Source organism: Oreochromis niloticus, linkage group LG3 (assembly GCF_001858045.2).
Source record: "Oreochromis niloticus isolate F11D_XX linkage group LG3, O_niloticus_UMD_NMBU, whole genome shotgun sequence".
NCBI lineage: Eukaryota > Metazoa > Chordata > Actinopteri > Cichliformes > Cichlidae > Oreochromis > Oreochromis niloticus.
The window spans coordinates 71,723,629-71,779,256 of record NC_031967.2 but is presented as its reverse complement, the minus strand read 5'-3'; the positions used below and the strand labels follow the sequence as shown (position 1 = coordinate 71,779,256).

General features: G+C 43.0%; 3 protein-coding genes across 4 annotated transcripts; 2 read left to right on the top strand and 1 right to left on the bottom strand.

Moving 5' to 3' along the window:
* Positions 1–18,919: 18,919 nt before the first annotated feature.
* Positions 18,920–21,322, bottom strand: LOC109196948 (zinc finger BED domain-containing protein 1-like). The gene is made up of 3 exons (XM_019351613.2): positions 21,152–21,322; positions 20,623–20,884; positions 18,920–20,320 (listed from the first exon to the last, which is right to left on the bottom strand). Exons 1-3 carry the CDS (start codon positions 21,247–21,249, stop codon positions 18,920–18,922), a joined length of 1,761 nt encoding a protein of 586 aa, XP_019207158.1. The 5' UTR covers positions 21,250–21,322.
* Positions 21,323–23,245: 1,923 nt separating this feature from the next.
* Positions 23,246–39,284, top strand: LOC109201470 (uncharacterized). Its single transcript, XM_019357162.2, has 8 exons — positions 23,246–23,663; positions 29,594–29,792; positions 29,874–29,917; positions 30,009–30,116; positions 30,817–31,134; positions 32,414–32,743; positions 37,855–38,178; positions 38,264–39,284. The coding sequence occupies exons 1-8, from the start codon at positions 23,246–23,248 to the stop codon at positions 38,353–38,355; spliced, it is 1,833 nt and encodes a 610-aa protein (XP_019212707.2). The 3' UTR covers positions 38,356–39,284.
* A 1,962-nt stretch (positions 39,285–41,246) lies between these two features.
* On the top strand, positions 41,247–45,151 carry LOC100695782 (butyrophilin-like protein 2). Of its 2 annotated transcripts, XR_002061526.2 has the most exons (5): positions 41,247–41,357; positions 42,620–42,970; positions 43,416–43,738; positions 44,009–44,140; positions 44,337–45,151. XR_002061526.2 is itself a non-coding variant. In XM_019357176.2 (4 exons), exons 1-3 carry the CDS (start codon positions 41,327–41,329, stop codon positions 43,709–43,711), a joined length of 678 nt encoding a protein of 225 aa, XP_019212721.1. In that variant the 5' UTR covers positions 41,247–41,326; the 3' UTR covers positions 43,712–43,738; positions 44,009–45,151. The 2 variants fall into 2 exon arrangements, 1 of the variants encoding a protein (XP_019212721.1); XM_019357176.2 differs by having other exon boundaries at positions 44,009–45,151.
* Positions 45,152–55,628: the final 10,477 nt, after the last annotated feature.

The following is a 55,628-nucleotide window of genomic DNA, read 5'->3' as shown; positions in this document are numbered from 1 at the left end:
GTGGCAAAAAATGATCGTCTGCCAAAAACGGATTTCCGGTTTTTGCCCTAAACTGATTGCTCGTATTTAACCTGCTATGAATAACTTGTTGGTCTATAATACATGAAACATGTCAAATGAGTCCCATATCAAATCACCTGCCACCAGCAACATTCCTGTAACAAGGTAGAAGCTGCAATCAGTTTTTGGCAGTGACTTTTATATATCCTTTATTCATCCAGTTAAAAAAAAAAATCTTATTGACATTAGAAATTTATTTTTTAAGAGTTATCTGGCCAAGAGGACAGCAGACAGCGCAACAAATATATCAACTGTACCTACATTATAACCAGAGTTATAAAGATACTTGAACAACAGGTAATTATTGTATATATAAAACCCCTTTGTAAACCATGTTCACCGAAGTCTATTTACCAACATACATAAAGATATTACACATATTACACTCGGAAACATTGGAAATCAGTTTTGGCAGGCGAACACTTTTTTGACACAACGCCGGCAATATTTCAATTATCCGTGTAATTAGCTAAGTAATTCCTAAATGCGTGTAGATTAAAGGAAATTATTTTACCTGGATATGATTGTCTCTGATGAGCCTAAGGTACAAAACGTGTGGGCGGCAACGATAAGGTTTTTCTAGCTCCTCGAGAAATAAAATTGTCCAAAGAACGGAGCGACATTTTTGGGTCCATTTTAAAGTTTTCGCGCTGTGGCGCTAGCGATCTGGAAAAACACACAAGGGCGGAGTTGAAGGCTAGGAGGCTGTCCACAGCCCATCTGTTATGTTGGATACTCATTGTTTGTTCAATAAAGTTTCTATGGAGAAAAAAAGGGGGCTGTCCAAGCCGCTCACTTCCTGACTACCCGTCCGTCTAAGGACACTACCTTGTGACTTAGGTAGGTAGTGTCCTTATGAGCATCCTTCCCCTGAATTCGGACACAGCCAGGGTCTGCACGCTTGAAGTACGCATTTCAAGTGCGAGTACGTCACCGCCACGCGACGACGGCTGTCCCAATTCAAAGTGTACTTCAAATGCGTACTCCAAATGCGCCGTCGATTTCCCCAAATATCAAGCGTGGTCCGGTGCACGCTTCGTGGCCCCATATATCCCACAATCCATAGCGCGGCGGTGGGTGTGGATAATTTTGCCGCAAAATACGGCAGAAGGGAGCGGCCGAAGAGTGAACTGTCAAAAGTAAGTACTGAATAATATGTCACTTATTTATGTGCGAATGTTTAAGAACATTAAAACATTACTGTTGGCCACATGTCGGCAAAGTTATGTGACATTAGTGATGTTTGTACTTTCAGCGGTAACTTGGTTTTAAAGCCTTTACTTCCAAATATATATATAGCTGACCTTAATCTTACAGAGAATGTGATGATTTTATGGATAATTAAAGTCAGTCATATATCCACAAACACAACAAGCTGAAAGTCAGTGATGCTGCTCGGTTTGCAGTCCTGAATATGACGGCACAAGCAGGATTCACTGCACTGTTAATGTTAGCTATGTTATATTGCTGCCTCTGTTCGGTGGTGTCGAGCCAAACGGACTTTAACGTGTGTTTGAACGAGCTGACGGTTCACTCGTTAAGCTGAAAGAAAGATGCTTTAATCACAGGAGTCACACATGTGTCCACTGTACCATCTGGTAACTCTTCTTGTTTAGCACTCGTAATAACACAAACACTAAATCCTCCTTCTCTTGTGCTGTTTTGTAGCAGTGTCTACACCTGAGACTGTCACCTGTCTGTCTGTCCTGCACTCTCTCTCTGTTTCTTTCTCTCTGATTGTGGAATAAAAGTATGAACATGTATTTATAAGTTACACTTGTGTTTGAATCCTGCAGCTTATCACACATTTGATTTCCATGTGTGACGACTGCAAGTGTCCAGAGTGAGGACAGACTGAGGGACCCACTGCTGCACATCATCTGTGAGGCTTTGCACCCCTGATGATCCACCAGGACAAACTCAGCAGTGTGTGAGGAAGAGGAGGAGGAAGAGTCAGCAGCAGCTGACAGATGGAGAGAATAGACAGACTGTTCCCTGTTTGTGAAGGACTGCTAGGAAAGTTTAAAATAACTAATTGTCTGTCCTGAATCAGTCTTATTAGGTAATGTTCAAATAATGTTATCATCCCAGTGTTTTCAGTGTGGGAGAAAGTACTCAGGGCCTTCAAGTTAAACACTATGAAAGGCAGCAACAAGTTTAATATTCAGAAACCTAAAGTATGTATCAGCAGCAGAATGGAGCTAAAAATAAATGTTTGTTTCAGTTCTATGAAGCTTTGAGTATTTTGGATTAGTAGCACTGCTGTGTTTGTTGCATCATATTGCTGTAATTGTTTATATGCTTTATATATTCTGAGGTAAGTTGATCTATAGTGTTGCATCATATTCTATAAGGATGTTATGTGTTTGTAGACTTTCTGCCCAGTTTGACCCATTTAGCAGAAGTCAGCCTGTTTAAGGCTCTGATATCTATTCTGTATGACTTAAAGCAGTTATGACATGCTCTGATTTTCTCACCCAATAAAGGAATATTTCATATATCAGTCTGATCTTCATTCTATCAGAAACAGTTTTCACAGCTCGTACATTTTCGTTTTACACATATATGTTAGCATTGAGCCAAATTTAGTAATGCCAACATATTGAAGGAACAATGTTTGTCTCTTATATATAATACATCTGTATAAAGGAAATATAAATAACTGCTACTTGCATCTTTGACCCAGAGTTCAAGCTCATATATATATATATATATATATATATGTATATATACATATACATATATATATATATATATATATATATATATATATATATAATCTGAGAATACATATAATATTGTCCATATTATATTAACATTACCACAGTGAGATGACTTTAGTCTCATGAACAACATTAGCTAATTATTATTTGCTAACTAATCTTGAAATGACTGTTCAGTACAGAAATGAAGCCCAACTATCATGTTTTACAGTCCTGTGGTCTCAACTAATCAAAGTGATGTCATGACAAAAATGAATGACCAACAAAACATTTTTTCTCCTTCATTTCTGTCACACAATGCTGTATGAAACATTTCTTGCGGTTAGTATCATGGTTGCTAGGCAACCTGAACAGCGCGACGAAGGCTAGACCGTCCCATTTCACAAGCCTCTCACTTCCGCACTTCCCGTACTTGTAGTACGCACCGTACGTAGTACGCGTAGTGTGCGTACTTCAAGCGTGCAGACCCTGAATTGGGACACAGCCAGTGTGAAGCTCCCAAAGGCTCATCTCACTCACTCCGCCCACCCTCCTTCTCTGCATGACCACACAAAATATCTCAAATATAATCTTATGTCCTTTATCATGAGAGCAGGTGTGATCTCAGAATCACCCACAGCTGAGTTCTGTGGAAGCAGCTTCAGTGACACTGGGCAAACAGAAGCTGCAGGGTCAGTTTTATTGACTCTGAAGTGACCTGGACCAGGATATAGATATCAGTGTTAGCATGTGTGCTTTCTGTCACACCCAAAAAAGACTGAAGTCCATTCTGGAGGCTGTAAAAGTGTCTCTGTCGTTAACACGGCAGCAAAATTTCTTGAAACAAAGCCCAGAGTCCTTCTGTCCTGAACTGTAGAAGTTAATCATTGATTTTATCCTCTGCCAGAATCAGAGCTCAGCTTTACTGCACCTGTCTGACTACTTCGTGTGTCTGTGTCACATTCACTGACTGCCTCTTTTTCTTTGTTTGTCTTTGTGAAGCTTTACGTGTAAAACAGCAGCATCTGCGTCGATGCTTCAGTAAAGCCTTTATTTAGATCCTGTGTGGAGCTGCACGACCAACATGTGACTTTGAGCTTTGATTCAAAGTGTTTCATTAACAGCATCACATTAACTGATCTGGAATTAAAGACATGTTTACACAGGGCTGAGGCTGTTCACTTATTTAATGACACTAAATGAATGAAACACATAAAACCTGCAGCTGGTTTAAAGTGTTTTATAGGATTTGACTGTGATTTTAAATAAATGTGCTGAAAAGTTGAAGCGAACCGATCAGAGAGTAAAAAATAAGATCTTACAGGAAGTCCCGACCTGCTCGGCTGCAGGTTCAGTTTATCATAGTTTGAGTTTCTGTGTGAAGGTCAAAGTTCAGTCATCGTATGAGTATGTGACATGTCATAAAAGTCACCAGGTTACTCGTACAAACACTGATCTATAACAGGCAGTGTGTCTGTATTATCCTCTATCTATTATTCTCTACATGCAGACTGTAACACCGACCTGAAACTGTAAACTCGTCACTTAAGAACCAAAATTACACATTAACAAGTTTATTTTGTTTCTTAGCAAAGTTCACATTTTATTGCTGCTTTGCTGAAGTTTGGTCGAGTTGGGCTGTAAACGATCTGTGACACACCTTATTGAGCCGTCTGCTCACACTTTTCCTCACCGGCTTTGATTTAACTCTGTGGATCAGCAGTGACATGGTCACAGTGGGTACTGTAGCAGTCAGCCTCATGTCCCGTCTGTGAAGCAGTGTGAGAGTGTCAGTAGATGATCAGCAGAGGAAAGTGAGAGCTGCTGTGAGCTGATGTCCTGAAGGGCTTTTAAAGAGTCTCTGAGTTTGACAGGAACATGAAGATGTTTGTGGTGTTTGTGATCCTCCTGCACGGTAAGTACACCTTCCTCTCTCTGCTCTCATCATCATCTCTCTCTCTTTAATGTGTTGAAGTGCAGCAGGAGGAGATTTCCATCAAACACTGGATTCTGATTCAGATCAAACTAACAATCCAAAGCAGCAACTTTCAAATCACTGGATTCTTCTTGGTGGCTTTCAGATGAGCTCATGTTACAATCAGCTGCTGTGTGTGTGTTGTTGTGTAGCTGAAGCTCTGACTCACATTTCATATGTGACCAAAGGAAACTTGGTGCTGTGTGACACACTTTAGATTCTCTGCTGCTGCTTTGAACTCTTCAAACTAAAGAGCCAAACTGATGATTGACTGTGCAACATTTCATTTCATTGCTATGCTGATTGTAGCATCCAGTCGAACTGAGAAGGCCAGAACTGATGGTTGTTGAATGATTTTTATTACTACTCCGTTTTTATTACTCCTTGCCATGTATCAGACAACGAACCAACGTAAGAGCTAGACAAAGAAATAAAACACAAATAATTTCTAAACAGGTAACTTAACAATAATAATATCTTTGTATATGCAACAACTAATATTTCATTGCATTTTAACTTATTAGTGTTTTTGACCCATTCCTAACCAAACAAGCAAGAAAAGAAAACAAATCTCCAAAAGTTGAATCTGTTCATCTGGACGTAGCGTTTTGTAGGAGAAACGTTTCGTCACTCATCCAAGTGACTTCTTCAGTCTCAGCTGAAGAAGGTCACGGAGTATGGGAACGACAAATAAGAATTTGTCAGAAAGGTCAAAATAACCATTGCAGAGAAAAACCTTAGTAAAAAGGGTGAGCGTTTACATAAGATGTCTACAGTAGAACACCCAGTTCATAAGTTAATTCTACTGTTAGAAAGTTGTGGAAAGCAAGATGCATTCATACCACAGTAGGCAGAGAATGTTCGACTCTTTCTGTGGGGAGATCTTTCATTTTTTGTCCTTCCGTAGCTCTTATTAGTCTCAGACATAACACACACTGACGGATGTAGTCTGATACTGTTTGACTTAGCTTGGGAATCGAATAACCGCTGGACTGTATTTCGCTCATTGTGAAGCTCTTTCCTTAATGATTTATCCTTTCGTGAAAGTGAGCGATTATGAGTTTTGTAATATGATGCTCTCTTGGAATGACAGTTGGATGTTTGAATGTGTTTGGAAGCAATGAATGCTGTAGCCTTCCTCCCACCTTGGGCGCATTGTCTTTGTCCGAGAAAGGATCCAAGTTGTACATTTTGTTGCTCTCAGGTAATGGTCTTCCTTTGCTTAATGTCTTTATCTCATCTGAAAATGTTAGTCTTTGTAACTTTTTGATAATCACCAATTGCTCTATTAGAATATTATGGCCAGCAGTATCGAACGCAGCACTGAGGTCTAGCAATCTGCCCCACGGTCATAGGTGAGGAACTACTGATTGGTATTTTGTTGATGGCTCTTTGTCAGCCACAACATGGGATCAGGGAATTGGTGCACTGCTACTAGTGATACAGATGCTGTAGATTTACAGATTTATTGTAAATTTTAAAACCTATTTCACAAATTTTTGCAAATAACAAAGTTAAATGCAGCCAAGGCATTTAAAAAAAAAAAAAACCTGCAGGCCTGACAACAGCAGGTGTATCACTCCTCCTGTTTTCCACCTGGAAAACTGGTGATTTTTTGTTTTTATGGGCCGAAGGATTTTTGTTTTTGAAAGGTGGTGGATTGGCCAGATGCTGGCCAGTGTGTAAAAATAACTCAGTTGGTTGGTAGTGGCTATGGCGGAGCTTCCACAGAGGCCAGCAGGTGGATGAGGTAAAGGGGAGGCAGGAAGAGGAGGAGAGACCCGAGGCAGCCGCCGGTCCGAGTGTCAGGTGAACTGAACTTCAGGTAAGAAGTTATGACCTGCAGTCTATCTGGGTCAGATATAAACCAAGTTTCGAGTTGTAGTAGAGTTAGTTAGCTGTGTTAGTAGAGTTGCCAACCGTTCCGTAAAAAACGGGAATCATCCTGCATTCAAAGAAAATATTACATGTTTGGTATTGAGGTGAAAAGGAACACAGTTAGTCCCGGACTTCAGCTACAATGGAAAAAGACACAAAGCTGGAGTTATTCTGTCATTACGCTGCACAGCTGCCTCTTCTTCTCTCATTCTCTCCCCTCTCTCTCCTGTTGCAGCTTCAATCATGAAACTGATCAATGATCAGCTGATCGGCTTTTCTCTCTTGTTTATCGCTCACTTTGCGCTAAACAACAGCAGCACGTTTAAGCTTGATCAGCTGTTGTTAGAATTTATTTAATATTAATTTCTAGTATCAGCTGATGTTTGCTGGAGCCACAGCTGTAAAGCTGCTGGTCATGATATCGGTTTGTATATCTGGTGAGAGGGAAACATGAAGATGAAACCAGGAGATGTCCTTACTGAATCATCAGAGCTGAACAGGTGATGGAGAAACAGGTTTACCTTTTAGGTGACATGGATGAGTTGAAGGGAAGTTATGAACTGTTTCTGAGAGACAAATAACACCAGGATCCTTTTTTATGTAGCTGACAGCTGGTAACTGTGCAGGGGCGGGTCTAGCAAAGTGTTGCCAGGGGGCCAGGTAGGGCATTAACAGGTAAAGGGGGGCACAAAGAAATACTTTTCTTTCTTATTCTCATTTAAAATATCTAGCTTTTATTAAATAATTATCTGAGTCTTACAGCCAAAGTTTTTATCTGATGTAAAATGTAGAGAGATCATACATATACCAACAAGACAGTGTACATCACTGTCACAACAGCGTCTGTTTTCATTCAAAGGCTTTATGGCTTTAATACCTTGTGGGCCGGTCTTTAGTCAAAATGCCCAGGCCGATTTTTTGTCCCAGTCCAGCCCTGCCAAGAGTTGTTTACATTTTAATCTGCCTTTAGTGACTTTTTGGGTAGCAACTGTGACATTCACTGGTACCCCCACTGATACACAAAACAAAACAACAAGACAACACACTAACTATAGTCTCCAAACACGCTACACGTCACAAATCTTACACGTCTCAAAACTTTTTCTTTCTTTTGCTCGCTTGCTACTCACCGGTGTCACTCCTAAAACTTCTCCGTCTTCCTAAAAAACCAAATGCCACTGCTTGCCATATAATTTTTTGATTGATTGACATGGCACACTTTAACACCAATAGGGAAGGGTAGTTTATTTTGCTTGCAAGCGGAGAGTACTTGCTAGCGCTGTCCTCAGAAAACACCGTTTCTTTCTGCTGTAAATACCACGGTTTTAGTAAAAAAAAACCAAAAAGCATTGACTGTATTTTTTTTAATTGTAACTCATAAATAATAATCAGTATATAGTTTGAAGTTCACACTTTTGATGCAAGTAAAATGTGACTCTGGGTCGCTACATCTTGTTGCTGTGTCGTCTTAAATTGGTCATTCTTATTTCATAGAATACTCTTCATGTGCATCATTGAAAGCATTCTCTATATTGATTCACTTGGTAATTTATAGTCAGTATTCACTCACTGTCTTTAATGTTTTTCTAGCTTAATGGCCTCTTAACCTGTTCCTCCTGCACTTTCCTGCTCATTGTGTCAGATGTTTAGTTACTCCTTTGCCTCCTTTAGCAGCAATGATACCTGTAATAAATGTAGCCAATTAGCAGCTCTGGAGCCCAGGATTACTGAATTGGAGACTTGGGCTTCACACCCTTGACAAACCATCATTTGTCTAAACAATGCTTTTTGTTATACAGGTAAAACATTTATTACCAACCTGAGAGTTTATCCCCATATGACATGACGAATGACTTCTGAACATTTAATCTGCGCCCCACCCCAGCTCAAGATGCTATAGGTCCGCTCAGTAACACTCTGGGTCTGCAGGTACAATGTATTAATCTTTTAATTGGCGCTCAATTACTATGCGCCTTTCTCGAAGGAACCGCATACAAGTCCCAAAAAACTGAATTTGAGAACTGAAACTAAATGGTGAGAAGTGAATTTGAAATTATTCAAAATAAAGTTTGAAAGCAAATGAATTCATTTTAAAAACATAAAATTCAATTTCAATTTGGTGACTATCATTTTCAAACCAATACATTGGATGAATTTCTTCCATTTGCGCAACATCTCTAAAGTGAGAAATATCCTGTCTCAGAGTGACGCTGAAAAACTAGTTCATGCATTTATTACTTCCAGGCTGGACTACTGTCACTATTATCAGGATGTCCTAAAAACTCGCTGAAAAGCCTTCAGTTAATCCAAAATGCTGCAGCAAGAGTACTGACAGGGACTAGAAAGAGAGAGCATATTTCTCCTGTTTTGGCTTCTCTTCATTGGCTTCCTGTTAAATCCAGAATTGAATTAAAATCCTGCTCCTCACATACAAGGTCTTAAATAATCAGGCCCCATCTTATCTTAATGACCTTGTAGTGCCATATCACCCTATTAGAGCACTTCGCTCTCGCACTGCAGGCCTACTTGCTGTTCCTAGAGTATTTAAAAGTAGAATGGGAGGCAGAGCCTTCAGTTTTCAGGCCCCTCTTCTGTGGAACCAGCTTCCAGTTTGGATTCGGGAGACAGACACTATCTCTACTTTCAAGATTAGGCTTAAAATTTTCCTTTTTGCTAAAGCATATAGTTAGGGCTGGACCAGGTGACCCTGAATCCTCCCTTAGTTATGCTGCAATAGACGTAGGCTGCCGGGGATTCCCATGATGCATTGAGTTTTTCCTTTCCAGTCACCTTTCTCACTCACTATGTGTTAATAGACCTCTCTGCATTGAATCATATAGAATAGAATAGAATAGAATAGAATAGCTTTTTTATTGTCACTGTTACAAGAACAGTGAAAGGCAGTTTGGCATCTCTCCATGTGTGTGGAGTACACAATAGCGTAAGTATTTACACAATAACAGACAAATTTACATTTACACAAGAAAGATATGTACAAGTTATACATACACCTGCAAATATACACGCACATACATACATATATGTATATATACATATTTGCATCTGTACATGCATACACACACATATTTCCACATACACGCTTACATCTATATACATACACATACATGCCATCTAACTAGCAGGTGCATTGAGAGGTGCAGTGTGATCAGTGATATTGCACTATATATATTTTTGCAGTGATAGTGTGTGTGTGTGTGTGTGTGTGTGTGGGGGGGGGGGGGGGGGGGGGTGCTGTTGGAACTATACTAAACAATGTTATAATAAATACAGTTTAAGAGGTAAGGGTGTTGGTTGCATTGAAGTATAAACAGAAATACGATTTATAAATAAGGTGTAATGTCCATTTGTGTTGGCAGTGCAGTTATCCTCCAATCAGGGTGGAGGTAGGGCATGTTTGACAGCCTGTGGGTAAAAACTTAATATCTGTTATTAATCTCTGTCTCTCTTCCACAGCATGTCTTTATCCTGTTTTCCTTCTTTCCTTTCTTTCTTGCTCTTGACGAATGCGGTCGCACTTTTCTCTTCTCTCCTCTCCTCTCCTCTCCTTCCTGCACTGCATGCTGGGAGTGTGAGTGAATGGGTGTGTGAAGGTGTGTGGTGAATGCGTGGAGCTGCTGAGTGAGTTTGGGACGTTTGGACTGTTTTTTTCCAGAAAACTTTGGGCTTATGGGTGGTTAAAAGGTAAGGCACGTTTATTTCATTGTGTTGTGTGAAGTGAAGAACTTTAGTTAATTGGCCGGTTTTACCTTGGGTCATGGCGTCCCTCCCCAGTGAGGGTTCGCCTCCCCTGTCTATTAGACATGGGGCCAGGGTGGTGGCACCCCAACAGTACACCGTGGAGCAGGTTGTGCTAGCTGTTGGTGAACAGGTGGGCCATGAGAACATAACTTATGGCTCTCGGATGAACAAGGCTGTGGTGGTTTTTCTCCGTGAGGAGCGCTTGGTTCACCTGTTGGTTGAAAGGGGGATCATTCTGGATGATTTGTTTGTGGCTGTTTCGCCACTGTTTGTGCCATCTACGCGGGTCACCGTGTCCGGTGTCCCGCCGTTCATCCCGAATGACCTACTTGAAAAGGAACTGACCCGCTTTGGCAAGTTTGCTAGCGGGTTTAGGGTTGTTCGTCTTGGCTGCAAAGACGCCAGACTGCAGCACGTTCAGTCACTAAGAAGGCAGGCCTTCATGTACCTGACCGATCCTTCGCAGACACTGGAAGTGTCGTTTAAAGTACGGTATGACAACGGCTTATATACTGTTTACGCCAGTGCAGGTAGCATGAAGTGTTTTGAGTGTGGTGATGTTGGCCATAAACGCTCATCCTGCCCTCACAAAGAGCAGGAGGTGCGCCGTGAACAAGAGGCTCATGCTAGTGGGGCAAGTGAGCAGGAGCGCGCTGTAGATGCCGGTACGGGAGAACGGCCGGCTCGTAGCGGTGCGGACGAGCTGCCGTCTACGAGCAGCGCTGTCATCGGTGAGCAGCTAGCGGTGCAGGGTGACAGAATGGAGGTCGCAGCCAGTGCTCCACAGGCTGCGCTAGAGGAACAGGGGGTAGTACAGGCGACCAATGAGGTGGAGGATGGCTGCGATGACATACAGGACAGGGAAAGTGTGGAGGACAATCAGGACAGTGGGCAGACCAAAGCAACGGCAAGTGAGGTAGGTGTTGCGGATGTAATTTCAGGTTCTTTGAGCGCAGAAAATCAGGAAGACTATTTGTTGGAAGATGATTCCCTGTCTCAATGCTCTGATGTTGTTTCACAAGACGACCATCAGCAGTCGTATTTCTTAGAAGATATAAACCGCTTTTTGGATGAGACATTTGGTATGCAGTCTGTGGAAGTCACTGAGTTTTTTCCAGATGTTGATCTTTTTATAAAATCTGTTCTGAAAATAAGACAAGTTGTTGGTTATGAACAATTGAGCAAACAGAAAAGATTCCGTCTTAAAAAGATCCTGACTAAGTTGAGAAGGGAAAAACGTGGAAAAACTCCTTTAAAAGCATAGCAAAATGTTTGGAGCACTAAGGGTGTCTTTCTGGAAGCGTCTCACTGTCTTTTCTCTTTTTCTCCTCCTCTTCTCTCTGTCTTATATGGCGAGCTTGAGAGTAGGTACACTTAACATTAATGGGGGTAGGGATAGGGAAAGGCGTGCAGTCTTAGTGGAGCTTAGCAAGAACAAGAATGTTGATGTGTTCTTTTTACAGGAAACACATAGCACTATAGATAATGAGACAGACTGGGGAATGAGTTGGAGTGGGCAGGCTTTTTTGAGTAATGGTACCAACCTCAGTGCGGGTGTAGCAATTTTATTTTCTAGGCACCTTCAACTGTCACATGTTTCTGTCTGTGAGATAGAGCAGGGAAGGGCACAGGTAGTAAAAGCAACCATCAAGGGAATATCTTTTGCTTTTATGAATGTTTACGCCCATAACTCAGCTGCGGGTCGTGTGTGATTATTTCGTAAAATTACAGATGAGTTATCCAAATTAAACAGTGGTTCAATAATGGTGGTGGGAGGGGACTGGAATTGTACAACCCACCCTTCAGTTGACAGAAACACAGGAGAGCCTCACCCACCTTCGGGCTCACTTTTGTCTACAGTCATTCTTCAGAATGATTTGACTGATGTGTGGAGAAAGCTCCATCCCACAACCAGACAGTATACATATGTAAAAGTCTCTGAGAGCAATGTGAAGGCAGCTAGGCTTGATAGATTATATATCAACCAGACGTATAATAATAGGCTAGTTAAAGCAGAGATTTCACCTGTTGGTTTTTCTGATCATCATTTAGTGACTGCAGATATTTCTTTATTGATGCATTCTAACATCTGTTCACACTGGCGCTTTAACGTGCAGCTGATTTGTGACGAGGAGTTCTGTCGAGCTTTTTCTGACTTCTGGTGCCACTGGAAACACAGGAAACTGGACTTTTGCAATCTGGCTCAATGGTGGGAGGTGGGGAAAACACAGATAAGGCTTTTTTGTCAACAATACACATCACATGCAACAACCACTGTTAAAGACTACTTTGAGGACTTAGAACGAGAGCTCAAGAGGCTAGAGACTGAGATTATAAGTGGGACGGACAATACAAATGATACCTGGGACAGTAGGAGGAAGGCTTTGGGCAAGTTTCTTCACGAGAGAGCAAAGGGTGCTCTTCTCAGGACTCGGATTTCTACTATTAAGGAAATAGATGCCCCGACGAGGTTCTTTTTTAAGCTGGAGAAAAGGGTTTGAGAGTCACACCAAATGCTGTACTTGAGGCTTCCAGATGGGAAGGTGACATCTGACTCAGTGGCAATGAGGAAGCTTGCCATTGACTTTTATGCCAGCCTTTTTAGTGCTGACGCATGTGACCCTGAATGTGTGACGAAGATGCTGGTGGGGCTGCCGCGGCTGGATGAGGCTGAATCGGCTGTGTTGGAGTCTGCTATTTCCTTTGCGGAGATGTCTTCAGCGGTTCAACAACTCAACGGTGGTCGGTCATCAGGAGTTGATGGTCTTCCTGCGGAATTTTACCAAAAATTCTGGTCGCTGATAGGAGAGTACATTTATGAGGTTTTCACGTACTGTATGACCACTGGGATCTTGCCAACAAGTTGCACAAGGGCAATTTTGACTTTACTGCCAAAGAAAGGGGACCTGGGCTTGCTCAAAAATTGGAGGCCTGTCTCTTTGCTTTGTACGGACTACAATTCAATTCAATTCAATTCAATTTTATTTATATAGCGCCAAATCACAACAAAAGTCGCCTCAAGGCGCTTTATATTGTACAGTAGATAGCACAATAATAAATACAGAGAAAAACCCAACAATCATATGACCCCCTATGAGCAAGCACTTTGGCGACAGTGGGAAGGAAAAACTCCCTTTTAACAGGAAGAAACCTCCGGCAGAACCAGGCTCAGGGAGGGGCGGCCATCTGCTGCGACCGGTTGGGGTGAAAGAAGGAAAACAGGATGAAAGACATGCTGTGGAAGAGAGACAGAGATTAATAACAGATATGATTCGATGCAGAGAGGTCTATTAGCACATAGTGAGTGAGAAAGGTGACTGGAAGGGAAAAACTCAATGCATCATGGGAATCCCCGGCAGCCTACGTCTATTGCAGCATAACTAAGGGAGGATTCAGGGTCACCTGGTTAGGGCTGTGCGATATGACCAAAATCTCATATCCCGATATTAAGACATCTATCGTCGATATAACGATATAAATTACAAAAATGTAACATTTCCTGTAAATTCTGTGAATCTCGGGCATCTCGACTTGCGTGAAGTGTTTCCAGCTGGGCGTCGTGTACCTGGAGTCGAGTGTTTTAACTGATGCATGGAACTATACATTTTTAGACGTAAGTTGTAACGGCCGCCGTTTTCTTTGTGAGTATTTATTACACAGCGTGCTGCGGAGAAAAGTCTGTTCTAACGTTTGAGTCTAAGGTTTATTTTTTTAGCACCTGGCGGCTCTTTTTTGCTTCTCATCCGTTAATACTCTGCATCTTTCACGTGACTCGTTTTATTTTGAAAAGCCTAAACAGGATCTTGAGCTTTATTGTGAAAGGTTTATGTGGAAAATAAACAAGCGGACACGCCGTGGTTTTACCGTCGTTGTTGCTAACGAAAACGCATAAAAAACAAGCGCTTGTCCGTCCGTAGTGTGGTTATATTAAATATAAGAGAAAGAGAGAACTTTAAGAAATTAATATAGCCACTACAGTGACCATCAAAATGATGAAAAAATATTGCCGTAAACAGTTTATTTTGCGACACCACGAAACAAACGATAGCGTAAAATGAAACGATAGACGTTTTTCTATCGTCATCCGATATATATCGTTATATCGAACAGCCCTACACCTGGTCCAGCCCTAACTATATGCTTTAGCAAAAAGGAAAGTTTTAAGCCTAATCTTGAAAGTAGAGATAGTGTCTGTCTCCCGAATCCAAACTGGAAGTTGGTTCCACAGAAGAGGGGCCTGAAAACTGAAGGCTCTGCCTCCCATTCTACTTTTAAATACTCTAGGAACAACAAGTAGGCCTGCAGTGCAAGAGCGAAGTGCTCTAATAGGGTGATATGGTACTACAAGGTCATTAAGATAAGATGGGGCCTGATTATTTAAGACCTTGTATGTGAGGAGCAGGATTTTGAAATCAATTCTGGATTTAACAGGAAGCCAATGAAGGGAAGCCAAAACAGGAGAAATATGCTCTCTCTTTCTAGTCCCTGTCAGGACTCTTGCTGCAGCATTTTGGATTAGCTGAAGGCTTCTCAGCGAGTTTTTAGGACTTCCTGATAATAGTGAATTACAGTAGTCCAGCCTGGAAGTAATAAATGCATGAACTAGTTTTTCAGCATCACTCTGAGACAGGATATTTCTAATTTTAGAGATATTGCGCAAATGGAAGAAAGCAGTCTTACATATTTGTTTAATATGTGCATTGAAGGACATGTCCTGGTCAAAAATGACTCCAAGGTTTCTCACAGTGTTACTGGAGGCCAAGGTAATGCCATCCAGAGTAAGAATCTGCTTAGATACCATATTTCTAAGATTTTCAGGGCCGAGTACAATAACCTCAGTTTTATCTGAATTAAGAAGCAGAAAGTTAGCGGCCATCCAGGTCTTTATGTCTTTAAGACATTCCTGCAGTTTAACTAATTGGTGTGTGTTACCTGGCTTCATGGATAGATAGAGCTGCGTGTCATCTGCATAGCAGTGAAAATTTATGCTATGTCTTCTAATGATGCTGCCTAAGGGAAGCATGTATAATGTAAATAGAATTGGTCCTAGCACTGAACCCTGTGGAACACCATAATTGACCTTAGTGTGTGAAGAGGACTCTCCATTTACATGTACAAACTGGAGTCTATTAGATAGATATGATACAAACCACTGCAGTGCAGTACCTGTAATACCTACAGCATGTTCTAATCGCTCTAATAGGATATTATGGTCAACAGTATCGAACGCAGCACTGAGGTCTAGCAGGACAAGCACAGAGATGAGTCCACTGTCAGAGGCCATAAGAAGATCATTTGTAACCTTCACTAAAGCTGTTTCTGTGCTGTGATGAGCTCTGAAACCTGACTGAAACTCTTCAAATAAGCCATTCCTCTGCAGATGGTCTGTTAGCTGTTTGACAACTACTCTACAAGATTCTTGCGAAATGTCTTAACAGGTTGAAGACCTGTATTGACATGATTGTTGATGTGGATCAAGCATACTGTGTCCCTGAAAGAACTATTATGGACAACTTGTTTTTAATTCGAGACATTATTGATCTGGCCAAGCTCAAGGACTTGGATGTGGGGTTTTTATCTCTGGATCAAGAAAAAGCTTTTGATAGAGTTGATCACCACTATTTGTTTAAAACTTTAGAAGCTTTTGGGTTTGGGAACATTTTCATTTCTTGGATCAAATTGTTGTATTCAAACGCTGCTGTCATGTTAAAGGTAGGGGGAGGGTTAAGTCGGCCTGTTCCAGCTCAGAGGGGCATCAGGCAGGGATGCCCTCTTTCTGGTATGTTGTATACAGTGTTGGGGAGTAACGGAATACATGTACCGCCGTTACGTATTTAGAATACAAAATATGAGTAACTGTATTCCGTTACAGTTACCGTTTAAAAAGGTGGTATTTAGAATACAGTTACTTTGTTGAAATAAATGGATTACACGGCGGTACTTTCCTGTTTCATATTGTCGCGGGTCAGGACTGTTTGGGTTTGTTTGACAGCTATGTTCTGTTGTTCCAGGCGGCAGCGTTACGGTTGCCATAGTTACAAGGTGACGCTCTCTCTCTCTGCGTGTTTCCTGGGTGAGAGAGCGCTTTTTTGTTGTTGTTGTGCTAAGCTAATAGACAGAATGCTACAGGCATGGCCCTAAAGAATGTAGCCTCATGGGCAGTGTAGTCCGTGCTGCAGGGAGAATGGACTACCATACACGTTATGTGTCTGTGAGCGAGGGAGGGAGAGAAAGGAAAAGTCCGAGCTGTCACGGAGCAAAAACGGGAGCTGGAAGCATGTAAATATAATAATAACCACAGCAGCCAAGAAGAGTGCCTGACGAGCCCAGCTGTAAGTAAGCTATTAAGACTCAACTGTACACTGTGTTCGTGTTTTCCTCTGGAAAAAATAAGTTCCGTTGGAGCAGCCTTTCAACGCCTCTCTCTGTCTCTGGCAAGCAAAGTTGACCCAGACAACAAAGTAAAGCTAGTTTTCGGCTACCAGCCCGACACGGAACCCACCGTATTAGCCCGAGGTCCCTTTACTACGTTTCGGAGCCGCGGACCTTCAGTAACAGTAATAAATCACAGCAATAGTACATTCACGTAGTTGTAAACAGCATGATAATATATTAAGTAATCCAAAGTATTCAGAATACGTTACTCTCATTGAGTAACGTAACGGAATACGTTACAGAATACATTTTGGGGCATGTATCAGAGGTGGGACCAAGTCATTGTTTTGCAAGTCTCAAGTAAGTCCCAAGTCTTTATCCTCAAGTCACAAGTCAAGTCTCAAGTAAAGTCAAGCAAGTCAGAGTCAAGTCGTAAGTCAAGACAGACAACTTTCAAGTCAAGTCCCAAGTCCGAAACTTTGAATTTCAAGTCCTTTCAAGTCTTTTTTTTAACCCTCTGGGGTCCCGGGTATAATTGGCCGTTCTTGACTACTTTTGATTTTACTTCTATATTTCACCTTTAAAATATGTTTTTCTTGCCTTGTTTGGTATCATTATTTACAGCACAACCTCAAATATCTGAAATTTGAGTTATTTTTTTCATTTTGGTATACTATATTAGCACAGTTGATCTAAATTCAGACAAAAAATTCAGAATCCGAGTAGAAAAAAGTTATATTTTTTTACATGTTTAACGAATCATTTTCATAACTTGAAAAGCAAATAGAAATTGTACATTTCTAAAAATTATGAACAAGTTTTGCAAACAACAAAGTTATATGGTACTATTTACCTAAAAATGCAGCCAAGGCCTCAGGCGTTTTTTATATAACCATTTAAATCTATTTACAGAACAATCAGGTGTGCTGCATCAAATAAGAAGGCACACAAATTATTTGTGCCAGTCCAAAAAATGTAGTTTGTGTTCAGTATAAGACAGAGGAGAACACCACAGGCCTAAACCCTGCAGGTCTGACAACTGGAGGTGCAACAGTCCAGTTTTCTATGTGGAGACAGCGTTTACACTGGAATCTGCCTTTGACAGCTTTTTTAGATCAAATATGAAATTCAGCAGTCTAACCGACACACAATACAAAACAATAACTACACAACAAACTAACTATAGCCTCCAAACACGCTAAACGTCACTAATGTCTCACATATGAAAACTCTCTCTCTCTTTCTTTCGCTCGCCCGCTTTCCGTCGCGGGTGTCACTCCTAAAAACTTCCCCTTCTCCCTAAACAACCAAATGTCACATGTTGCCTTATCATTTTTTTGATTGGCTGACATGGTAAACTCTAACACCAATAGGGAAGGGGTGTTTTTTCTTTTTCTTTTTTCACTCGCAAGTGGAGAGCGTATGCTAGGCTGTCTGTAGAAAACGCCGTTTTTGTCTAGCATCCCTGTTGAGAATAACCTTTGCAAATAAACAACAGCTAATAACATAAAATCAAAATATTTTATTTGATGTATTGACATAAATGACAGAAGAAAAAGGCCATGTATAGCAGGACTACTCAATTACACACTAAGGTGGGCCAGATTTTCTAACCAAAAAAAAATTTCCCAGGCTCAGACATGCAAAAGTTAAACACGACCATACACTAATTGCAAATTAAACACAGTGATTTTGAATTGTGATGTGATGGTAAAATAAATATTTGTCAGTCTAAACTGGGTTAAATCTACGGGGTTAATGATGGGGAGGAGACGGAGAGAGACTGAGTACAGCTACAGAACCCACTTTCTGAAACGGACCCTGCTCACTAGGGCTGCCACAAACGATTATTTTGATAGTCGACTAGTCACCGATTATTCTTGCGATTAGTCGACTAATCGGATCATGCATCCATTGGACGTAAAACGTACAGATTATTGCAGCAGCATGCATCTGCTCTTATATAACTATCATTAGCTTACAGCTTTAAGTGTTTAGGGTATGTGAAACTAAAAATAAAGACAAGATGATAGTTTATTAAACTTTTAATGAAATTTCAAGTTTGAAGCAAACCAAAAAAATATAACAATAGCATTTTGTGCTCAGTCCTCACAACTATACTTAACATACAACAACTATAACTTTGGGACTATATAGTCAGTATAGCAATCTACACGAGATTATTGTTCATAGCCAGGAAAGTTAGCTTTTCTACATGTTCTGCAGAAAGGCTTGCTCTCTTTTGAGAGCAGATGTTCCCTGCTGTGGAGAAGATCCACTCCGATGGGGTGGAGGTTGCAGGAATGCACAGAAAAGATTTAGCTAGCTTTGATAGTGTGGGGAAACGTCCCTCATTTTCGCTCCACCATTTAAGAGGATCATCCTTTTTAGAAACTGTGGCTTCTTTAAAGTACAGCTGAACTTCACTTCTCACAACTTGGACATCTTGGTCCTCCTTAGATGCTGCTTCCTCATTGTCACCTTGACTGTCTGTGTCAGACTCAAGGTTGTCCAGAGCAGTCTTTTCAATTCTACCTGAACCATTGGCCGTCTGCACTTTTGCATGCTCATGTGTCCCAGCATTTGCTTCTTTGACAGCAAGCACTTCAACAGTCCCCTGCACTCTGATGACATCTTCAGGAGCCAAAAACTTCAACTTTCTGTATCTGGGGTCCAAGGCAGCTGCGAGAATAACAGGGTTTTCTTTGTCTGCTGAGAAAGTGCATATACTCCCCCATCTCTGTTTTATGCCTTTTTCTGCACTGGCAATGAAAGATTTTCCTGAGCTTGTCTCCAGTTGGCTTTGGTGTACAGCCCGTGTCAGCCCTTTGACCACCTGTGGAAGACCTGAAACTGTTGTGTACTGCTGTCCACTAAGGTAAACAGTAGCAGTCTCAAAAGGTGCCAAACCTTGCTTCAGTTCTTCAAGTAGCACCCACTGCTCTGGCTTCAAGTCGAAATAGTGTTTCCCCCTTGGCGTTACCTCGGGATCTGAAAGGGTGGCAGTGAGAGGCCAGCGCTGTTCGAGGAGTCTCTCTATCATGTGGAATGTACTATTCCATCTTGTACTGACATCTTGGATCAGTGTATTTTTCTTCACATTCATTTGCTCCTGTTTCATTTTTAGTCTTGTACTAGCCAGCTCGCTTCTCTTAAAGTGCTCCACTAGCTGCCTAGCAGCACCTAGTGCTCTGCTGATGGTGGTGTCTTTGAGAGCAGTATTGACTATGAGCTGGAGTGTGTGTCCAGCACAGCGGATAGAGGCCCATCCATGTTTTTCTTCAAGCAGTCGCATTGCTGCCACCATATTGGAACCACTGTCATGTACTACTGCTTTTATTTTGGCAGGCAAGATCTCAAACTTTGTTAGCACCTCTTCCATCCATGTCACTATATTGGCACCAGTATGCCTCTCCTCAAGAGGCATGGTATCAAGGATGAAGCTCTTCATCTTCCAATCTTCACTCAGGAAATGGCAAGACACACCAAGGGAGGCCTCTGTTGCACGACTGGTCCAGATATCAGCAGTCAGGGTGAAGAAACCTTTGACACCACCAAGAGTCTGCTTTACCTAAAGATATGAGATGATTTGGAACAATAGTAAGCATTAGGGAAATATATTACAGTATATTTTTTTTCAGTTACATCAAATCCAGTTACGTATGTTAAACAACAAACATTCAACATATCAGTAAAAGACAAAACAAAAAAAAACAAAACAACTTTCCATTACATGCTTTAACCAAGATTAATTTATTGGTTGCTCAGTCAGCAAGCTCTTAATATTATTTCATCATGAAATCTATTAAATTCTAATACAAATTGCTATTTTGTGTTTGTGGTGTGAGAGAGTGGAGAGAAAGAGAGACCAACCTTCTCAAAGGTAGCATCATATTTCTTTTCCATCAATTTGGTGAAGTGGGATCGGCCTGGTAGATAGTTATCATGGTAATCTGGGTTGAACTGCTTGATCATCTCTTTGAAACCTTGATCATCAACCATAGACAGGGGTCTCATGTCCGTCACCAACATGTTTAAGATTGATTCAGTCAGGACATCTGCTTGCCGAGGTGTACACGTTGGTGGCTTGGTGACAAAGTCGTCCACTGAAGACGAACGTATTTTTTTAGCAGTCCTGAAACACAACGTTAACAGCTATTAATATGAGCAATAATAAGTAGTGCTCTCAGCGTTAATCTCGTCAATACGACGTTAATGCGGCAAATCCCCGTTAGCTCGATAACACGGTGCGAGGGCTGCACGGCACTGACTAACGGGGATTTGCCGCGTTAATGCGGTTATGGCGTTAACATCATATTAACGAGATTAACGCTGACAGCACAAATAATTAGCAGCTTGCTGTTTACGATAATGTTAGCAGCTAACTAGCCAATTAGCTTACCGAGGCGACTGTACCACTTCGTCGTTGGATGCCACAACGTGCTTCCTTTTTAGATGCTCGTGCATCGCCGTTGTACTGCCATGGAAGGCAAGTTCCATTTTGCAGATTTTGCATTGGACATTCTTTTCTTTTGTTTGGTCAAAATGCTCCCAGACTTTCGAGTTCTGTTGCCGAGTAGCCATGATAACGGAGACTGCTTCTTCTTCTTCGTCCTTGGCGTTTATCCTTGTACACGCAGTGCTGCCATCTTCTGTTTCAGTCCGTTATTACACTCTTAAATCCTACTTGTATTCCTGCACCTTTCAGGATTTTACGACATTTAAACGATGCGTCGACTATTAAATTAGGCGTCGACGATTTTGATAGTCGACGTAATCGTGACTAGTCGACTAATCGTGGCAGCCCTACTGCTCACCATTCACCGACAATTCTGAGCTAACAAGTTGCATGTTATTCTTGGATGCGCTTGCAGGACCGGATTTAAAATAGCATGACAAACATATCATACCTGTTAAAGCCAAACAGTATCATCAACGTAGCCCGAAGAACATTTGCTAATAAGATGAAGTTAGCTAAGTCAGCTATTTCATCTTAGCAAAAAAAAAAAGAAAAAAAAAAAGCACCACCTACCGTTCTTTATGCAACTTCAAATGTCGGACAAAGTTGGAAGTTGTTCCATCTCCGTCTGTGATTCTCTTCTTGCATGTTTTGCATATTGCATTTCGTTTTTTGTTGACTACTTCGTAGTTTATGTACCCGAAAGAAATTACTCTTGGGAGCATTTTTGGCTCGAGCGTTTTTGTTCTTGTTTTTTTCAAATCTGGTTAATTTGATTGGCTGTGCTACAGCCCACGCTCAAATACATACGGAGTGTGGTAAGAATGAATGAATGAATGAATAAAGTGAATTAATGGTCCGCACTTTTTATATAATATGTATGTTAAATTTTAGATTTGGGTAAAATATCAAGTCTTTTCAAGTAAACAGGTTCAAGTCCAATTCAAGTCCCAAGTCACTGGTGTAAAAGTCCAAGTCAAGTCACAAGTCTTACAACCTTTTTTCAAGTCAAGTCTAAAGTCATAAAATTAATGACTCGAGTCTGACTCGAGTCCAAGTCATGTGACTCGAGTCCACACCTCTGGCATGTATTCAGTATTCTGTAATGGAATACATTTTAAAAGTAACCTTCCCAACACTGGTTGTATACACTGGCCATTGAACCCCTTTTACACCATCTTAGGCTTTACCTTTGACGAAGCAGGAAGTCCAGTAAAATTGTCTGCTTATGCTGATGATGTTACAGTTTTTATAACCAGTCAATGTGATGTTACAACACTCAGAAAGACACTGGACTTGTATGAGCGAGCATCCTCCACAAAGGTTAACTGGTCAAAGTGTGAAGGTTTCATTTTGGGAGGGTGGGTTGATAAAGAGGAGCCAGTGTTACCGGCAGAATTACAGTGGAACAGCGAGGGACTGAAGTGTTTGGGGGTGTTTTTGGGAACTGCTGCTTTTCAAGGGAAGAACTGGGAGGGTGTAGTTGAAAAGATTGCTGCCCGGTTGTCTCGATGGACTTGGGTCCTGCCACAGTTGTCTTACAGGGGAAGGACTTTGGTTGTTAACAACCTGGCCGCTTCTGTACTCTGGCATCGTGCCACTGTTGTTGAACCTCCAGCCTCTGTTCTCAAGGAGATACAAAAACGACTGGTTAATTTCTTTTGGGGAGGGTTTCACTGGATCAGGTCTGCTGTGCTGTCTCTACCTGTGTCAGAGGGGGGTCAGGGTTTGATTGACCTTCGCAGCCGTATCACAGCGTTCCGTCTTCAGACAGCACAGCGTTATCTTTATCAAAGACAACAGCCACCCTGGTTCAAGACTGCATCTACGCTGCTTCACAGGATAAAGGACCTTACATATGACAAGCACCTGTTTCTTCTAGACTTAACTGGCATGGATCTTTTGCAGACCTCTGTTTTTTACCAGTCTGTTTTGACTGCTTGGAAGACTGTTTTTAATGTACAGAGAGACTGTTCTCAATTTTATGGTGATGTTGGTGAGGAGCCTCTGTTTTACAATCCCTTGGTGCCAAGTAGGATGCTCAGCACTGCTAGTGTGCAGAGGTTCCTCGTAAATGCTGGTCTTACCAAGCTGGCGGGCCTGAGGACGGCAGGGCAGTGGAAAACGGCTGCCAAGTTGGCTCAGGAGACTGGGATCAGGTCTCTGCGCTTTCTGGAGAAGCTGGTGGAAGAGGTCATGGGTGTTCTTCCTGGACTCGTCAGGGCTGCGCTGGGGACTCGCTCTGCAGGTGGTCAACCACGTTCAGCTGACTTCCCTTTGCTGTCTGTTTGTGCAGCAGTTGGGGAGCAGGATGAGGAGGGAGGCTCTCTTCTTTCCTTTCGAACACCTGTTCTGGGTGACCTGTCAAGGATTTCGAAGAAGGCTATATATGAGGTGGCTGTAAAGGTGCTGAACAGGGGATTGTTGGCTGGTGTTCTGGAGTCGAGGTGGTCAGGTGTGTTGGCTCCGGGGTCATCTCCGAGGGGCAGCTGGAGGTCACTGTACAAACCTCCCATAGAGAAACGCAGTGCGGATCTCCAGTGGAGAATAGTGCATGGGGCCGTGGCTACAAACAGACACGTGGCACATATGGATCCACGAACAGGGAACCACTGTCTTTTCTGTCTGACTGAGGAAACACTGCAGCACCTGTGGCTTGGCTGTTCCAGGCTAGCTGGCCTTTTTTCATTGCTGCGGCAGTGGCTTGCTGGCCTTGGGAGTGTTTTGGAGGAGGGTCTCTTTATCCTGGGTCAGAGGTACTCTGCAGCGCAGCGTAGGAAGGTTTGCTTGATTAATTTTTTAATAGGCAGTGTTGGTCAAGTTACTTGAAAAAAGTAATCAGTTACTAATTACTGATTACTTCCCCGAAAAAGTAATCCCGTTACTTTACTGATTACTTACTTTCAAAAGTAATTAATTACTTAGTTACTTAGTTACTTTTTAAAAAGACGATTTACAACCTGGATAGGTGATAAAGCGATAGATCTTTCAGCCCAATTCTACTTTTTCTGCATAATCCATCATACAAAATGTAATCAAATGGAAACGTCTCTTTTTAAAACTTTAAACTTTAAATCTTTTAACATTATGCATCAAGCAAAAACTTAATTATATGCAACATTCTCTGACTGGAAGAAATTTGTTTAACATTTAAACCTATTTTCTGCACATTCCAGCACATAAAATAAAATATTTTTTTGTGTTTACACTCACTCTTTCAAATAGATGCAAGTAAAACACAGCAGAAAATAAATAAAATCAAAGACTAGCGGTCCTGTTGCTCTATTTTCACCTGTAAAGCAGGACTGGGGTAGGCGGAGGTTTACCCTGGTGCAGGTGTGCTGCAGCGGTCAGTGGAAGAATCCGCGAGTTTCTCTGTGAGTTTCACATTACAGTCGTAGTGCAATCGCTGCTTGCTTGGAAGTTTAGGGGTTTTTTTCGCTGTAAAAAGAAGTTTTCTTCCCACGCACAACGGACACTAATGTTTTTGTCACTTTTTATGGAATCAAACTCAAAGTAAGGTCAGTACTTCCACGCTTTGAACACTGCATGCTACACTCTCTCCCGCACTTGATATATTATGATCTGCACACAGCTGTTGTCACGAACGTCGCACTCGCTTACGTCACTGTCATGAGACATTCTAGCAAAAAATCACGGTTTTAGTAACGCAGTAACGCAGCGTTCCTACGTGAAAGTAACAGTAATCTAATTACCGTTTTTGCAATAGTAATCCCTTACATTACTCGTTACTTGAAAAAAGTAATCAGATTACAGTAACGCGTTACAAGTAATGCGTTACTGCCCATCTCTGTTAATAGGTCAGGCGAAGATGAGTATATGGCTCACAAGGAGGAACAAAATGAAGGGAACAGGATCTGTTAATTTAGAATTTATGTTTAAAGGGTTAGTGGGTGCACGGTTGAAAGTAGAGTTTGTTTATTACAAGATGGTGTCCAACATTGAAGAGTTTGTCTCTATTTGGGGCATTAATGGAGTTTTGTGCAAAATAACTGATGATAATTTAGTTTTGAATTTTTGAAGAGAGCCAAATGGAGTGTTTTCTGGTTTTGTTTTGTTTTCTGTGTTTATTGTATTTGGGTGGGGTTGATGGTGGGAGGGGAGGGTTGTTCATATGTTGATTTGGCATTCATTTTCAGTTATGGTTGTGAGTTGAAATATTGATGTAATAAAGGTGTGTTAAAGGTCTCCTCTCCTCTCCTCTCCCTTAGCTTCCCTGCTTAGCCTCTTGTGTCCTTGTCTAGTCTCGTGTTTTTTGTATTACTTTTCCCTGGAACACTCTCTCACAGTCTGTTCTCTAAAACCTAAAAGAGGAATTATGGATTTGATCAACTGGTCCCTGAATGCAATTGACACCTTTTTCTTAACGAGAAGTCTGGGCTTGGGTGAGCCTGAGTGCTGAAGATATCTACCTATTTGGAACCATGATAACAGGGTTCTTGCTGATCGGAGCTGGCTTGGCCCTGGCTTATCGAAGAATTAAGAAAGCTTAATTGGCTGTTCAAACTCCCACAAGGCTGCCCGCTGGGATTGAAACGATGGGACGAGGCGTGAGTTCTCAAAATGGGCTCATTGAGTGCAGCACGGATAAGATCTTGGATAAGCTTACGGCTGCCGTGAATACTCAGAAGAAGACCTCTGAGCGCGAATTGATCACATCTTGGAGAAGCTCACTGTGGTCGTGAGTTCTCAGAACTTGCTCTTTGACCACAAGAATGACAACATCATGGATCGTAATTCTGATAACACCATGGAGAAGCTCACAGCTCTCCAACGGGAGATTGAGAGACCACTGTTGGACTGTTAGAACAGCTTTCAAATTCATATGAGTTGTTCGCACTAAAGTAAAATCTAGGGCTGGGTATCATCACTAATTTCTAGAATCGATTCGTTTCCGATTCACAAGGTCCCGAATCTATTTGATCCACGATTCGATTCAATTCGATTCGATTAGATCCGATTCAATTTGAATCTGGGAAATTTTGACATTCAGAAATATTATAATTCAGATCAGTACATTTACATATTTTTGTATCTATAAAAAGGAAGCTGACACTCGCAAGTCTTTATCAAAGGTGTGAGCGTCACATCAGATGCCTTTGTGTCAAAGTAGCTGAAGATAAAACACAGAAAAACATGAAGGCGATTTTCCTGGCCTGAGATTTTATAAAAATATTCTGCAGTACATCAAAAACGAAAGAAAACCATTAATCAACATATGAACGTTACCTCTGACGTTACAGCGGTTTTATTAGAGACACGGCTGAGCGTTTTGCATTTTGCATAATTTTAAAAAGTTTAAATTTGTTCAGTATTGAACAGCAGAAATTAGGTTTTCTTTTCGGAAGTATGTAAAACAAAAAAAAAAAACAGCGTCCGACAGCGCTGTAAACAACGGTAGACTTGAGCGTAACAAGCAAGCGAATAATGCAGAAAACAGATTTTTAGACGGGAAACTGTTCTTGAAGTATGAGAGAGAGAGAGAGCTGTGCATGAAGTGTGATTTTTATCATGGTGGAAGCAAAACAGTAAAAGTCAGAGTGAATTCATGACGATGTTTATGTGAAGCGTAGTTTGGATCTTCTTTTGCTGCTGGTTTGGTCAATATTGTTTGGAGAGAGATAAAACTAACAGCTTTAGAATCAGCGCAAAAAGGGCGTGAACACAAAGCGCGGATCCGCGAAACATCAGAATCAGCGAGCTGTCGGCTTTCAGCCCCGACCATGTCCGTGCCGTCGGGTGAGAAAGGCGACATCTCACTGATTCTGATCCGCGGGTCCGCGCTTTGTGTTTACGTCTTTGTGCAGAATCCATGTACCTGCTGTCATTTACTGTCTTAGCTGTTTGGTGGTTGTTGAAATTTTGTGAGGTTTCACCTGAGATTCTGGCGTTTCGGGCAAAATAAATTTATATTAAAAAATCGATTCAGGATTTTAATGAATCGATTTCACGTTATCCAAGCCAGAATCGATTTTAATCAATGAATCGATTATTAAAACCCACCCCTAGTAAAAACCACCATCACTTCATGCGGAGACCCCTTCGGCACCAGCTGCGGTCTCAAGGCTGGAGCTGAACAACAACACCCTGATAACGACTGTGTTGAGACTGTTCTTCCTATTCTATGCAAGGCCACCTGGGTTGGCTGGAAGACTGTTTACTTAGCCTGGCAGGGTGAACGACACTGTCTCAGCTGAACTCTGAACACACACACACACACGCACACAGACATATATACACATGCAGATGTACACTCATCCCCCCCTCCCCCATCCAAAAGCATTCGACGCTTATTCCCTTCCGATGCTGACGGTGGATCATGGAGACCAGCGCATAGGCTGCAGGCCCGGATGTACGGTCTACATTGGCTGTCTCTCACCCTTTACCCATCCCTGTTGCTTGTCATGTGTTTCTTTGGTGTATTAAGAGTTTTTTTTCATGTGCTATGTGCAGAGGTGTTTTTTTCTGTTCTCAGACTGATCTCCCTGTTGGTGCTCAGTCTGGGGGGAGTTATTTTTTTCTCCTTATCTTTCCTCATGTATTGCTTTTTCCATGTTATACCTCTCTGACCTGTCTTCCCCATGTGATGTTTTTGTGTAATGTATATATGGTCAGAAGGCAGCCTTAACCCAATTTCCCTCGGGATGAATTAAGTATGATCAATCAATCAATCTCACCCCAACCGGTCGCAGCAGATGGCCCCGCCCCTCCCTGAGCCTGGTTCTGCCGAAGGTTTCTTCCTGTTAAAAGGGAGTTTTTCCTTCCCACTGTCGCCAAAGTGCTTGCTCATAGGGGGTCATATGATTGTTGGGTTTTTCTCTGTCTGTATTATTGTACGATCTACTGTACAATATAAAGCGCCTTGAGGCGACTGCTGTTGTGATGCAATTTAAATGCCAATATAACTTACTCGAATTCAGTTTCTGATGGCACAAAGTTCTGCCCAAATGACTGTGATTTGGTTTGTGTGACAAACCCACAGCATGCAGTGAATTTTTGTTTCTGTGTCCTCAGTTTCCCAGCATGCCCTGGCTGTGGTGGTGGAGGTGAATGAAGGGGAACGATCTGTCCTGCTGCCCTGGCAGTTCTCAGGTATTATACCTGAGTACCCTGCAGTGATTTGGACTCGGAGTGATCTTCATCCCAAATCTGTCCACCTACAGCGAGAAGGAAGAGATGATTTTGGAGGGCAAAACCAGCGTTATAGTGGGCGCACATCAATGAGGCCTGATGCTCTGGACACTGGAGACTTCAGCCTCACTCTGAATAAACCACAACTGACTGACAGCGGCAGCTACACCTGCTCCATCAGTGATGGGAGAGAAGAACAGTCACTTACAGTTATACAGCTGCAGGTCAAAGGTCAACAACAAACCCAGAATGCATACACAGTAAAACCTGACGTTCAATAGGCTTCACAGAAGAATTTGAATGGTGATTTGAAATTGTAGATACTGGTATGAAAATAGTGTTTTTAGTGCTAGAAATAGTTGAGTCATTTAAAAGTTTCATTCAGTTAGTAGATGTGAAAAAGAGTCTCAGGGTGGGATCCATCGCCTTTGGATATGTCCATGTAAGTATCAAAGAGCAATGGAGATGACAGTGGAGGTGGGAATTAATGAAGCACAAAGACTTTATTACCGTACTTAAGTAAAACTTTTTGATATCTTTACTTTGAGTATTTACTTTCTGATCATTTTTTAATTTAGTTTAGGTATCTTGGGGTCTTGTTCAGTAGTCAGGGGAGGGAGAGATCGACAGACGGATTACTGCTGTGGTTGCAACGATTTGGATGCTGTACCTGTCCAACATGATGAAGAGAGAGCTGAGCACAAAAACAAAGCTCTTGAATTACTGGTCAATTGTCATCCCTACCCTCACCTATGGTCATGAGCTGTGGGTAGTGACCGAAAGAACAAGATTGCAGATACAAGTGGCAGAAATGGGATTCCTCCAAAGGGTGAGGAGTTCGTCCAGCCAGGAGAGGCTCAGAGTAGAGCTATTTGGGTTATTCTCTGGACAGAGAAAGAGGACAAGGAGACTGAGTGGTGGAATGGGATAGTTAGAGGGATGAGGAAAGTAGACAGGCATGCTGGGAGGGTACGGGTAGAACCAAGAGAGGTATGCCAAAGACTTTTAGTGAGTTTACTGTCAGGCTGAACACAATTGAAGGAGAAAAGTACTTTATCGACTGGCAGAGAGCTCAAATGATATACAGTCTGTTTGGGTAATTAAGGATATAGATGGGAATGTACTGATGGATTGAAAAGATGGAAGCAATACTTGCTCCATCATGCTCCAGTTACCACCACTATTATACTGCACTGTTTTTTGTAGTTGATAATGTGTTTCTTGTCCTCATAGACGACCAAGAGGAGGTGACAACATGGAAAACGTCAGACTTCATCATCCTACCCTGCAAAACAAATCTTGTGCTGCCTGAGGACACCACAGTGGAGTGGACTCATGCTGACCTAGTGGTTTATGTCTATTCAAAGAGAAGTGACCACCTTAAGAAACAGGATGGCCTTTACAGAGACCGAACGAAGATGAACGAAGACCTGTTGAGAACTGGAGACCTCAGTCTGACCCTGAAATACCCCACAGAGAGGGACAGTGGAGGATACATCTGCACCATCTACAGGAACAAAGACATCCTGAGACAGAAAGTAGTGCTGCAGGTCAAAGGTCAGAGATGTAGATGCAGGTCAGATGTTAATGTTGTAGATTTAGGTCAGAGTTCAGCGTTTATGTTGTTATATTTTATATTTTTCCACAGAACCATTTCCATCCTGGGCCACAGCTCTCCTGGTTCTCTTGGGCCTCCTGGTTCTTCTTGTGGTTTCTGGAGGTCTCATATATTATTTCCGGCACTATTTCATGTCAGGTGAGTGTCTCCTACTACACTACCCATAATGCCGATGGTTAGCAGGTGTCCTCTGGTGGCTGCTTGACTGTGGCTCACACAAACTTGTTCCAGAAGCTGAAAGAGTTGAGAGTTACAAACAGCTGATACAGAGAGCTGAAGAGAAACTTCCAGGTTTGTTCCTGTCAGTCAGAAAACCTCCTTCAGACTCAGTCATTGATCAGTGAAACAGCTCCACAACATGACTTTACTAAACAGTGTGTGTGCTTCACTGCATTGATCTGACACAGAGGCTGCATGTGGACAAGCTGTTCTTCTTCTGTGGTGGTAAACAGCAGGCTGACATGGAAACATGTGCTGACAGTAAATGTTGCAGCAGCTTCAGTAAATGTTCCTCCTTGAGTTGTGCTCAGTCATGTGATGCAGAGCTTCAGATGTTCAGAGCAGACACATGAGATCTTCATGGTTTCTGTGCTGATGTGTGTGAGACATGGCCGACTGTGGAGGCTCAGTCTGTCTGTTCTTCTGCTCTTCATCCAACATGTCTGCAGCACTTTACAGGACGCTGCAGACTAGTTACCAAAGAACGAGTCAGGAACACATCAGGAACAAACTGAGACACAATCTGACTGAGACTAGAAGACAAGGAGGGGACAGGGAGGTCATGTGACCATCACAGCTGCTGCTGATGTCATCATGTTGTGCTTTGTTGTCCTCTCAGGTTACCAGATTAAGGTGGATTCAGGGGTGGAGTCTGTCATGCTGCCCTGCAAAGCCAGAGTTCACCTGCCTGAAGATGGTAAAGTGGAGTGGACGGATAAAAATGGAAAGGTCCACGTGTATGAGAACGGCTCTGACAAACCTGAATACCAGCACCCAGATTTTAAAGCCAGAACCAAGATAAAGAAAAATCTGCTGAAGTTTGGAGACTTCAGTCTGACCCTGAAATACCCCACAATCACAAACACCTACACCTGCACCGTCTACAGCAGGGAGAGAAACATCCTGATGGAGAAAAAAGTGGAGCTGAAAGTCAGAGGTTAGTGCTGTAGATACAGGTCAAAGATCAGAAGTCAGTAAATGGTAAACAGACTGGTCCTTATACAGTCCTTTTCACAATAACTAGAAGATGATTTCTAGCAGAACTGTGAAAATCTCCACATCCTTTCTCCATGTTATCATCCAAAGCTGTGTGAAGTTTCAGAGCTCTGCAGCTAACAGAGACTTTCAGATTGTAACGTCGTCTTCAGAAGGAAAAGATTAAGAAAAAAACAAAACAAGTAAAACTGAACATTTCCAATAAAGGAAACAAAAAGGTGGAATAAACTGATGTCTTGGTCAATTCGTTAAATCTTTTGGATTTTTAGACAACAACATTCTTTTAGGTTATTTACCATATTTTATCAGTACCGCTCCACAGTGGTGAAGAGAGAGTTGAGTGAAGCTCTCAAATTACGAGTCGACCTGGAAACAAGTTGTTCCCTGGCTGGAGGAGGTGGCCAGGGTGAGGGAGGTCTGGGCTTCTCTGCTTAGGCTGCTGCCCCTGCAACCCCACCCCAAATAAGCTGAAGAAGATGGAAGGATGAAAAGATGTGATCATTCTGTATATTTCAGATAAAATAAAGTTAAATGGTAAATATTATTTCATTTCACTGCTTTTCATGTAAGACACGGTATGCCTCAGCTGTTCCAGGTAGATCCAATGATGTGTCTAACTTTCTGATAACTTTCATGGGAATTGAAAGTTGCCCGTCCTGATGATGCAGGCTGACAGAGAATGACGTCCCTTGGGAAACAAGTTCAGAGTTTCCTGCAGTAAACATCCTGACTTTCTTTTTAAAGACAGCAAATAGTGATGTTACCTCTAACACAGAGGCTTTGAACTACACTTTATTTATTGTTGTGAAACTGTGGGCGGAGTTTGCTTCAGTTGAAATCACTGATTATGTTTGAAGAGCTTCAGTGCTTCAGGTGGAGCTTTGAAACGTTGGCGTAAAACTATTAAAGGTGACTGAAACATAGTTTATCATCTTGAGCCATGTGCACCATGTGTGTAGTGAATGAAGCTGTGGATAGTGAATCAGTTTTTGAGCCAGTGCCTCGTTTTGTCACTAATATCAAATAAAGGTTTGACTCTGGACACATCAGCTCTGCTGCTGATTGGACAGATAAATACAACACAGTAGAGTAATGGGACATATTTCAGACTCCAAAACAAACATCACTAAAAGTATTTCACTTCATCCGGTCAAAGAAAATGTACTCACTGCTGCTGCTGATGACTGTACAGCTCATGTTGTGCTTTGTTGTACTCCCAGTCCCCCAGGTGGAGGTGGAATCAGGAGAGTCTGTCCAGCTGCCCTTCATAATCTCTTCAAAACTTCCCCTGCTTGACATAGCAACCATTGAGTGGACAAACACATACAACACGAAGGTCCACGTGTATCAGAAGAGCTCTGACCATACTGGAGCACAGGACAAGATCTACACAGAAAGAACGAAGATGAATGAAGACCCGCTGAAAACTGGAGACCTCAGTCTGACCCTGAAATACCCCACAGATGGAAACACGGGTATCTACACCTGCACCGTCTACGACAGCGAGAGAAACATCCTGCTGAAGAGAAAGGTGGAGCTGAGAGTCAAAGGTCAGTGCTGTAGATACAGGTCAAAGGTCAAAGTTCAGAAAATGATTAAAAAAACGAAAATAAATAAAAACAAAAGTGAGCCAACAGATGCCAGCCAACTAACCAAAACTTCTCACAAAAATAAACCACAGTGGTTTCTACAAGTCAAACAAGCTAAATAAATGAACATGCTGGTGACCATACACAGAAGCTAATCATGCTAAACATGCTGCTTTAAGACCATTTTGCCTCAAAGATCATCAAATGTTCAGCAACAAAACAAGAGAAAAGACTTCAAGTGAAAGTGTTGTATACTTTTTTTTTTTTTTAATTGGACAATAATTGGACAATCGTACGCCTCAACTTACTCTTGGAATTGAGTGGGACCTCATGAGCATACATGAAAAAAAACACATCCAAAACACAAGCTGGTACTGCTTATATCATTTATCGTATAAAGCAGGGTGTCATGAACTCGCTGTGTGCAGACAGGAATTGGACCAAAACGCAAACTCACGGAAATGAAGCTTAACCTCAAAATGCAGCTTTATTTTCTGAACCGAGGAAAAGGCGATACAAAACTAAACTAAACTAAACTTGGAAATTCTAATGAAACTGACTTGCAAAGAAACACACAGAGGGGCACACGGCCATGAAGGAGGACGCGACACGGAACCGAGGGAGACGCTGACATAAATGCACAGGAAGATAACGAGGTCTTTGGTCTTTGTCCGGTAACTGTTCATAGATGTTACCTGATCACGGATTAATCTCTGCCACAGTGTTGCTGACAGAGCCATGTTTGGTGAACAGGATCTTCTTTTCATGACACTGAACATCAGAAACGTGCAATCCTTCATAAACTGCCCCCGGTTAATGGTTTTCCTGACTCTGAAATTAGTTAACTATGTAGGTTCCTTCAACTGTAGCAAACTGGTACAAAGCCATTGCAGGGTGGGGGGTTATGACTAAAAAAGCAACAACAACAAAAAAAGAATGCTTGGACACTGCTAGCATAATGGACGGGGGGGGGGGTTATTGTTTTTTTTGACGGGGCTTCCACACAAATGCAAAGCAGAGATCGAAGCATCGCTCGCAAGCCAAAAACTAGAACAGCAGCTGTTGTGACAGGGTAGGTCTCCATGACAGAATTAGTTTCCCCTCTTGCCCTAACTATGTGTAGCCGGTCTGGCCTTAAACTCTGATTGCGGTTAGTTCTCTGCGTTGTGTTGTGCAAATGACCAGAGCTCTCACTTTGCCAGCTGGGGCGGATTTATTCTCGTTTGGCAAAAGTCACGTGACCAGTGACGTCCGAAGCTTCATTACGCACGTAACTGCTTCGGTACCTGATTCAAATGGAAGGAAGTGAATCATTTGCGCGATTTGTGGAGTGTTTTGATGGTGACAGATAGCGAACCACTGATCATTCTACTGAGAGATTTGGTTCTGTTGTGTGGGAGTATTTTGAGTTGATTCTGGTCGGTGAGTTTTCCAGCTTTGTGTTCTGGCTGTTTGCTTTTGTTTTGTGCGTGTTTATTTCATCTGAAAACGGGAAAAACTTAAAATGTCAAAAATCTGCTTTTCATAATATAAATATCATTAAATAACTTTAGAAAAACTTCCATTTGACTCGTAACATTTAATGTTATAAAAAGATATATTTTCTTTAAAAAAAATAATCTTAAAATGTTAGTCTACAAAATGTGCAGCAATTTAATTTATTTATTCTCTTTAGCTGATAGTTTGTGGAGCCATAACTGCATCTCTACCAGTTTTTCTGCACTCCAGCCTCTTCTGTGCCATGTGAAGGGATTTTCCTTAAGGCAGGAGACATTATCTCCACGAAAAGGAACAGATTCGGCCATCGGAACAAATTCTCTTCTTGAATAAAAATGAAAAAGGGTTTCCTTAAATGCATCATGTTTTTAATTTGCAAGTTCATAAGCATTTCCCTTTCCATTTCACAATCAATTCTGCCCCCAGTTCAAAAATATGTATAGGAAAATTTCCCTAATATAATATTATTTATAAATATACCCGTCTCGCGATTAACTGCATAAGTACATGGGGGCAGGACCTCACAGCAGAAGCATACTACATAATGTGCATTATTATATGTATGTTATATGTAACATGGTATTTTTCAATGATTGTATTTACCAACATCAAGAAGTCACAAGCAAAGAAAGACCAAACCATGGAGCATGTTTAAACAAGGAAGGTTTACTGGTCAAAATTATTTATTAAACAAATAAACTACATTTTAAAATACGCGTTCAAAGCAACACAACAGCAGCCCAATATGAGACTGAGTTCCACTCTGTAGAGTGGGCAATCATTATGAAGCAGTTGGTTTTATTTTGTGGATTCAAGCTGCTCTTCATACTTTTGGCCACCAGATGTCACCAGAGAGGACTGTGTTGAAAAGCTTCGAGTAATGAACCGTTTTTCAATACAAGCTTCAGCGCTTCAGAAAGCTTCATTTGGCCATCACTACATCTAACAGATCTGTGAGACAAAATGCACAAAGAGAACAAGCAGTGTTTGAATTACTTTTAGTTACTTTAACTGAGAACACTAGCGTACGCTCACCTCTCCTCAGCGGGGCCTCTAGGCGACTGAGGAAAATAGCAGGCAGCTACAGGAAGTGACTTCGTGGGATGTCAAAGGTCACACAAACAAAATAAAAGCTCCCAAAATATAAATACAGAAAATAAACATATATAAATAAACACATATACATAACCAATACTGACCAAACAAAATAACACTGCAGGATGGATCTTTGGTGAAATATAAATTATTTTTCAATACACCCGTTACATCTGCACTTACCTGCTGCTCTCTGGCAGGTAGCTCCATGCCGTCCTGGTTTTAAATGCACCTTAGAACACACATATGAGCGGGCGGAGGGAGGTTTGGAGTCTTCCTACCCCACTGTCTCTGTTGCCCGTCGGGGCGGGGAGACTAGGAGGAGGAGTTGGCCATCCGACTGGGGTCTGGAATGTGGGGCCTCCCTGCTGCTGCGGAGTCGGGGCAGTCTGCTTTTCTCCACCCCAAGGAAAAGGGTAACACCACCTGGGTCTGGGTGCAGTTTCCCCCTCCAGGGGCAAGGGTACCTAGACCCGGTTCTTAGAGTACACTTGGGGAGTGTGATTGTGTGTACAGTGTCTCTTTATGTCTGTCTCCACGTTGGTTGAGTGTTGAGTCATTGCTTATGAGAGCATGAGGGTGGGAATAGATGTTTGTATCTGTGTGTGCCTGTATGTCTGTGTCTATATGTCAGGTTGGGTATCAGACGCCACCTCTCTGGGGACATCTCAGGCCTTCCAAGGTTTGGAGGCCTATCTCCCCCCACCACTCCCCCTGCCAGTGGCAGACACCCTCAGACATCAGTGCGTTGGTGGTTCTTTGTGTCCGGGGATGGGCGTCCAGGTACGCACAAAACAAAGGTCAATCAAATGAACTAATACAGCAAGGCCGGATGGTCCAATTGGTAAAGTAAATCCGTTTGGCATCAAAGAGAGAAACAGTATCCAACAGTTGTTTATGTTTTTAAACCCATTTTGCACAGAGAGGGATTTTTTGAAAAATGTATTGATGGCAGTGTTGAATATTCTTACACAGTGGAAAAAAATGCATATGTAAAATAATTACACATAAAGATGCTTTTTGTTCTTATATTTAAAAGAGGTAGTGGTTTATTTTATTGCAGCCTGTAATTTATTGCAGTTAACTTTTATTTGTTTAATTGTTTACAAAAGGTTTCAGGTGTGGAATAAACTGTAATGGAATTTTGAAAACAAAATATAGGTTTGTGTGGTTGGAGGATGTGTTTGTGCGGGGGGCGAAGATTTTCTTGTAAAACAAAGGGGGGCTTAGCAAAAAAAGTTTGGGAACCACTGTTCATATCAGTGAGTTGAACCAAGTGGATGTTACATCTGTGAAGGTTCTCACTCATTGTAGTCTAAAGAGCTTGGAAAGAAAAGTGTGTGGACTTCTTTAAGTTTCCTTGAAGAAAATTCTTCAGTTCCAGGGTCAAATGGTGGAGAGTCCAAGATTTAAGCTCTGTGTGATTGTCCCACCGAGAGGGACAAAGGACCCCCTGATGACCCTCTACCTAATCACATGAGCCAAGGCGTGAAAATGGGTGTAGGTCACAATCAGCCAGGGTTTCGGGTGAGCTCATTGTGAAACCTGGCCCCACCCTATCATGTGATTTCCTGAGGTCAGATGGCCCAGGATGTGAGTGGGCGTTAAGGCGTCTGGGAAGGGATCTCAAAACTGGATTATAGATGGCAGACAGTTGGTGTCGTAAACCACCGCCTCTGTTCAAAGATGGTCGCTCACAGTGGACGTAGATGGCTTCTTTCACTCCTCTTTCAAACCATCTGTCCTCTCTGTCCAAAATGTGAACATTGGCATCCTCGAAAGAGTGACCTTTGACCTTTAGATGCAGATGGACTGCTGAGTCTTGTCCCGTGGAGGTGGCTCTTCTATGTTGTGCCATGCGCTTGTGAAGTGGCTGTTTGGTCTCTCCAATGTAGAGGTCTGGGCATTCCTCGCTGCACTGTACAGCATACACCACGTTGTTAAGTTTGTGTTTAGGAGTTTTGTCTTTGGGATGAACCAGTTTGTGTTGCTGGGTCTGAAGTACACTGGGATGTCGTGCTTGGAGAAAACTCTCCTGAGTTTCTCTGTTAAACCTGCTACATAGGGGATGACAGTATTGCTTCATTTGTCTTTCTGATCCTCCATAGTTGGTGTCTGACCTTCTTTTCTGTGCATCTTTGCTGACTTGATGAAAGCCTAATTAGGATAACCTAATTATCTTAATTAGTAGCATTAATGGATGTTAGGAATGAAAGATCCTGACAGAAGACACAGAAGCCACTTTAATTCCACAGCAGACAGCAGCTCCACACTGACAGCAGACATTACTGTGAAGCAGCACATGGACAGAAACCTCACAGCACCATCAGAATCTGATCGTCTCCACAAGCTTAAAGAGCTGCTAGATCTCTGTCCTGTTTCCTTCTGCTCTGATCAGCCTCTGTCCTTCAGCCTTATCTACAACTCTGAACACCTGCAGCTGCTGTCTATGAAGGTAATGTTGTTTGTTGTCCTCTCAGACTGTCTGGTGGAGGTAAAGGAGGGGGAGGAGTCTGTCCAGCTGCCCTTCAAAACCACAGGAAACCTGCCCGTAGATGCCACAGTAGAGTGGGAATACTGTGAACCTGAATGCAGGAAGGTCCACGTGTATGAGAACAGCTCTGACCAGCCTGGCAAACAGGACGAGGTTTACAGAGGCCGAACATCAATGAATGAAGACCCTCTAAAGACTGGAGACCTCAGTCTGACCCTGAAACACCCCACAGAGAGAGACAGTGGGAGATACAGATGTGAAGTCAAGTCTGGATGTAAACTTCTCAGAAGGAAAATGCTGTTTCTCAAAGGTTAGTTGGTTCATTTGGTGTGTGTGTGTGTGTGTGTGTGTGTGTGTGTGTGTGTGTGTGTCTGACTGTCTTGTCTCCTCTGCAGGGAGAGTTCAGGTCCAGGATCAAACAGGGGACATCAGGAACAGAAGCAGCTCCATTGATCCGACTCCTCTGATGGCTGATCAATCAGTTTGATCTGTGTGTTTGGTCAAGAGTGACTTTACTGTGGAGAGTGTTGATCAATCAGATGATGCAAAAGAGTATAGTTACAGTTCAAGTACAAAATGGGACAGTTTTCACAATGACATCTTTTTTTGTCTATATAGTGATTACACAACAACTTTACATTTTCAGAGGTCTTTATTTTTCGTCACACAGAAAACTGTGAACATTTTCATATTTACTAAATGCTTCCCAGAGGGACGGCTTTACTACACACTGTGAATGTTCTCCAGCAGTGATGGTGAGGAGCGTTTCCCTGAGGAGTACCTGCTGTCTCAGGAACAGGACACGTGTGACCTGTTAAAGTAGCTGTTCATGTGTTTATTATCCATCTCACTTCCACTTTGTTAGTCGGCCTCTTTATCACCAACTTTTTACCACACAGTTGGCTGAGTCCACCATCAGGAACAGTCCCACTGGTATTTCTCCAGAAATAGTCTATAGTGTAGTTAATATTATGTTTAAATTAACTAAGTAATTATTTAATTAACCACACACTCGCTGTGGAAACAATTAGCTCAGCATTAATGCTTCCTGACATTCATCAGGTTTACTTCATTTAATTGTGAAAATGTCTTTATTGACTGTTTAAATATATTTCTGTGAATCCGAGTTATTAATGAAGTAATGTCTCATTTAGAAATGACTTTTTAAAATTAGTCTTAGAATTTAGAATTTGCTAAAATAACTTAATTAACTTAATAACTGAGCTGAATAAATTCACTGCACGGCCATATTATATATCCATTAACCCATTAGCCCCCTCTGTCGTGGCCCAGGCAGCGTCCAGCCTTCATCCTTTTCTGTCTGTCCCTAGGGAGGAGGAAGAGGATGATGATGATGATGACGAGAAGGAGCTACTTGAATTTCCCAGTTTGTAATAAATATCTGTAAACTTGTGACGGCTATCTGTGTGTGTGCGTATGATTCATGACCTCAGTTTGCTTTTTAAATACAGGCCTCATCTAACAAACTCCTAATCACAAAGATAAAGTTTTAATGACATCTCAAGCTCTGAATATGAATATATGCTCTTCTAATATGTGGTCGTACTCACTTCACTGTCAGTTTGACACTGATGCAGAGTTATTATAATCATATAATAATACAGGATCTAACATTGCATCTCCTTCATTCAGGGTAAACCCATTATAGACCACATCTTACTTAAGTTAACACTCTATTCTTTATTATTTATTACATCTAAAAATGTTCTAGTCCTGTTCAGCTGTAGACGTCAGCACAGGTAAACTATAACTCAAAATGATTTTTTTTTTTTAATCAAAAAAATGTTTAAAGGAAGGATTTTTGATTGGATAAACAGGATTACTGGTAGAAAAAGAAGGAAGGGGTGGGATTAAATTAGCTGAATTTAGATTAATTCAGCAATTTCTGCAATCCTTCAGTTAGTGAGATTTCCTGCTAGCTACAGACACATTACAACTGTGTGTCCTCGGGCTTGTTTTCTGTGTGAGTATGATTTAGCTTTCGAAGAGGTCAAACATCAGTACAGACATCAGGGCAGCAGCCTGCAAGCATTTAACTGAGATGGACTGTAACCCCGTGTTATGGGATGGCTGTGTGCAGGCAGGAAAAGGACCCAAAGTGCAGACTCCAGAGACAAACATAAACTCCAACAGCTTTAATGCTGAACTCAAACAGAACAAAAGTAAGAATCCAAATAACTTACACAGGCAGACAAAACACACAGCTAGATAAGGGTAGATCACGACACTGACAAACTGAAACACAGGGCTTAAATACACAGAGGGAGCAATCAGGGAATAGGTAACAGGAGGGAAACACAGCTGGGGCAAATCAGGCCTAACGAGACAAGGTGAAGCAAAACCAGATACATTAACATCAGACATGGACCTTCAAAATAAAACAGGAAACATGACACAGACTGAACTAAAGACACAGACTCACACGCACGCACTGCAACAGAGGGAACAGAGACATGGGACCAGGGCAGACATGACACTGGCTGGACACGAGGATATAGCAACTAAGGATAACACAGAGACATAACCCATAAGAAAGAACTCTAACAAAGAAACCAAAGACTAGAAATGATAAATAATATAATAAACTCAAACCTCTGGGTCAACGACCCAGGCATCCTAACATCCTGGTACATTTACAGATGAGCTCTCTGCTGTAGTCACAACTACAGTTTTGAGTTTGCTGTGTAATAAAATATAACCTGCTGACTGATTACAGGGAGATAAAATATCAACATATGGAGCGTTTCCTTCTCAAAGATCAGCTAGATTATTACACACAGAGCGCCTCTGAGGGTCCCTCGTCTTTTTTCTTGGATCCTTCCTGTCTTACCCACACAGGCCACTTGAGGCACTATATCACAGCCCAGGATACATCACGCACACACGTCCTTACACTTAGTTAACAACAATAAAAGGGCCTGTGTTTCAAACTGAGACAGAAAAGGAGAAGTTTAAAGATGGGAAGCAAGAACAGGAACTGAGTCAAGATGTGAGTTCATAGAGCGTTATTGAATTTTTTACTTTGATCGTCTTCAGAAACAATGAAATGTGTTTATATTTGTAGTAAAGACACATCAGTCCACTTCATCACTAACTTAAAGTGAAGCCAGTGAGTTTGTGTGTAAAGAAAACATTGAAGTTTAATCTGATGTTTGAATTGGACAAACAGGTATTATCTAATGTTACACTGTAAAAAATCTGAACACCTTTTACTCTCTAACTATGAAATCAGTGAGATGTTTACAGTGTCTGCAGTACCCTCGTGTCTCATTGTTCCTGAGTTGTGGTTCACACATGGAGACTTGTTCTGGAAGTGAAAGTAAACTTTTCTTTGTGCGTCAGCAGTTTCTGGTGACATGTTAGCTGTTCTGGCTGTCAGTGAGTTTAGGTTGTTTCATTGTGTTTGCTGAAGATTTGACAGAAGCACCAGGCTGAAGATGTTTCTGCTATTTCTGCTCCTCATGAACGGTAATGTTATTATCACAGGTGTTATATATGAATCATTTACTGTATTTATACATGTGAAATGCTGTTACTGTTAATGATGCAGTGATTGGGATCATTATTTATAATCTAGTCACAGCTGTGGTCAGAACAGGCATGAGTATGCTGGTAACTTGGAGGGTTTGATGATTTATTCAACCTGTTTGTTTTTAGGGTGGAGAGATTGTACAGCATCCATCTTTACTGAGTTTAAAATTCGGTGCACAAGCTTTAATATATTTTGGATGTTCTTTAATCTACACGAGGCCAAACATGTACATAGATTACATGTAAATTCAATGACGTAACTTAACAGTCACAAAATTTGTATCCATAAGAGAATTTTGAACCATTTCTAAAGTAAATACAGAATAAGGAGGAATAAGGAAAGAGCACCACGGGCTGTTAATAATGACGGTCTTTGATGCTGCAGATTGTACTATGAACCCCAGCACAGGAAAGTCTGGAACAGCTCTCTGCTTATAGGTCGAAGTCTCGGATCCCTCGAGTATTACTGCTAGTAGGGAAACAGAGCTCGGGTGGAGCAGGGCAGGAGACTCACCCAGCTCTGACTGCTAGCTGTCCGAATGTGGATCCTGCTTTCACTAAAGCTGTGCTTACCACGGTGGCCTTGCAGTCAAACACCTTCAGTCACATCCATCATCAGCTGCTCTAAATATGTGAACTTGATAACTGACCAGGTTATAGTTTAATCGCCTGTAAAATAGGCCCCAAGGATCTGTTAGGTTTTAAGGCCAGAGGTTTTACCAGTCTATCAAATCACCTAAATTATTCTAATGAATCTACTAATGGTGATTTGTAATGTTGACCTGGAGAGGAGAGAGGATGAGGAGCACATCGAGGCCTGGAGACGCACTAATCTCTGATCTGTGTCGATTTAATCCCACAGGAAGGGAACCAAATCCTTGAAGGTTAAAATCCAACATGGTAAAAATGAGCAGAGAAAAAGCCAAAATGATAAATCCAACATGTAAAATCCACAGTGTTCAGCTGTGGCTGATCCTCTGGTGAACTTTCAGGGTCGGATCTCCTGACGATGTTCTCCACTCATCACAGGGAGCTAGAAGAAGAAACCTGAATGTTCCCAGGAGCCACATATGTTATACTTTATTATTACTAAGACGACTAAACCATCTATGAGTTCATGTGAGCTGCAGTTCACCGCGTGGACACTGGGAAACCCACAGCATGCAGTTAATTTCTGTTCTTTTGTTTTGTGTCCTCAGTTTCCCAGCATGCTCTGGCTGTGGAGGTAGAAGGAAATGCAGAGGCAGAGTCTGTCCAGCTGCCCTGTCAGCACTCAGGTTTTATACCTGACGACAATCCCACAGTGACGTGGACCCGCAATGATCTCGATCCCACAACTGTCCACCTGCGACGAGAAGAAGGAGATGATCTTAAAGGACAAAACCGGCGTTACAGCGGGCGCACATCGATGAGGCCTGATGCTCTGGACTCTTTAGACTTCAGCCTCACTCTGAGAAAACCACGACTGACCGACAGCGGCAAATATAGCTGCACCCTCAGTGATGGAAGAGAAGAACGACAACTGACAACCGTTCAGCTGCAAGTCAAAGGTGAGAAATAATTGTAGTAAAGCGCTTTGGGTGCCTTGAAAAGCGCTATATAAATCCAATCCATTATTATTAATTGTCAAAAGTCAGTATTGTAGACAACGGTCAGACATAATTAGTTCTGAAACATCAACACAACACACAATAGAAAAAACTTCTACAACTTCTGGTATATTTTATAAATGTGGAGGATTTCATTCAAAACCACAAGACCCCAGTTCAGCCACTGGTCATCACAAAACTATATAAATTCATTTTTACGGTGCAGGAGCTGAATATCACACAGTCCATCTGTGATCTTCAGTTCTTCACTTTCAGTTTAAATCCTGCATCACAGTTCATCAGAAAAGACTCCTGGTTGATCTGCAGGGTCAAATTAGCAGAAAAGATGAACTTCAGCATTTTCTTCTGTCTGTACAGCTCATGTTGTGCTTTGTTGTTCTCTCAGCTGACAGAGAGAAGGTGGATTCAGGGGTGCAGTCTGTCCAGCTGCCCTGCAATACCACACTTCATCTGGCTGAAGGTGCTAAAGTGGAGTGGATGGACAGTGGTGATCATTGGGTTCATGTATTTCAGAATGGCCTGGACCAACCAGTTGAACAGAGTCAGGATTACAGAGGACGAACAGAGATGTATGCAAACCTGGTGAGAACTGGAGACCTCAGTCTGTTCCTGGACCCACAGAGAGAGACACAAACATCTACACCTGCAGCGTCTACAGCAGGGAGGGAAACATCCTGCTGATGAAACAAGTGAAGCTCTATGTCAGAGGTCAGTGCTGTAGATACATACTGATACCTGCCACTAGTGTTATGAGTGAAGCAAAAATGAAGAAATAAATCAAAGAAATGCCACCATCAGAGAAGACAGAAGGTAACACTTGTAACCTAACAACCAATCACAGTAGGACAACCCTCCAGGCGATCCAATCTAACAGTCAGTACTAAAGATCCAGGTCAGAGTTCAGGGTCGGCAACTTTGGTGGGAAATTTCTTCAGATGCGCTGTTTGATTTTGTGTTTCTGTCTTTTCTTATTGACAGAATACAAATCCTATGCCACAATAATAATAATCACGGTGGTAAGTGTCATTGTTGCGATCATCATTTCTATTTCTGTGGGCTTTCGCTGGGGTTTTTTACAAACATCGATGGTAGAAGATGGCTAAAAAGAAGGTATGTGACTCTGTGTCTCTGTGTGTCTTTAGCAAAAAGCAAACAGTCTTATACATCAAGCAGTTGAGCTCTAAGTGAGAGAAACACTGAAAGCAGGAGGGAGGAGCTGCTGGTTACACAGCAGAGGAGATGATGGAGGATCACACTCACATGTGTCTGTCCTTTTGCTCTGCTCTGTGTCCTTTCTGTTCTTTAGGCAGTGGAAGTGGAGAGGTCGGTCCTCAGGAGGCCACAGTGGGGTGAAGACAGTCACTACAAATATGTGATGGTCCGCGTGTGTCAGTGAAGCCTAAAGTAGACTGATAAACCAGCCTGTTAGACTGAGATTAAAGCAGTTTGTCCTTAATACTGGATCTCATTCTGTCCACTGGCTGCTGGGATCTCTTTATGCTTCCTACAGTCCAAAGACATGTTTGACTTGTCCTGCAGCAGCTGAGATAAGTTCCTGAAGTTAGCGTGTTTACACTGCATTCATGTCACAGTTTAACATTTCTATATGATGATTATTATAATATTACAGGGTTTAGCTGCTGAACTGTGACCAGCTGAGAGCATGTTTTGGAAAAATACATATTGGTTTGTTCGTGAGCCGCCTTTGTTTATGGTATTTATGGGTTTAAACAGCTAACCAATGAAATCAGGTCCACAGCAGGAGGACATGTGGGCCACATTAAAGAAATACTTTATCCTGTATTCGGAAGTGATGATGATAATAATATTAAAGGTATGAAGAAGAGCTGTTTTTATTTTTATTTAACTGATTTTGTTTGAAAAGGGTCCGTGTACGACATTAACACTCTGTAACAGAGTTAGCTTAATGTTAATTAGCATCTACATCAGCATCCTTGCCAGGTTACGAGCACTTCTAGCAAGTAAAATTTAATAAAGTAGAATTTCCCTGCTCCCAGTATTTGTGCTCTCCTGCTCCTACATTTCCACCTCCTCTGTCAGCTATTCACATGGTCACGTTAAACTAGCTAACTCTGGCTGTTTCTCAGTGTGTGTACTTGTGTTCTTGCCTTGAACTTGTAATATAATATAATATAATACTTGGACTTTGACTATATGGTAGGAATCCAAAGATTAAGCAGCTCAGAAGATGTTAGTCAAGCTTCACTCTGTGGTTTCATATGTTCAGATCTATGTTTAAAGAATTAGGAGTGTCACGGCCGAGCGTACATCAGGAGAATGAACGGCACAGGAGGCACAGAGAATGAAAGGAAGACACACTTTATTTACAGTGAAGCAATGTGAAAACACAATGGCTGAACTACACACAAGGTGCCTGATGATTTAACCAATGAGACTCCACAATAAAGTAACTATAACTAAAGTCTGTAAGTCTGAAAAACTGTGAGCAAAATCAAACTAACATTTCAGTAGGAATAAACTGGGAGCAAAAGCCAAAACTATGATCTCTGTGAACTACAACAATACTATGATTAACCTGGAGCAGAGCTATGATAGATGCTGTGTGCTGTAAATTCACTCTAAACTAAGAGTCCATGGATTGAGCCTGAAGGATGGAGAGTTCCAGGGCTGGGAACCCGATACGGGGTAACAGCCCATGCAGGAACCCAGAGGTGTGGGGGTAAGTGAAGGGTTAGAAGGGTACGGGAGCCGGGGAGCTCAGAGTCACGGCAATGAAGGGAAACAGATGTCAAAGAGAGCTCCAGAGGCCAACCCAGATTGTGCTGGTCTTTGAAGCCGGCAGCCAAACTACGTCCAGGTACTGCCTGTCTGTGATGACGCGGCGACTCCGCCCAGAGGTGAAATCACTGGCGCTGTGGAAAAAGCCGGCACTCACCCGGACCATGACAAGGAGGAGTTTCTATTGCAATGTAACTCTGAGATCAGCAACGTTCCTGTAAACTTATCAAATTTCCACAAACAGATCGTTTGATTATGGAAAATGATATTTATACACCACTCCTCTCTCCACATGTCCTCCCTTTGGAACAATAGTATCGCTGAAACTGGTTTGAGGGTGATGCATTGTTAGTGACTGATTCACTGAACTCTGTGTTTTTTAATCAAATATAAGCAGTGTTGGGAAGGTTACTTTTAAAATGTATTCCATTACAGAATACTGAATACATGCCCCAAAATGTATTCTGTAACGTATTCCGTTACGTTACTCAATGAGAGTAACGTATTCTGAATACTTTGGATTATTTAATATATTATCATGTTGTTTACAACTACGTGAATGTACTATTGCTGTGATTTATTACTGTTACTGAAGGTCCGCGGCTCCGAAACGTAGTAAAGGGACCTCTGGCTAATACGGTGGGTTCCGTGTCGGGCTGGTAGCTGAAAACTAGCTTTACTTTGTTGTCTGGGTTGTGGAGGTAAGCATCAACGACACAGAGCTTTCAGTTCTCACTCCTTCTTTATTCCTCTCCAACATCAACTCAACATATCGCGCCACAAAACAGAGGAACACACTTCCTCAACACTGGGTGTGAGTGGAGCCCTCTAGTGGTCCACCACACATGCCCCCCCCCGAACACCCAGCAGAACTAGTCCAGGACCCGGGGCTTAAGCAAACGGCCGGAACGGCTGAACCGGGGGGGTGGGGAACTGACAGAGGGCAACCCAGCCCGGAAACGAGGCTGGCACTGGCGGTCAGAAAAAGCTGCAGGCGACTCGGACTCCGTTGATTGTGCGTCGCTCCTGGGGGAAAAACAGAATCCATCAGCCCGGTGGCAGGTGGGCGGCCGCGGCGAGGGGCCTGGGCCGGGACCACCTGATCCTCTTGCATAACATGTGCAGGCTTAAGTCTGTCAACAGAGACAACCTCCTGCCGACCGCCAAAGTCCAAAATGAAATCTTTGCTGCCTGGTTTAAGAACCCTGTACGGCCCGTCATATGGTGGACGCAGCGGAGTCCTATGGGCATCGTGCCTGACGAAAACGAAACGAGCAGAGTCCAACGAACTCGGAACAAAAGTGTCAGGCAGGCAGTGGTGCACAGGACCGGGAACAGGAAATGAGTCACTCGGGGGGCGAAAAGGCAACAAAGAGGCATCAAAACACGGGGGAGGGCTCTCAGGCAAGAATTCCCCGGGGACCCGGAGGGGCTGGCCGAGGACCAGTTCAGCCGGGGAAACCCCGAGGTCTTCTTTAATCGCGCTACGCAATCCCAGCAAAACCCACGGAAGACGGTCGACCCAGTCGCCACCTGTTAAGGAAGCCCGAAGCGCGGCCTTAAGAGACCGGTGAAACCGTTCGCACATCCCGTTAGCTTGCGGGTGGTATGCTGTGGTGCGGTGGACCTTCACCCCCAGGCCGTCAGCCATAGCAGACCAAAGCTCAGAAACAAACTGGGGGCCCCTGTCCGAGGTAATGTCAGCAGGGGGACCGAAACGGGAAACCCACGTCGACAAAAATGCTCTGGCCACCGCCGACGCCGTCGTGGACGCCAGGCCACCTGGTCGTGCGGTCCACCACAGTCAAAAGGTGCGTGAAACCCTGTGACTGCGGCAAGGGACCAACCAGGTCCACATGAACGTGATCGAAACGCCTACCGGGGATACGGAAAGGTTCGAGGGGCGCCTGCGTGTGCCGGTGGATTTTCGAGCGTTGGCATGGGATACAAACCGCCGCCCATTCTTTCACCGTCTTGCGAAGGCCCGGCCAAACGAACCTGGCGCTGACCAGCTTGACCGAGGCCCGGACGCCGGGATGAGAGAGGGCATGCACCGAGTCAAAAACACGACGACGCCACGAAAGGGGAACCACCGGGCGGGGGCGGCCGGTGGAAACGTCGCAAAGAAGGCGCGGACCGCCGTCCCACACCGGGGTGTCCTCCAGCACGAGGCCCGTTTTCGTTGACTGAAGGGCCAGGATGTCCGGGTCAGCACGTTGCTCGGCGGCCATAGCAGCGTAGTCGATGCCGACATACACCGGAGAAACCAACACACGTGACAGACAGTCAGCGACGTGATTGGACTTACCAGCCACGTGCTGAATGTCTGTGGTAAACTCCGAAATGCCCGCCAACTGGCGCTGCTGGCGTGCGCTCCATGGGTCAGAGACCTTGGACATCGCAAAAGTTAAAGGTTTGTGGTCAACGTATGCAGTAAAGTTTCGACCCTCGAGGAAAAAACGAAAATGTCGTGTCGCGAGGTGCAGGGCCAGCAACTCCCTGTCAAAAACACTGTACTTGCGTTCGGCATCCCGTAGCGTACGACTGAAAAAGGCGAGCGGTTGCCAGAGACCTGAAACCCGCTGTTCCAACACCCCACCCACTGCCACGTCGGACGCGTCGGTGGTCAACGCGATCTCCGCCGACGGAAGCGGGTGTGCCAGCAGGGCGGCGTCAGCCAGCGCAGACTTGGCTGTGGAAAACGCATGGACGCGTTCTGGCAGCCAGTCAACCGGATCTTTGGCTGTCTTACCTTTTAAGGCAGCATAGAGTGGCTGTAGCAGGTGGGCAGCTCTGGGGAGAAAGCGGTTGTAAAAATTTATCATCCCCAAGAACTCCTGCAACGCTTTAACCGACGTGGGGCGCGGAAAAGCTGAAACAGCCTGGACTCTGTCGGGCAACGGAACCACACCTTCAGCGGAAATGCGGTGCCCGAGGAAATCCAGAACAGGCAACCCAAACTGGCACTTGGAAGGGTTGATGATCAGGCCGTGCGCTGCCAAACGCTGGAAAACCTGGCGCAGATGGGACTCGTGCTGGCTCGCTGAGCAGCTGGCCACCAATATATCGTCCAGATAAACAAAAACGAACGGCAGCCCACGCAAAACTGAGTCCATCAGCCGCTGAAAGGTCTGGGCGGCACCTTTCAGGCCAAACGGCATGCGCAAAAACTCGAACAAGCCGAACGGGGTAATGACAGCGGTCTTAGGAACGTCTTCGGCGCGCACGGGAACTTGGTGATACCCCCGCACCAAGTCAATTTTAGAAAAAATCGACGTTCCGGCGAGATTGGCAGAAAAATCCTGAATGTGGGGGATGGGGTAACGGTCATTCTCCGTGGCATTATTTAAACGGCGGAAATCTCCGCACGGCCGCCACCGACCGTCCGATTTGGGCACCATGTGAAGCGGAGAGGCCCATGCACTGTTTGAACGCTGTACAATGCCAAGGCGCTCCATGGCAGCAAACTCTTCCCGAGCGACGGACAGTTTTGCGGGTTCGAGGCGACGCGCGCGCGCGAACACCGGGGGCCCGACCGTGGGAATATAATGCTCAACTCCATGCTTCGTTACCGTGCCAGAGAAATCAGGGACAGACAGCGATGGAAGCTCTGAAAGCAAACGCTGAAAAGCATCCCCGGAGGTCACTACATTAGCCCGAATTACGGGTTCGGCGGCCCGAGTAAAACACGGTAGGGAAGAAAACGAGAGAGCATCAATTAAACATCTGTTAGCAACATCGACAAGCAGTCCATGAGCGCACAGAAAATCAGCACCTAAAATAGGTACAGAGCTAGCGGCAACAACAAAGTTCCACTGGAAATCCCGGCCATGAAAACAAACAGTCACCAACCTTTCCCCAAACGTTTTGATGGGAGAGCCATTAGCTGCCATGAGCTGCGGCCCACAGTTCGCTGCTAGTCCGTCGGCAGCGGTAGGGGGAAGGAGGCTCTTCTGGGAGCCGGAGTCCACAAGAAAACGTCTCCCGGAGCGCGAGTCCTCAATGAAGAGCAGCCTTTCTGTGTCGCCAGCGGTCGCGGCTGCTACGGCGCGCTGGCGGGTCCGTTTCCCTGGGCCGCGAAAGCGCAAGGCGGCAGGCAGCGACGCGCTCTGTCGCCAAAACGGTGATGGTAGAAACAGATGTTCTTTCCGCGGTGCCGGCGTGTAGCAATCCCTGCCGTCAGCAAGGGGGCGGATGCACCGGGGGAGGCAGGTGGAGCAGTGGAAGGCGCCGCCGGCGGGTCCGTAGCCAGGGCGTGAACGTTGAAAGTGCGGCTAGCCAGGAGAATGCGATCCGCTTCTTCAGCCAGGGAGCGATAATCCTTCGCAGGCAGAAGCGGGGAGTTTGCGAGGACCGCTCTCACGGCGGCCGGTAGCTGGCGGAGGAAGAGGTGGGCGAAGAGGAATCCCCCGTCATCCGGCCCGAGCAACGATAGCATGTTCTCCATGAGCTCGAGCGCGGTACCGCCACCCAAGCCTGACAAGTTGAGGAGCTTTTCGGCTCGTTCAGCGTCGGAGAGGGCATAGCGCCGGAGAAGCAGCTTTTTAAGGGCGGCGTATTTCCCTTGGGCGGGTGGGTCCCGGAGGAGCGTCATCGCCCGACGGGTGGCCAGCGGGTCCAGCGAGGCCACCACATGGTGATACTTCGTGTCGTCAGCCGAGATGCCGCGAAGGGCGAACTGAGCCTCCACGTGTACGAACCACGATGGGGGGTCATGGAGCCAAAAGTCCGGCAGTTTCAGCGCCACAGCGAACGTAGCCGCAACAGGAGGCGGAGGTCCGGCAACCGCTGATGCCTCCATAGCGGAGTCTGTGTTATCTGCGGCCCGTTGCATGCTCTAGTCAGGGGTCACCAATGTGGAGGTAAGCATCAACGACACAGAGCTTTCAGTTCTCACTCCTTCTTTATTCCTCTCCAACATCAACTCAACATATCGCGCCACAAAACAGAGGAACACACTTCCTCAACACTGGGTGTGAGTGGAGCCCTCTAGTGGTCCACCACAGGGTCAACTTTGCTTGCGGGAGACAGAGAGAGGCGTTGAAAGGCTGCTTCAACGGAACTTATTTTTTCCGGAGGAAAACACGAACACAGTGTACAGTTGAGTCTTAATAGCTTACTTACAAATGGGCTCCTCAGGCACTCTTCTTGGCTGCAGTGGTTATTATTATATTTACATGCTTCCAGCTCCCGTTTTTGCTCCGTGACAGCTCGGACTTTTCCTTTCTCTCCCTCCCTCGCTCACAGACACATAACGTGTATGGCAGTCCATTCTCCCTGCAGCACGGACTACACTGCCCATGAGGCTACATTCTTTAGGGCCATGCCTGTAGCATTCTGCCTTTTAGCTTAGCACAACAACAACAACAACAAAGCGCTCTCTCACCCAGGAAACACGCAGAGAGAGAGCGTCACCCTGTAACCATGGCAACCGTAACGCTGCCGCCTGGAACAACAGAACATAGCTGTCAAACAAACCCAAACAGTCCTGACCCGCGACAATATGAAACAGGGAAGTACCGCCGTGTAATCCATTTATTTCAACAAAGTAACTGTATTCTGAATACCACCTTTTTAAACGGTAACTGTAACGGAATACAGTTACTCATATTTTGTATTCTAAATACGTAACGGCGGTACATGTATTCCGTTACTCCCCAACACTGAATATAAGTTGCACACAAAAAGATTACAGCCAGGCGTCCTATGCCATCCCACTGGCACTAAGGCAGTTAATCTGTAACAGCACATTACATTCAGATGTCAAACCAGTGATGCCAAACTTAGCACTTGGCAGCTGTAATTTAAATGATGGTTATTTAGGCAACATGTAAATAAACTCTCTTCCATCATTTTGACTCATCATTTGCAAGCTTTTAATGAGGATCAGTCAATTATGGAAAAGACTTTTTCTAAATGTGTTTGCATTTCTCCAAAAATTAAAGAAGCATGTTTAAAGATAATTACATTTACCCAGTGGCAGTGTTTCTAAAAACAAGACTCAGATTTGAGGTGGACCTCTGTTGTTGTTTGATTAAGTTTGTGAAACATTAAAATAGTTGTTTTTGTCGTGAACTGATTCAACCGTATTTTGGTTAGACATACACAGCTGCTTATCACTCAAGTTTGACAGCATCCCTCATTCTGATATATCTCATTTTATTTACTACATTGATAAGTTAAAGCCATCTGTCTCTGATATGATTGGCACTGTTATTCTCTCAGGTTCTGATTTAAGCCTCCTGTGTCTTTTGGCCTCTGCCTCTCATTTTGTTTATCTTGCATTATGTTTTATTCTGTGAAAATTAGTTAAAAAACAAATGTTTTCCAACACAATTCTCTTTGGTGACATCTGGTGGACAAAATATGAAGAGCAGTTTGCATCTAAAATATGAACATGAACTGCTTCATTATGATTAACTCTGCAGAGCTGAGCTCACAGCTTCTGTTTAACACCGTGTGACAGTTATGAGATCAGGTTACTGTTCATGTTCCATTTTTTTCATAAATAATTTGATGAATAAACTTTCCTTAGTTAAACGTAGCCTGGTTTGATCTAACTGTGCTTGTGACTTCTTGACATTTGGAAACATAACAGATAAAAATAGATTATATGTAGTAATATACAACAGATCCTATAACAGGTTGTTTGTGCTGTGAGGTCTCCACATGGTTATGTAATGAACCATTAAGCAGTTCAATATAATATAAGATAAGATAAGATACATAAGATAAGATAAGATAAGATAAGATAACCTTTATTAGTCCCACATGTGGGAAATTTGTTTTGTCACAGCAGGAAGTGGACAGTGCAAAAGTTATGAAGCAAAAATTAGAATAAAATAAAATAAGAATAAATACAGTACACAACTGTACAGAATAGAATAAAATAAAATACTATATACAGTAGAATAAAATAGAATAGAATATACAATAAGATAAAAATAGAATACAAATGCTATATACAACTGAGTAAAAAATACAACGATGCCAGGAAGATTATTGCACATTTGTGGATGTGTGTGTTTGATCAGTTAAAGTCTTTGTTGTGGAGTCTGACAGCAGTGGGGAGGAAAGACCTGCGAAATCTCTCCGTCCCACATCGTGGGTGCCGCAGTCTCCCACTGAAGGAGCTGCTCAGTGCTGTCAGAGTCTCCTGCATGGGGTGGGAGATGTTGTCCAACAGGGATGACAGCTTAGCCACCATTCTCCTGTCACTCACCACCTCCACTGGGTCCAGAGGGCATCCTAGAACAGAGCTGGCCCTTCGGATCAGCCTGTTCAGTCTCTTCCTGTCCCCAGCAGAGATGTTGCCGCCCCAGCAGACCACACCATAAAAGATGGCTGAGGCCACCACAGAGTCATAGAAGGTCTTCAGGAGTGGGCCCTCCACTCCAAACGACCTGAGTCTCCGCAGCAGGTACAGTCTGCTCTGCCCTTTCCTGTAGAGGGCGTCTACCTTTTATGTATGGTGTATTTTTCACGTATTTTGACCTGGTGGTTGAATTACTTATAAATTGCTAAAATAGAAACATAATATATATAAGATTATTCTATTTGATGTTGATTTATGAACAGGCTGAATGTCCTCACGTCTGTCATTATGTCTCACACTGGTTCACTCTCTCACATCTATAATCATCTCCTCATAAACACTGTAAAAACATTTAGATCACAAAATGACAACAATGAACCTGGAAGTGCTGAAATGGTTTATTTTGAAATGAAAACAGTTAAATATTGATTGAATGTTGAACCTTCATCAGTAATTTCATGAATTGTGGAAGCTTATTAATAACAAAAATATGTACCGCTGAATTTTTGATGAACTGCAGGAGTGAAAAACACAAGATAATAAACTGTATGAAAGTGAACAGTTTATAATTTATAATAACAGACAAGCTTCTGAATAATCAATCAGTTCTGTTTGTGTTTGAAAATAAAAGCCCCTGCGCGTTTTATTTCCTGTAAATTATGAAATCTATTTTGTGAACGTTTTAATGATGAATATGTTGGTAATGATGCTGCAGCGCGATCCTGTGGACAACAGAACAGGTGTCACATGTTTACCTATGGTCACTTTCTGAGAGCACATTTTGAACTTCACTAATCTGTACAGTCCAGCGAGGAATGCTCAGACCTCTACATCGGAGAGACCAAACAGCCACGTCATAAACACATGGCACAACACAGAAGAGCTGCCTGGCAGAAATCACAGTGGGCTCAGGCTGGGCTGTATAACTGTACTGGCATACCAAACCAACACATGTACAAAGGCTTTTATAGACTTACAGGTTCCCTCATTCATCCATTGAGCTTGTGGACTCACTGAATGTTTTAATGAACATGAAGATGGTGTTAATCATAAACTATGATCTTAACCCAGCTCAATACCTGTGAGACATTTTCAGAATCATCAGAATCAGAATACTTTATTGATCCCTAGGGGAAATTATTTTTTTGTTACAGTGCTCCATAATAAACAGACATTAACAAGACAGACAATACACTAACTAAGAATAGTACAATATATACAGGCATATATATACACAAGTCGTTTATTAATAAATAGCTAAAAAAGAAAACGAAAGAAAAAGAAAAAAGAAACGTGTGTGTTAAGTGGATGCGTTGTACAGGGAGATGGCCACAGGCAGGAATGATTTCCTGTGTCGTTCAGTGGTGCTTTTTGGTACTCTCAGTCTCTCACTGAACGTGCTCCTGTGACTGACCAGCATGTCATGGAGTGGGTGGGAGGTGTTATCCAACATTGTCTTTATTTTGGACAACATCCGCCTCTCCGACACCACCTTGAGGGAGTCCAGCTCCATCCCCACAACATTACTGGCCTTACGGATCAGTTTATCGAGTCTGTTGGTCTCTGCAACCCTCAGCCTGCTCCCCCAGCATGCAACAGCATAGAGGATCGCACTGGCCACAACAGACTCATAGAAAATCCTGAGCATTTTCTGGCAGATGTTGAAGGACCTCAGTCGCCTCAAAAAATAGAGACGACTCTGGCCCTTTCTGTAAAGTGCTGTGGTGTTTTTTGTCCAGTTCAGTTTATTGTCAATGTGTACTCCAAGGTATTTATAGTCCTCCACAATGTCAACACTGACCCCTGGATTGAAACAGGGGTCAAGTGTTTCCTGGTCTTCCTGAAGTCCACTATTAATTCCTTGGTCTTTGCCACGTTGAGCTGCAGATGATTCTGCTCACACCACGTGACAAAGGAGTCGACCACAGCCCGGTACTCTGTCTCATCATCCCTGCTGATGCATCCATTTTAGACTGACCATCCTCATCAAAACATTAAATGAGGGATAGATCACCGCTCATGTGATCTGTACTGTTTCATAAACCTAAACACAACAGAAAATAAAGTTTATTTAAATGTTATTTTTCCTTCATACAGTTTTAAAATAAAACAGAGACCTGTTAACATCATGAGTGTGGATGTGGAAGCTGCTGCAAAGAGTCGGCAAGTTTCAAATAAATACAGGGTCACGAGTGTCCACATGGGGGCGCTGCTGGGCACTTTTTGATCTATTCAAAAATACATTGATCCTTCAGTCTGCTGGGTCTAAGCAAACACAGTAAAAATTTACAGCATTAGAAATATAATAAATCTGAATATTGCAGAAAAAGAAGCAGCTTTATTTGCACAGATGAAGGAGAGATGTTATTCTCTCCTGTTTTATAATTTATTTACAGACAGAATACTTTAGAATTTTATCTTAAATATGAACATCATGTTAGCATGTGTGCTGTTCGAGCAGCATCTTTCTGTCACACTCCGAAAAAACTAAAGTCCATTCTGGAGGCTGGAAAAATGTCTCCT

What these genes read in the sequence shown, in the direction of transcription:
- LOC109196948 (XM_019351613.2), bottom strand. Translation starts at nt 21,249, where the DNA reads ATGGAACTTGCCTTCCATGGCAGTACAACGGCGATGCACGAGCATCTA. An exon ending in GAAGTGGTACAGTCGCCTCG is followed by an intron (nt 20,885 to 21,151) that starts GTAAGCTAATTG and finishes GTTGTGTTTCAG; the next exon opens with GACTGCTAAAAAAATACGTT. An exon ending in ATGATGCTACCTTTGAGAAG is followed by an intron (nt 20,321 to 20,622) that starts GTTGGTCTCTCT and finishes TCATATCTTTAG; the next exon opens with GTAAAGCAGACTCTTGGTGG.
- LOC109201470 (XM_019357162.2), top strand. Translation starts at nt 23,246, where the DNA reads ATGCTCAGCACTGCTAGTGTGCAGAGGTTCCTCGTAAATGCTGGTCTT. An exon ending in TCTGGAGTCGAGGTGGTCAG is followed by an intron (nt 23,664 to 29,593) that starts GTGTGTTGGCTC and finishes TTGTCCTCATAG; the next exon opens with ACGACCAAGAGGAGGTGACA. An exon ending in AGTAGTGCTGCAGGTCAAAG is followed by an intron (nt 29,918 to 30,008) that starts GTCAGAGATGTA and finishes ATTTTTCCACAG; the next exon opens with AACCATTTCCATCCTGGGCC.
- LOC100695782 (XM_019357176.2), top strand. Translation starts at nt 41,327, where the DNA reads ATGTTTCTGCTATTTCTGCTCCTCATGAACG. An exon ending in ATTTCTGCTCCTCATGAACG is followed by an intron (nt 41,358 to 42,619) that starts GTAATGTTATTA and finishes TTGTGTCCTCAG; the next exon opens with TTTCCCAGCATGCTCTGGCT. An exon ending in CGTTCAGCTGCAAGTCAAAG is followed by an intron (nt 42,971 to 43,415) that starts GTGAGAAATAAT and finishes TTGTTCTCTCAG; the next exon opens with CTGACAGAGAGAAGGTGGAT.